This window comes from Hibiscus syriacus, unplaced genomic scaffold, assembly GCF_006381635.1.
Source record: "Hibiscus syriacus cultivar Baekdansim isolate YM2019G1 unplaced genomic scaffold, ASM638163v2 tig00113548_pilon, whole genome shotgun sequence".
Taxonomy (NCBI): Eukaryota; Viridiplantae; Streptophyta; class Magnoliopsida; order Malvales; family Malvaceae; genus Hibiscus; species Hibiscus syriacus.
Genome location: NW_024063465.1, coordinates 24,952 through 85,899, shown reverse-complemented (window position 1 = coordinate 85,899; position 60,948 = coordinate 24,952). Strand labels below are relative to the sequence as shown.

Below are 60,948 nucleotides of genomic sequence, written 5' to 3'. Positions count from 1 at the left end.
GGATATACCATGAGCATTTTGTGAAACACTCTCGACTCTACATCGAGGTGAATTGGGCTATTTCTAGTAACCCGTTTAATTGTAGACCAATCTACACCATTTTCATCTGAATCCCCTGTATTCGTTACACCTAAACCCTCCGCAATCGTTTCTGGAGATATATATATATCCTTCCCCATGACATGTGTATTAATTCCTATTATATTAGTCTTATTAGGCTCGTGCTGTAAGGAAGCATTGTTGTAGAAGACTCTAACTAGGTTGGGATAATATCTTGGTTCTACACCAAGGAATTCAAGCCAACCCCAAGATGTAAATGTGGATTTAAAACTAAATGCATATTTATCATCAAACAAGAAACCCAGGTCAATGACACGTTCGGGACGAATCTTCCTTACTTTAAAACTCGTATGCCATCTTTGTTTCTCCATGTCGGATCTAAAGTTCAGAGTTTCGAAGGACCTGATTTCCTCAGAAGAATCGTTTGTTACAGAAGGAGGTGGTTGAGAAGAACTGGGTTGAGAAGAGCTTTGAGAAAGACCTCGTTTCTGACGCTGACGTTTTGGAGCCATTTTGGTGGATGCTACCCCTATTACAATGGAACACAAACACATTCAGGATAAAAACTCCAATATAGAAATCAATCAAACCCATAGAATATCGATAAATTTACCTGAATATCTGATCGTCACTTATGATAACGGTAGAAGAAAGAGGAAGATCTGCCTGCTTGCATTTATGTTTAGGGTTTCTCGATTAAGAGTACTATATATCGTAAACGGTGGAAAACACTTGATATTAAATTAGTATCGACACAAACTATATTAGTGTCGACACATTATTTAGACATATTCTCTCATAAAACCGGTATAATTGTACCGGTTAGATTGAAAAATTACATATTACATTATACTTTTGGGTTGGATGATTTTGGGATCGACACTTTTTATATATGGATCGACACTTTATGGGTGCACCTTGTTTTCCATTCATTCTGGGAAAAAAGTATCGACACAAACTATATTAGTGTCGACACATTATTTAGACATATTCTCTCATAAAACCGGTATAATTGTACCGGTTAGATTGAAAAATTACATATTACATTATACTTTTGGGTTCGATGATTTTGGGATCGACACTTTTTATATATGGATCGACACTTTATGGGTGCACCTTGTTTCCATTCATTCTGGGAAAAAGTATCGACACAAACTATATTAATGTCGACACATTATTTAGACATATTCTCTCATAAAACCGGTATAATTGTACCGGTTAGATTGAAAAATTACATATTACATTATACTTTTGGGTTCGATGATTTTGGGATCGACACTTTTATATATGGATCGACACTTTATGGGTGCACCTTGTTTCCATTCATTCTGGGAAAAAAGTATCGACACAAACTATATTAGTGTCGACACATTATTTAGACATATTCTCTCATAAACCGGTGTAATTGTACCGGTTAGATTGAAAAATTACATATACATTATACTTTTGGGTTCGATGATTTTGGGATCGACACTTTTTATATATGGATCGACACTTTATGGGTGCACCTTGTTTCCATTCATTCTGGGAAAAAAGTATCGACACAAACTATATTAGTGTCGACACATTATTTAGACATATTCTCTCATAAAACCGGTATAATTGTACCGGTTAGATTGAAAAATTACATATTACATTATACTTTTGGGTTCGATGATTTTGGGATCGACACTTTTTATATATGGATCGACACTTTATGGGTGCACCTTGTTTCCATTCATTCTGGGAAAAAAGTATCGACACAAACTATATTAGTGTCGACACATTATTTAGACATATTCTCTCATAAAACCGGTGTAATTGTACCGGTTAGATTGAAAAATTACATATTACATTATACTTTTGGGTTCGATGATTTGGGATCGACACTTTTTATATATGGATCGACACTTTATGGGTGCACCTTGTTTCCATTCATTCTGGGAAAAAAGTATCGACACAAACTATATTAGTGTCGACACATTATTTAGACATATTCTCTCATAAAACCGGTATAATTGTACGGTTAGATTGAAAAATTACATATTACATTATACTTTTGGGTTCGATGATTTTGGGATCGACACTTTTTATATATGGATCGACACTTTATGGGTGCACCTTGTTTCCATTCATTCTGGGAAAAAAGTATCGACACAAACTATATTAGTGTCGACACATTATTTAGACATATTCTCTCATAAAACCGGTATAATTGTACGGTTAGATTGAAAAATTACATATTACATTATACTTTTGGGTTGGATGATTTTGGGATCGACACTTTTATATATGGATCGACACTTTATGGGTGCACCTTGTTTTCCATTCATTCTGGGAAAAAAGTATCGACACAAACTATATTAGTGTCGACACATTATTTAGACATATTCTCTCATAAAACCGGTATAATTGTACCGGTTAGATTGAAAAATTACATATTACATTATACTTTTGGGTTCGATGATTTTGGGATTGACACTTTTTTATATATGGATCGACACTTTATGGGTGCACCCTGTTGGCCATATTGTAAATTTGTCTTTTACTTCCAAGTATCGACATGACCCTTAATGTGTATAAGAAACATGTACAACAACATACTGCTAACTTTTCTCATCTCATTCATAATTATATTCACATACAAAATATAAATCGTATACAAAATTATAATCTTATACAAAATTAACTCGACATTTACATCATTGCATTTTTTGTTATTCTTATGTAATATTACAGCTTTTGTTATCTCCTGTCTTCGTTCATTTTGATTGTGGCTTACGAGATCGTTTAATACTCGCGATCGATCCCAGTCTCCAACACCTATATTCAAATTGTCAGAACGTTAAGTATTGTCAACTACAGCATTCAATCTACGACTTTTAACAATTTTACCACAAACAATTTTTTCTATCCACTTACAAAATCACCAGTTGCCCCTGTAGAACCGATCGATTCCATCCACATCATAACATACATGCCGCAATCATATCTGTTACAAAATTTGAAAACCACACATGTCAATTATGATGAATACTGCATAAATTAAGCTTTCTATTTGTGATAACATCTCATACCCATTCAATTGCTTATTCTTCTTATGCTCCACAAATTTGAAATTTTTCAAGGGATACTTTCCTAGAGATCCACATGACTCAACCCAAATGCGTTTCTTATTATAAGAATCTAATATTTTAATCTGCATTAAAATAGAAGAAGTTATGCACCAAAAAAATTATGCATTATAATTTACATAATGTCCTTTCATACAGACATACATACCAATCTCTTAGCATCCTTCACTCTCTGTTTAGCTGCTTCAGTTGTAAACATACTATCATATATGTTACAACATGATCTACCATATCCAACACCAACAGATACCAATGTGAATTATGGTAGTTTATTGTGATCATTATCTGCAACAAATTTCACACCCAATTTGACAAAATTCAACATTCTATATCCGAAAACATCATTTGCAATTGGTATGGTGTCTTACCTTCTCACAGTCGGTGAATTTCACATAGTTATCCAATATGACACCCCAGAAGGTAGAAATATTCTCAACACTTTCTTTGTTGTTGGCTTCCAACGCCTGTTGCTGTAATTACGCAACAAACATTATTAATTTACCGTCTATAACACTACTTTTCAATATTTATTAATTTAACTCACCACTAAGAGATATGGAAGGTAGCCAATCCTCCGGTGTGACTTTTGAGAATCGTAGCATATGGTCCAGGCGAGCAAATCGATAACCTAACAAAATTAATTACACAATCAGAACATATTCAATAAGTTTTATTTATTTTCTACTTTCTACTTACCACACCGCCAACCCATTCCGTAGGCTTCAACGTTGCAACGTCGTATACAGTAGCGAATTGATTTCCCATTGATATTACAGAATATCTGTATGAATCATTAGGATTAATATCTTGTCATGAAATATTTAAATATCACTCACAAAACAATATATTTCACTTACCCCGATTCTAACTCGCTATTCCATAAATAATCACAAATTGCAGCTTCGATGTCATCAATTCCGGTTGGAATATCCGCTTTTTCAACCTACAATTTTGCATACAAATTTTTGTCACAACAACATAATAAAAATCAAATTAAGTATTCTTTTATTAAACTTACCTTCTGCTTCTTCTTCTGGGGTGCAGGACATTCCGAATCCAAAACTGCTGCTATAACACTCTCCGGTGTATACATGACATCGACTTCCTTCCTCCTCATTTCTTCCATCTCTTCTTCTTCCTCCTCCCTCTTTTCTTCTTCATATCTTTTCAGTTCATCGTACTTTTTTTCTACATAGCTTCATATCTTTTATTTCACCCTTCAATTGAGCTCCTTCATCCGAGTATTTATCAACCACCCCCTTCACCCCCGTAAGTTCACTCCTCAAATCAACAACCTCCTTCACCACTCCCTCAAATTTTCTCCCGTCACCATCTTAATATCACCCCTTAACACCCCAACTTCTTTCACCACTTCACCCCTCAACACCTCTACTTCTTTCACCACTCCATCTATTTTTCCTTCCACTACCCCCTTATTCCTCTCGAGTGTATCTTCGACTCTCTCGAGTTTCTCTACGACTTGATCAAGTTTCTCTTCGACTCTTGATTGTCTTTGCATGATTTCAAATTGGATTTTTTGATATCAGCCAATTCAGACATCAAAATGTCGAAGTTACTCTGTTTTGCTTCACCGTCGTCCCACTCACCTTCATCCCCCAATACAACCATCCCTCCTTTCTTCTCCTCTGCCTCCACTGCCTCCTCTACATCCTTGCCAATAACCTTCAAAAAATTAAATTACAATATTAAGACATTGATTATATTCTTAATATTATTAATTACATTTATTACCATTTCTTGCTTCTTCTCTCTATCCAACTTCAACTTCACCATCACTCTAACCACCTCTTCCTTCCCCCATGCACGGATGCGTGCCACTCCGGTTCTTTCATAAGCCGGCACTGCCTCACAGCCCGACCAAAAATCGAACAGTGCAACCTGCATTTATAATAAAATTTATATTTTATATAAAAACACAAAAAAGTGATTCAACTCATTTACCTCTAAGATAGCTATGCACCCTTTGAGGTATCTCTGGCTGCCCTTTTTAAAGGTGATTATTGATTCAATCAATCTCGAATGGATATATTCAGCCCAATTGAATTCACCCTTCAAGCCTTCATCGCAAATGAGCTTCATATATTCCTTGTTCGTTGACGTATCACCCGTTGGACAAAGAAATATCCCGACAAGGTACAATAGAACTCGGGCCTTCAGCTCATCCCCCAAGTAAGATCCACTTTTGATATCCTCTTCAACTTCAGCATATGTCACCTTATGATTCAAACCATATTTGGAGGCAAGTGCTTTCCAGTTCTTACTCCTACAGACTTCTATAACACTTTGCCTTTGTTTTGTACCCCCAATACGGCTGCAGCAGTCGATACCCCCAGAGGGAATGAATAATCACCATACTTAGCCATACATTGACTGACGTCAAATTGTGCCATCAAGGATCGACACAATTCCCTCCGAATAGGTCGATCCCTTACTCCGATCAACGATCCAAAACCTATTTCTCCCAGCACATTCAACTGACCCTTCTCCTTAAGGTGTTTAATTAATAAATTCACCCTTTTAATGCTGCACCTTGTCGACACTTCCTACATTTTTAACAATATATAATGTTATAGTTCTTATATATTTTGTATCACGTATTTACAAGTTTAATGAATACCTTATTTTCATGTGCTTTCCTCCGTTCTTTGTATTCTTTACTATCATTCCTTGACTGTGTGATGTAAGGTTCCTTTTCAGCATCACTCATTGAATTCCATTGGACCTCACATCTTTTTTCACCTAATATTAAACATAAACGTTTCTTAATCAATACATTAACACTAAATACTAATACTACTCAATGTCAATTTCATTTTACATACCGAACCGCTCTGTGTGCCATCTCCCTTCATCCTTTTGCATTCGGCCATACTGTTAACATTTAAAATTTGTAATCAATTTAAAGTTTATCGATACTTTAATCCAATTACCATTTCAACAATAATAACAAAAAGACATTGATACTTACTAGAAGTACATATATCCACCCTTTGGTTGCTTTCGAGTCTCGGCCTCAATTTCAAAGTCATCTGCTCCACCACAATTTTCCAACCCATTGACTCCATTTTTCCTTCATATATCAGTTTACGCAAATCAAATTATTTTGTTACATACACTTTTCAATATACAAATATAGATAACTACTCTTGTGGTAAAACGGTTTTCTTCAAAAGAATTTGAATGGCCACACCAAAATGTGTCGGCACATTTATACAACCTATAATATCATTTTCTACCTATAATATTTAATAAAAGTATCGACATTTATTTTTCCTTGAATATCTATTTCTACCTGCAATCGGTCCCAAATGCTTCCTTACTCCAAAATCCCAAACAACACATAAAAAACCCTATCGCGATTACTGTAATAATAAAAAATTAGGGTTTCGACAACATACTTTTCGATTCGACTGCAGCAACAAACAAACAAACTTCGCTTTAGAAACGCCTTCTGAAATGCAGCAACAATTACTCTTCGATTTCAAAAACTCGTCTGTTCTATCTTTTTTCAGAGGATATTTAGCTATGGCCTTTATATTTTAATCGGATATGTTATTTATATTTAATCGATACAAATACAAAAGTGTCGATACTTTTATGTCAGGTGTCGATACTTTCGAAAGGATAATTACCTATTTCTTTGAAAGTGTCGATAATTTATTACACGTACTTACGAAAGTGTCGACACTTTCAATATATCCGGTATCATTTTACCGGTTTTATCATTTTGTTACCGGTTTTATCATAATTTTACCTGTTATATCGTTGTGGATCGATATATTTTTTTAAAGTATCGACACATTATAGGCGCTATAACTGCTTCTCTTTTAAATTCACAAAGTGTCGATCCTTATATAACGTATCGACACTTTTAAATTTACCGGTTTTATCATTTTGTTACCGGTTTTATCATATTTTTACCTGGTATATCGTTTTGGATCGATATATTTTTTAAAAGTATCGACACTTTTTAGGATTTAAAACTGCTTTTAAAGTTATGTAATTTATGTTTCAATTTATTAATAGTGTTTCATGTTTTCCACCTACAATATTAATTTAATAATTTAATTTACACAAAATTATATTTGATTGTTTTGATATTTTATAAAATATTATTTAGAATTTAAATTTAACAATATAACCAAATATAATAATAAATATGTTTTCAACAGTGAAATAAGTATGGACACTTTTATAAAAATGATATATACTTTTTTGAAAGTTATGTAATTTAGTTTCAATTTTTTTAATAGTGTTTCATGTTTTCCACCTACATATTAATTTAATAATTTCATTTACACAAAAAATTTTTGATTGTTTTGATATTTATTAAAATATTATTTAGATTTTAAATTTAACAATATTAACTAAAGATAATAATAAATATATTTTCACAGTGAAATAAGTATGGACACTTTTATAAAAAGGATAGATAATTTACAATATAACAGGTAAAAATATGACAAAACCAGATTCATTATGACAAAACCGGTAAAATTTACTTGATATGTTAAACGTATGGACACTTTTATAAAAAGGATAGATACTTACCGATAACCAAAGTTTACCGGTTACCAAATTTTTTAATAGTTTTTCATATTTTCTACCTAAAACATTATTAGTTGTCAACATAATAGGTACCGCTAAACCGAATTTATTAAATACATTTTAATGTATCCGGTAATGCTGTATATTAACCGTATATTAACCCGTATTTCCTGAGACAATCCCCAGAATATGTCTCTGAGTGAATCCTTATGAATTTTCCCATGTCCATGCCAAACACAATAACCAACCTTCATCATGCTTATCTGTCTCTTCCCTGAATTATAAGCACCGATTACGTCTTTTTCGTTATAGCGTACAATGAAATTTGGTCAACACGCCTCACTTATCCCCTAAAACCCCCCTCCCCCTCCCAACTTTTTTTTCTCTTAATTCCAATCTTTAAACCCATCAACCTACCCCCGAAAAACACTGAATCTAATTACAAATATATTACTTTATTATTTCAAAACTTTTCTTTTTCGTCTATATCTGTTTTCCCCCAAGAAGATTGCTCCGCCATGGCCAGAGGCAAAGCGCCGAGGAGAACTATCGAGTCTTATACACCCCGGCAAATCAATACAACAATTAAACGTAAGTCTAGCAATAAACTTAGAGTTAAGTTTTTTGTTTTTGTTTTGGTGTTTATAAAAGTTGTGGTGGTGATCGATAGCGGGGGATTGCGTGTTGATGCGACCAGCGGAGCGATCGAACCCGCAATACGTGGCGAGAATCGAGTGGATCGAGGCGGACGTACGTGGGGGAAACGTGAAGGTGCACGTGAGGTGGTATTATCGGCCGGAGGAATCGGTTGGAGGGAGGAGACAGTTCCACGGTTCTAAGGAGGTTTTCTTGTCTGATCATTACGACTTGCAAAGCGTCGATACCATCGAAGGGAAGTGTACGGTTCATAGCTTCAAAAGCTATACCAAGCTTGATGCTGTTGGAAACGAAGACTACTTCTGTCGTTTTGAGTACAATTCCTGCACAGGTGCTTTCAATCCCGATCGCGTTGCCGTGTAAGTTCTTCAGTAATTTCCACCTTTTATGTATGTTTTAATTTCTGTGTGGCTGTAATTTGTTCATTCTATATACACAATTACTTGCTTAAGTTCAAATCTGTAGGGTTTTATTTAGCATATTGTAGATTAGGGTTGTTAAAGTTGTACTCAATGTTGCAGTTATTGCAAATGTGAGATGCCTTACAATCCCGACGATCTAATGGTTCAGTGCGAAGGCTGCAGTGACTGGTGAGGCTGCTTGGGGTTATTTTAGCTGACTATATATCTTATATTGTGGGTAGGGGTGAGCGTTCGATCGAGTCAAGTAAAAAATTTTCGAGTTATTCGAGTTGATGAGTCTTATTTTATAACTCGGATTTGATTTGAAATTTTTTCGAGTCGAGTCGGTTTTATAAAATTCGAGTCGAATAGTTAAATTTTCGAGTTTCTATTTAAATTTAATTATAAATATTTATAATATTATAAAATTATTTAATACTAATTTAAATGATATTTTATAATCATATTGAACATATATACATTTTTTGTTTTTTTTCATATGTGATAAACTTCGACTTAAACTTGAAAATCAATCTACTAATTACTAAAAATTTCGATTCGAGTTGTATTTTACAACTCGATTTGAATTTGAAATTTTTTCGAGTCGAGTTTATGAAATTACAATTTGAACTCAATTCGAGTTTATTTTTTACGAATCGAGTAAAAAAATCAGTTTTTCGAGTCGAGTTTTGATCCTAATTTTGGGTTTGCAAGAAGCTGTTCAAAATATGAACCAAGTCTTCTCTCCATGATGTCTGAGATTATACTTTGATTTGGAAGACATTTTATTAGCTTGTGTGAATAAAATGCAGCGAATTTATATTAGTATGGCGTTCAGCATCTACTTTTGATTCAGGTTTCACCCTGCTTGTATAGAAATGACAGCAGAGGAGGCGAAAACACTTGATCACTTCTTTTGTGAAACTTGTTTACCTCAAGGTCAGAAGAAGCTGCAGAATTCCCATACCACTTCCCGACACTCAGGTACAAAGGTATTCCCAATTCCCTCTCCTTACCTTCCTTTTTGGTAGTGTTTTACACTATGCCTGCTTCAACTAATCATTTTCTTAAACTATCCATATCCAAAACCCGCGTCTAACACATACCAAACATAGGCGTTGGACTAAACATTTTGTAAAAGAAAAGAGTGTAAAGAGTATGCATCATGTTGTTGGACATTGTTGCATAAAATTTACGTACAAATCTAGAGTTCATACCTTAATGATATCCCCGTGATGGTCACTGGTCATTTCATCATTTGTAATATGAGAATAGCTCGAGGTTTTATGATTACATGAACAGATTAAGTTTTCAATCGCACTGTGTTTACTAGATTCTTCAGCTTGTGTGTAACTGACATTTAACCCTAACATCGACATCATGTTTCAGGTGGATACAAAACGGCGACGACAGAGGTGAAAAAGATGCATAAACCCAGCGTTATTTAGTCAAGAGACTGGAGTGATTTTCATTGTTAAATGATGATTGAGTTGATACTGACTTAATTGGTTTGAAACCCTTAGTTCATGTTTATAGGGTTTGGGGTCAGTCAGTTGAACTCAACTATGTGATTTGGTTGTAAGCCAGTTGTCTCTCTCTGGTTTGTAAATTAAGGTCGTGTTGTATATAACCAAAAGTTTTTAGCTTTAGGAAGAGAAAAAAAAAACTGCTAAGATTCCTGGGATTTATTATTTGTTCTACACTAAACACTTGGGAAAATATACGACAAGATCGATCACAGACAAAGGGAAGGAAAACAAATTCATCACAATGTAATTCTACAATTTTTGGTGCAATGGCTAAGTTACACAAAGAAGCAGTGTATAAACTAAATCCTATGCATTTCATCGCAAATTTTCCATAAATTTCCTCAACTTGTAATATAGAATACCATGACTGAAAAATTCAAGTCAACCAATGATCGGGTGGTTTACCCATCAATGGCAGACACTGACACATTGGAACGGTTCATGATTTGAACAAAATAAACAAAGAATAATCAAACCGAGCGAATAAACCTGATTATCCATCTTGATTCCAATGCATCTACTAGTACCTGATGTATGCGTTTTAGAGCTTTTGACTTGTATCGCTGTATAAGGTTATATGTTGGCCTTTACTTGTTGATCTCTTCCATACTAAAACACCACCATAGAGGTCCGCCGAAGCCAACAAGTTCTACCCGTGGTTCCACGCTAGTAGCTACTACTATATAACCGGACCCTGCAGACAACAATGATCTCAAGTGTTAAGTGAAAAAGCTACAAATGAGTGGTCCGCTAGTACCCAATGGAGTATAACCTTATTTACACATGCATGTTTCGGTCATAGAAGTAGACATTTGAGTTCTCACTCGATATATAACAATAATAGTCTGCGGGTATTGTGATTCGAGGATGAAGTTCAAGAGTGGCAAGTAAGTTGCAGATACATTCTCCCTTATCAAGAGAAAGCACGACGGTTGAATACTTGAAAGTGGTCAGATAATCTTCTACTTCCAAAGCGACATTGTAAGCCAAATATACCAGATATCAGTTGCGTGACATAAAGACCAGATGTAGAAGGAATAATTTTCTGAACAAACCTAAAGAAAGAGGAAATTTCTGATTATTGCTACTTGTGTAATAATGACAATGGGACAACATAACTATAATTGAATGAAGTGAATTCGAACCCACACAAAATGCCTTGAATGTATAACATGATATCAGATAAAGAAGTCGCTTTACTTCGTGTTTAAAAGAAAAACCAACTTACAGGCTTCCATTTCAATACAAACAAGTGGAGCATTGAAGCGCATTACGAGTACCATATTTCCCCTAAAAATCATGCCATTCAACAAACCAAAATCCAGATCCGCAGCTAAAGCCTACAAATAAACGCAGCGCAATGGAGAGAAAAACAAAACAGAGCTTACAAGTCGGCGATCAACACCGGACTTTGGCTTTGCCAGCGAGAAGTAATCATCAAACACCGATGGATTCGGGACCGGAATCCGAAGTCGCTTGTTGAAGCAAGCAACTGCAAATTTTCGGATCTTTCACATTCTCTTTCTTTACATCGATTTTAACGGTACCGTTGGTACTAAAACCGTTGTTAGTCTTAGTATCGGTGGCTCGGCGTGTTTGGAGCAGTTGTTCATGCTTGTAACTTCCGCCATTGAATTACACTGGTTGCGGTCGCTTCATCGAAGACCGTCACCGTCCATTACCTTTGGGTTTAAACTGGGGATAAAATGTAAATACATATATACCGAAAACCATATATACTGAACTAGGATGTGGAAAATTGAAAAATAAGGCTTTGGATTTGGATCTCAAATCAACATCAAAATGAAGCGGAGAAGAACGACGCACGTTTACTTTACTTATTTGCCCTTTATATACCCGCCCTTATTAAAGAGCTACCGACTTCGCTCCTTTTTTTTATAATTATTCTGTTAGTTGTATCTAAACTTTATTAAAATTAAATGTAATGAAATTAATAAAAGAAATCAAACTTAATTTGTTCCACAAATCTAATTAATATTCAAATTTTGTGAATGTTGTTTTTTGTGATATACACGTATAATCAACCTTTCTCATCAACTTTCCGTGTGTAGTATGATCTTTTATATACAGATTTGCCTCAGCAGCAACTAAACGAATGGCTCCTCTTATTTAAAAAATAGAAAAATAAATTAAATTCAAACTTTATTAAATAAAATGTGCTAGCAAAAAAAAAAGTCACCAATGGGAAGGCAAAAAAAGCAGGCAGCAGTGTTGAGGCTTTTGAAAGCTTTCCTGCTACATTTAAATCCGATTTCCTAATGATTGTTCTAATCAACGAAGCTTGTTACCTATCAAAACTCAACTCCATCGTCATCATTTCTTATTCGATTCTTTGAATGCTTCAATCGTCTTCATCGTCAATCACCGCGAAGGAAAACGGATAGAACTTTTAACCTTCTCCCTCGTAGAATTTGTTCTGGAATTCTACCCAATGAAGTCTCTGAGCATGTAGGAAAGCACTCAGGGTCTCCATGATTAGCAATACACCCACGGTTGCAAAAATAAAGATGATGATTCCAACAACCATGATGACCATATTGTCGTATCTGTAGCTATCATCACATGCATACCAAATACACGCAAAGTTTAGACTTTCCATCTATGATGAACTCATTGAACGGAATAGACTATTAAATGAAAGGATCATCAAGCTAGGTTATCCATGAAATATATGAAAAAGATTCTTTTTATTTATTTTTGGTACACATGTTTGGTTTATACTCTTATCTAATACTCATCCTAAGTTCAGATAAAATAAGTCATAGAAGCAATATCATAAGATATAAACTGCCAAGATTTGTTACTTCTACTCGTTGAGGACGTATAGGCATAACATAACGCGAAAGACGTACCCCAAGCAAGGAGAAGAACCTTCTCACAGAACACAATTGACAACTGTGAGTGAGCAAGACTGCAAAAAGAGAAGAACAAACATCATGAATTTGCAGGCTAGGCTTTCATAAAATCCGACAACATTCATATAAAAGAACAAAAATAGTAAAAAAAAAAAGGCGAAAACAATTATACCCTATTCTTGGGGAACTTACGTCGGAAAGCACAGAGCAATTTCTCTATGGAAATCAGCTGTTAACAATATGTGTCAAAGAACCATTCACCTGTTAACAATATGCAGAAAAGAAAGCTTATCTTCATGGTATTTTCAATTAGTTTATACAATCAGCTGGGATAAGCATGCACAAATGAGCTCACCATCTTTTAGAATTTAGATTTGAAATTGGCGTTATTTCAGCGAAGATTAGCATAAATATACCTGAGGGCCCATAGTCGGAGGTATGAGGCTGTGTTTGAAACTGCAACAAGTACAAATTCTATGGTTTGTATGAGTTGATGCACAAAGACTTCACTAAACTCAAATTCCCCATGACCATGACCATGGGAATCATGACTCGCTTCTGAATGGAGAGTGACAATCGTTGTTTCAACTGGCGCATATGAATGGCCTTGATGCCTCTAAAGAAAAGGCACAGCACAGATAATAAGTGATCGAAAGAGGATGTTTTGGTAAGAATTTGAGAAAGAGCATGACATACGTTTTCATGTTGTCTCTTTAGAAGAAATGGCTTTGGTAATAACATCCATGGTACGGAAACCAGGGCAAGTAATAATAGCACAAGCTCGAAAGAAACGCGTAAAAATATGAAGTGGGATGAACATTCCGCCAGTGAATGGTATTAAAATTAAAAATGAACATAAAAAGCAAGAGAAATAACCTGAGCTGTTTTTTGGCCCGGAAAAAGCTGATTATCCCCCAATTCATCAGTAGGGTTCAGGAACATGTATATCATGATGTTGTACAAATCAGCTTGTGAACCAGTGTACCATTTCAAAATAAGGAGTGATAGATAGCCGAATAGGCTGTTCAAAAATATCAGCTGGGGAATGAATTGAAACCTGAGGAATGAGTGAGCAAAGGCAACCTCAGTCAGCGGTCAGCTAAAGACCTGGAATATATAAGCAAAGCAAAGAACTTGATTGACATATCAAACTTACCATATATTCACACTATTACCAAAGAATGTTGCATTGCAATAACTCAAAATAATTCCGAGGTTTATCTGAGCCACCCCAAGAAGGCTTGACATTTTCATCTTTAGAGAGTTTAGAAATGGAAGCTCACTACGGGTACCATGCCATGCAGGATCCACCCCAAATGGGTAAGTGTCACGCACCTTAATTAAACCAATAGAATATGCATCACTGCAAAAATGCAGCAAAAAAACTATGGGAAGGGATTCTTCTAAAGTAGGAAGAGTATACAACATTGATAACTTCGCGATTGGAATACCGGCAAGAGAGGTCACAACAAGCATAAGCCGAGGGACCAAATAAATCAAGAGCTACAGAGAAACATTCATTATAGATAAACCCGGCATAAATTGAGAAGATGGACATCATCAAAATAACATAACGGCCACCGAATGTCATTTCTGTTATATCTCCAAGCTTCTGCAGTTTCCAAGAAATATAATTTACTTAGTTTCCATCCGTAGAGACAACAAACCAAGAAGGAATACATATAAAGATTACAAACGCGGGAAACTAAAAGGTATCTCAACTTTGTAAGGAAACCCATCGAACAAAACCACGAACATGGCAAGCTCATATTTCCACAAAATCCATTACATGAAGTCATTCACAGTATACATTAAGGTTAAGGTGATCCTTATTGAACTTTTCTGTTCACCAAAATAAGCCAAAAATCTCTTTGTAATATAATCCGTTGTCACACGCGTATTTACAGTGTTAGAAAAATAAAAAAACATAAGAGAATATTATTCTTTCGGCAGTTTAATTAATTGTCAATGAGACCGACAAAGAAGTGACAAATAAACAGAAAAAGGTTAAAAAAACAATGGAAGAATAGATATGTCCTCAAATAGTTTTCCACAACAGCTTACAAGCGGCAAAGTTCTAGAAACTTGAACGTTGATAATATCATCACAAGCTTACCTGACTAGAAAGTTCCTTTTCCCGGACAATCAAAATTAATGTTGCAAGTAATAAGCATATTCCATGCCCCCAATCACCAAACATGACAGCAAAAAGGAAAGGAAATGTAACAACTGTGAAAACACCTGGATTTACTTCCTGATACTTTGCCGCTCTGCAATTAAATGTGACAAAGAGCATTATATTTCTTCTTGTCACAGGAAAATTAACGCATGAACAGTGTTATAGAACATACAGAGAAAATATGGACTCCAAAAAAGGATACCAAACCAACAAGCTAATAAGTAAAATGGCAAATTTACCAAAAAAAATGCCAATGTAAAATGGCAAATTTACCAAATAATCTCTTTTTTGAATTCAATAGTAACCCAGAATAACTTTTCAGGATCTTTAAGTATGAATTAAGAATCTTGCCCCACAATTCTTCATTTTCTAACTCTATGCTCAATGGCAGACAATAATTTTTTAATCTAGCCAACCCTTCAATTTTTCATTAAATTATAGTGGAACGGAACATATAGAATGTGTACACCTAATACCTGGGTCCAAATGAGGTCAATGCTATTATTTAATTTGACATAATATATTTATAGAAGAAGATAAGTCCATCAATATGCAGAAAATGCTTGAAATGCATGTGTATGTTACAAATTAGATATATCAATTAGGTTATTTTACAATGTTTTTGTGAACTTACCCATATGCATCGACAATTTCCTGAAAAGCAGCAGCAAATTTATTTGTGCAAAAGTAGGTAGGTGGTAACTCTCTTGTATGCTTGACCTGCAAAATGGCTCCATGAGAGTCACTTTAGGTAGGTAGGTAGGTCCATAAGGAATTACCAGCTCGATCGATTTGAACCTATATAAAGAATTACCAGTTTGACCAAGCTAAACCTTATAGTCTAGTCTATCCATACAATACCCAGTAGAAATCATATTGAGCAATAACTTTAATATCAAAATAATGATCCAGTAGTGTATAGAAAAATTGATCATGTAGTTATTTAAATCACATAAATGCCCTCCACCCATACACCATATGCAAACCCATGATTTACCCAAGGGAGTGCCTTGGGGCCTGAGAGCCTACCCAAGAAAGTTTCTCGGGGCCTCGGAGCCTACCCTAGGGTCACCTTAGGTCCGTAAGGAATTACCAGCTCGATCGATCTGAACCTATATAAGGAATTACCAGTTTGACTGAGTTAAACCTCCATACTCCAATATCCTACTCAGATAATGTCCCAATAAAACAATAGATTCCATGATCCATAAATCATGAACTATTATATTTTCCAGTGAAAACATGAAACCATATAACAGATTTCAGGTAACCATAGTTCATAAACCAGTAAATAAGGTAATAAGTGATTTTATAAAATCACATTTAAAATAGGTAAAACATTTACATGTCATATAAGGAACACACAAGAGGATCCAAATATTATTCGGAGATACTTGGTATTTATCAGGTAGGGGACCATGAAACTTTTGTAATTTAATATGATTTCAGAATCAAGATCCCTATAAAAGGGGGTTTGATAGCTAACTGATTCATCATTCATTCGGGAAGTGGTTTATCAAGATCATATAGTATTCATATATTTTTCGTAGGCAATTGAGTATCAGGAAGTGTAACACCCCCGACCAGTACCTGATATGAATACGAATTTGAGGTGTCACATTGACTTCCAAAACTTTGACTCTTTGAAAATTCTTTAAAAATTTAAACTTTTATTTTAAACTTAATGGTGGAGTCATTATACTAAAGTAAATATAAAAAATTCATAATTCACAATGAAAATAAATACTTCATATATTTACATAAAACCAAAATAATATGGTTACAAAACTGATCAGAGCATTTAAATTTAAACTTTTATGATACATGTCAACAAAATTACAAAATAATGAGAAACCTACAGTTCACATAGATATTGTTGGGATTTTCGGAAGCTCGAATAGAAAACCGGAACAGTTTGCCAAGAGTGGTTGGGACGGTTTTTGTGTTTAGGGGGTAAGGAGATTGAAAGATAAAGAATTGCACAACGATTTATAGTGGTTTGACTTTCTCAACCAAAGTCTACGTCCACTACCTTAGCTCCTTACCAAGGATTTTTCAACAAATTCACTAATTTGTTCTTTCTTTTGAGGAAAAAGAGATAACCTTACAACTCCCTAGTTTTTTCGGGCTAAACTAGAACCTTTCCCTAGCTTTTACACGGGATAAGCTAGAACCTTTCCCCTTTACAAAAGGATAAAAGATGTAAACAAGAAAACCTCTCTAAGGTAGGTGTTTACAAGAATTAAGCTCACAAGAACAAAATATTTACAAGAGAAAGATGAAATAAGAGGTAGTTGTTCTCTTGTTTCTTCAAGTGTCCTTAGCTTGTATTTATAACTTGGAATGTGTTTGAAGTCGTATATAGCCGTTGGGGATGTTTTGGAGCCGTTTGGGGTTAAATTTCCTATAAAATAAGGTTGTCCCGTACAGGGGGTATCGGTACCCCTTCATAGGGTATCGATACCTCTTCATAAAATTCAAATTTTATGACCTTTGGGCTGTGTGAACAGTGATGATATCGGTACCTGTAGCAGGGTATCAATACCCTTTTTACATTCTGGAATTTTTGAGTCTCGCATACTGTTCATCACTGTTCAAACAATATCGGTACTGTTCAAACGTATCGGTACTATTTATACAGTAAATTACTATTCATAAAAACATTTTTGTGCTCAATTCCAAATTAAATGAACTTTGAATTATTTTTGTAAACTTTGAAAAAATTTAATTCGAGTTCAAAAACATTTTGCCTTTAAATTTGTTATATCGAAACATAATTCAACAATCTCCTCCTTTTTGATATAACAAAATATTTGAAAATTTATTTTTGGCAAAACTCCCCCTTAATAAAATGTTTAATGAAAAATATATCAATTGTTAACAAAAGGATATCAATTGTTCAATTGTTAACAAAAGGATATCAATTGTTCAATTGTTACCAATTGTTGGAAAATATATGACAATGTTAAGCTCCCCCTTTTCATTAAGAAATTGGATTTTTTAAACCAAACTTATCCCCTTTTTTGTTATATAAAAAATAATTTAATCTTTAAAGTTCTAAAATAACATTGGAGAGTAAGTGATAAATTTGACATTTAAAAAAATCATTTGAAAAATCAAAGCTCCCCCTCAATAAATGCATTCCAAACAAAATTAAGCTTTGTAGATCTTGACACTTAAATAAAATTGAATTTCAATAAAGAATAACAAATACGTTAGTAGCACATGAAATTAAATGTATCCAAGTATAAAATACTTTATGCAATATCAATTGTTGAATTTAAGATCATATGCATAAAGTTTTCCAAAAATGTTATGCATTTGAAAAAGATTTCATATCAATTGTTAGGGAGATATCATTTTCATTTAAACCACATGCATAAACATTCAAAATTTGGTCAAAAATTAAAATTTGTAAAATCAAAGTATTTGAAAAATTGATATCAATTGTTAGAGAGATATCATTTGCATTAAAACCAATTATGACCAAAATTTTATTATGATGAACTAAAAATTATGAAAAAAATCATTAAAAATTTAAAATGTTCATCATAACCATTTTTAACATACATGAGATTAAAAACAATGCATAATCATTTAAAATCAAAACTCATGCATGCTTAAAATCTAATGAACAACAAAATAACCAAAATTAAAAGCATTAAGCTTAGAGGTTACCCATTCTTTTTTCATGTGTGGCTAGAGCATCTTGAATATCATCACTTTCATCACCATTGCTCCTACACACCTACAAGAGACATTTAAGTAAATTTTGGTATCCAAATTGCTTTGGACCTTGAACGTTAGTTTCAATGCCCCTTGTTCCTTCCGGAACCCATACTTGCCTAATTTTAAAATGTTTTCCTTTCTTCAAAGGACAAGTATGTTCCATATGACCATGAAAATGGCAATGTGAGCATTTTACCATTTTTAAACATAATAGGTTGTCTTTAGAAATTAATTCTTTTTCTTTTATTAAGCTTCCAAGCTTAACTCCTAACTCAAAATTTTCTTTTTCTAAATCATTTATTTTGATTTTGGAAAGTTCTAAATTATTTTTCAAAATTTAATTTTGATTTTCAAAATCAACTTTTGCTTTCAAAATCAAATTATTTTTAATTTTGAGTTTTAATTTCGTATATTTGGAATTCATGGTCTCAAATCCCAAATACAACCTATTATAAGCATCTTGTAACTCATCACAAGTAAACGAATTAAATTCATTTGAGTTAGAATGTAACACCCTCAACCCGTATCCGACCAGGATCCGAGTCTGAGGTGTCACATTGAATTTTTAAAACATTTACTTATAGAAAATAGTGAGTAATTTAAATTTTTTTACATAACTATTCAGAGCTTATACACTATATTCTTTTGAGTACATGCCAACTAGAACTTTATATATATTATAATACATATTATTCACCTCTCTTCTGATCTGACCTTCAGTAAGGAGAACTGACCTGTCTTGCTCCACATTGCTCTTTACTCTTCTTCTCGTTTCTGTAACCTACGTGTGAAACAATCACACGCTAAGTCTACGACTTAGTGAGGCATTAAATTATAAAAGAACTCTAACTATTTACACATGCATGAACATATCATCTTATAATGCCACATCAAAACAATATAACATACTATACACATATACATATCACACATTATTTTAAATCTCTAAACTTATTCCACTATCAATATTCTTATAATTTATATCTTATAAATATATCCTCTTATATCTATTCTGTTACTCAACATATTATTCAATTAACCAATCAATACATACATCATCATATAAATCCTATCAGATTATCTAATAAGAAATACATACCTACATATAAATCATCATTAGTCACTTATCATTTAATCACATAGCACATATACTTAACCTTCTTAATCATATACTATACATATATCTCATCATGTCCTTACTATAAAATTTATCATATCACAACATATATTTGTTATTATCTCTTGATTAGCCCATGTACATATATGAGAACTATTGATATGTGAGTCTCTAGAGGTTGTGCACTAATGCTGTCACCACAGCTCGAATAAATGCACTGAAGTGCCACGTAGAAATGCACCGAAGTGCTATATAAGGTTGTCCCTAAGGACCACGTAGGAAATTCCTTAAGAATCATATACATATGCCAATGACCAAGTATGTGTCTAAAAAGACCTCACACATGTTCCAAAGAATACATATATGTCCCGAAGAACCGCGTAGACCCTCGACTCTTGGCATGCCCAACTATACCTCTAGCTCTCATGACACATAACATGGGCATTAATATTTATGTTATCACACATTCACATATACACGTAGTCTCATTATTACATTTTTATAGGATCACACGTAGTCAAGTAGTTCATTTCCATATAATTCACACATACACGTAGATCACTTATACGTAGAACATCTTCATAAAACTCACATATCACATAGATTATACTTGTTCTTATATCTTCTCATAACATATTCTCTTATATCTTTCTGTCATATCATTCTCGCCACCTAATTTCACCTAATTCATAGTCAGGTGGCTTATCTTATATACCTATATTCACATACCTTATAATTACCTAGTTTACTCCATTTCACATATAGTCACATAATCACGTAATTTACTTACACATAGATCATTTTCATACCTAAATCATATAACACCCAAATCTTCCTCATAAAGTTATACTATATATATTCATATAATCTCGTATTATCCTATAAGTAAATACTTATCTTGTCTCATTTTCCATTTATTCTCATAATTATTTATACCATAACATATAATTTATATCACATATCTAATATTATTTGTATAATAAGTTAATCTATTTATTTAGTTAAATTTTACATAACTCCTATACCATAGTTTTCTTTAAGTATACTTCTTCTCTATAGCACTTATCTTATAGTTTGGTATTATCATTTATACTCAATTCCTTTCACTAATATATTATTCTCATATTACTCTATAGTATAATCTTATTTAACTCATCACCCTTCTCATGTAGTCATATAAATCTATTAGATTGATTCTTATAATTGATCATATATACTATGTAACATGTATGGTCGCCTATTAAATAACCTATTTCACATTCCCATGTAATCATATAGATAATTCATATTAATTCCTATAACTTTTCACAATACATGTATTCACACAAATCATTTAATACATACTATAATATATATCACATATACCCAAATCAAACATATGCATATGATCATAAATTCACGCATTCTAATATAGGAAGTAGACTCGTCGTAAGTCTTATTTCCATTAAACATCATAAACTAACTTGTATGCACTCACCTTGGCTTCACTAAGTTCTAATCCCCTTTTATGATTTCCTTTCTTCCGATCGAATCTTAACTTGATGGTCATCCCGGAACTCGTTCGTGCTCGATATCTACATATTTATACATTGATACATATCAATATCTAATTGATGTATTCTAATATGTCATTTCTTAGACCAAAAGAAAGACCTAATTCTATTTTCTCTTGAAGTACATCGGTACTGTAACACCCCCAACCCATACCCGACCCGGATATGAGTCAGAGATACTACATTGACTTTAAAACACAATTCTTAATAAATAATAGTAAAATGTTTGTACTTGTATTAAGAAAATACAATAATATACATACTGTAATATAAGTTTACCAAAATATTCAGAGCATACACAACTTAACCCTTTAATTACATGCCAACTGTCATTTACATAACAAAATGACCTACTGATTAAGTTGCTTCTGATCTGATGGTTGCAGGAGTAATACTGTCAAGCTGCTTCACCTGTCTCTTCTATTTTCCTCGGATCCTACGTGTGAAACACTCACACGCTAAGTCATCGACTTAGTGAGGCAACAATAATAAGGCAATGTAATGTAATGAAAATGTCAGGATCATATGAGATGAGATGCAAACATGTAACTAATCAATGTAGTATACTTCATCAATATCCATACCTGTAAGCGGATGACTGTAACATTCATTATTCTGTATTATAAGTTTATTGGCCCATGATAGCATATTGAGAACCTAAGGTATTGAGTAATGTGAGGTTGTGCACTATGCTGTCACCACAGCTCGTATAAATGCACCGAAGTGCCCGTAGAATTGCACCGAAGTGCCCGTAGAATTGCACCGAAGTGCCCGTAGAATTATGTCCATAAGGACCACGTAGAATTCCTTAAGAATCATATACATATACTATGGATCAAGTATGTGTCTTTCTAGACTTCACACAGGTTCCAAAGGATATACATATGTCCTAAAGAACCGAGTATACCCTCTACCCTTGGCATGCCAACTATACCTATAGTTCTCATCTACATAACATGGGCTTATACATTTCCCGTAGTTCATATCACGTAAACATAGGATTTCCATACCTTTAACACATAGGCATATCATTTACATACCTTTATCACATAGTGCATAGAACTTTTCTGCATATTCATGTCATGTAATACATATAATATGAATTCATGTCATGTAATACATTTAATACAAATTCATGTCATGTATCATAATATGAAATGTAATCATATGTCAAAATATGGAATCTAGACTTATCACAAGTCTAGAACTAAACATACTACTATATTCATACTATGCATATGCACTCACCTATACTTCTTTGCCTTTTCCTCGATCGATTCTACTTGTAGATTGTTCCCGAACTCGAGTAGGCTCGGTATCTACATAAACATAATTTTTAAGATGATCATCAGATGTCTATGTCTTGCAATTAAGCTTTAATAGCTTACTAATTTAAAGAATTTATAGCTTAGTCTTGCTTTCTTTTCTTTCTTCTTCTTTTTCTCATGGGGGAATCGGTTCCCCCCCCTGGGGTATCGGTTCCCCTATAGCATTCTGGAATTTCTTATACGATGAGGGGGTATCGGTCCCCCCCCCCTGGGGGTATCGATTCCCCTCTTGCATTCTGGAAATTCATTTCGTTGAAGGGGTATCGGTTCCCCTTGAATGGGTACCGATTCCCCTAGCCCGAAAATCCTAATTTGAGCTTGGAAATCATCTAATTTCAGCTCAAACATACTTATTTCAATCCCTTTAACACTCTTAGCTCTCATACACTTACTTAAACTAATTATTAACCATTCAATACCTCTAAAACTAAGAAAACTCCTCATCCATATAGAATTGAAGAATCTTACTCCAATTTCAACTTGTTCTAATTTCAATTCTATTACTTCATACTTCTTAATTAGCTTATTGACAAGTCAAAAATCTGATTCAAACATCAAAAACTCATTCCTATCAAGATTTCATCTAAAAACTCATTTTCCAAATCCTTCTCTAAATCACTTATCTTGTTGTTTTAATGTCCTATAAGCTTTCCTTTAGCTTATATAACATCTAAGCTTCCATTTGAAATCTTAAAACATCAAAGAACTACCAAGTTCAGATTCTTACCTTAATTGCAAGCCACACGCTGAGAGAAGGGAAAAGAAGAAAATAAGGAAGAAGGAAGAAGAAATGGGAGGGTTCTGGAACCTATGCCACACGTGGGTCTCATATATCCCATAACATTTTATTTAATTAAAAAATTTCCTTGCAAATGACCATTTGGTCCTCACCTTAATCTCATATTTACCAACCTTTATTTTTAAACTATATAATTGTTCTACTTTAATCATCAAATGTTGTAACTTTGCAATTTAATCACTAACCCGGCATGGAGGATGTTACAAATCTCTCCCCCTTAAGAAAATTCGTCCTCGAATTTTCATTGCACGAACAAATGAGGGTATTGATGTCGCATATCCTCTTCACGCTCCCACGTTGCTTCTTCTACTCTGTGATTTCTCCACAATACTTTGACCAAAGGAATTATCTTATTCCTCAATTGCTTAACTTCATGTGCTAAGATTTGAATCGGTTCTTCCTCATAAGTCAAGTCAGGACGAACCTCAATCTCTTCTGGTGTCACGATATGAGAAGGGTCAGATCTATATCTTCGAAGCATTGAAACGTGAAAAACATCATGTATCTTTTCCATCCCAGGTGGTAAAGTTAGCTGATATGCTACAGGTCCTACTCTCTTTACAATCTCATATGGTCCAATAAACCGAGGACTCAATTTTCCTTTCCGACCAAATCTCAACACCTTCTTCCATGGAGACACTTTTAAAAACACCTTATCTCCAACTTGAAATTCAATTTCTTTCCTTTTAAGATCAGAATAGGACTTTTGCCGATCAGAGGCCACTTTGAGGTTATGCTGAATTTCTCGAACTTTCTGTTCTACATCTTGAATTAAATCCGGACCAAGAACACTTCGGTCTTTGAGTTCATACCAATTTAATGGAGTACGACATTTTCTTCCATATAATGCTTCATATGGGGCCATCTTTATACTAGACTGATAACTATTGTTGTAAGCGAACTCTGCCAGCGGTAAATACTTTTCCCATGATCCTTTAAATTCCATTACGCATGCTCTCAACATATCTTCCAATATCTGAATAGTTCTCTCTGATTGCCCATCAGTCTGAGGATGAAAAGCCGTACTAAAGTTTAAACGAGTCCCCAACGCTCCATGCAAAGATTTCCAGAATCTAGAAGTGAATCGAGGGTCTCGATCAGAGACTATGGAAACAGGTACTCCATGCAATCTAATAACTTCTCTAATATACAGCTCTGCATACTTTTCCATAGAGAAATCCGTTCTAACAGGGAGAAAATGCGCTGACTTAGTTAATCGATCAACAATTACCCAGATTGATTCTCTTTTGTTCGGAGTCAAGGGTAACCCCGAAACAAAATCCATCATAACATTTTCCCACTTCCATTGAGGAATGAACAGCGGTTGCAATAATCCTGATGGAACTTGATGCTCGGCTTTGACTTGTTGACATATCAAACATTTAGACACAAATTCTGTGATGCTTCGCTTCATCCCTGACCACCAAAATCGATCCTTCAAATCCATATACATCTTGGTTCCACCCGGGTGCATCGTTAACGGACTGCAATGAGCCTCTGTTAATATCTCCTTCTTCAAGTCGTCATTGTCGGGTATTACTATTCTTCCTTTACAATAAAGATTTCCATTTGACTTAATCTCAAAGTCTTTAATCTCTTTGTTCTTTACTTGCTCAATTCTTTTCAAACACATTTCATCTTTACCTTGCAATTCTCCTATTCGTTCCAACCATGTTGGTCTAAGGGTTAATTCTGCACACAGACCACCGTCTCCCGTTAAAGATAATCTTGCATCCATAGCTCGTAAAGCTGCAAACGTCTTTCTACTCAGAGCATCTGCTACCACATTAGCCTTTCCGGGATGATAGTCAATTATCACATCGTAATCCTTTAAGAACTCTACCCATCTACGTTGCCTCAAATTCAATTCTTTTTGAGTCATCAGGTACTTCAGGCTCTTATGATCCGTATATAAGTAGCAACGTTCCCCATAAAGATAATGACGCCAAATCCTGAGAGCGAATACTACAGCAGCCATTTCTAGATCATGTGTGGGGTAATTCCTTTCATGTGGTTTCAACTGTCTCGATGCGTACGCTACCACTTTTCCTTCTTGCATTAGTACACACCCCAACCCGTTATGGGATGCGTCACTGTATACAACAAAATTCTTGCCAGATTCCGGTTGAACCAATATCGGAGTTTCCGTCAGAATTCTCTTTAAAGCTTCGAAGCTTTCTTTACATTCAGAAGTCCAAACAAAGGATACGTTCTTTCTCATTAGCTTTGTTAGAGGCAGCACAATCATCGAAAAATTCTTAACGAATCTTCGATAGTACCCGGCAAGTCCCAGAAAACTCCGAACTTCAGACACATTCTTAGGAACTTCCCAATCCATTATAGCTTTAACCTTTTGAGGGTCTACTCTAATCCCAACTGCCGAGATCACATGCCCCAGGAAAATAACTTCCTTTAACCAGAACTCACATTTGGACAATTTGGCATACAACTTTTTATCTCTTAAAATTTGCAAGACGATCCTCAGATGTGTGCTATGCTCTTCATGGGATTTCGAATACACCAGTATGTCATCAATAAAGACAACAACAAAACTGGTCCAGATAGGGCTGAAAAATCCTGTTCATGAGATCCATGAAAGCAGCAGGTGCATTCGTTACTCCGAATGGCATTACGATGAATTCATAATGACCATATCTCGTTCTGAAAGCTGTCTTCGGAATATCTTTCTCCTGGATCTTCAATTGATGATAACCCGAACGTAGATCAATCTTTGAAAATACCGAAGCTCCTTTTAGTTGATCAAACAAGTCATCAATGCGCGGAAGGGGATACTTGTTCTTGATGGTCACCTTATTGAGCTGTCGATAGTCAATGCAAAGACGCATTGATCCATCCTTCTTTTTAACAAATAACACCGGAGCTCCCCAAGGCGATACACTTGGTTGGATAAATCCCCTTCTCTAGCAATTCTTGTAATTGATTCTTTAACTCTTGCAATTCCTTCGGAGCCATTCGATAAGGTGCCATTGCAATCGGAGCTGTTCCCGGCATTATTTCAATTTGAAATTCTACCTCTCTATCCGGAGGTAATCCTGGCAATTCAGCAGGAAAAACATCAGGGAACTCTCGAACTATTGAAATTTCCTCTAACCTTTTCTCTTGAGCTCTTGAATCAATCACATTTGCCAGAAAACCCTGACATCCTTGTAGCAATAATTTCTTGGCAGACATCACTGATATTACATTCGCTAACGGATTAAACCTTTCACTGCTCACACTTATCTCTATTCCGTCTGGACTTTTCAGAGTTACCTTTTTCAATCTGCAACTAACATCTCCATAATACCGGAACAACCAATCCATTCCCAGAATCACTTCAAACTCGTCAAAGGGTAATTCCATCAGATTAGCAGGGAATTCAATTCCCTGAATCTTTATGGGACACCCCTTACAAACTTTATTCACCCGGGCACTCTGGCCTAACGGAGTCGTTACTATAATCTCATTACTCGTAGCTTCTAAGGGAATCCCCAACTCCTTTACTAACTTACTTGTAATATAAGAATAATTAGAACCCGGATCAATCAGTACCAATACTAATTTATCATACAACTGAAAAGTACCTGCTATAATATCAGGGTCATCACGGTCTTCACTTGTCTTTAGGTTGTATACTCGAGCAGTGGATCGAACTTCAGGTTGAGCAGAGAATTCAGACGGGTTCCTTCCTCTGCCTCTTCCTCGTCCTCTTTGTGAGAAAGAACCAGCTCTTCCAGATGGTGCCGGCTCACCCATAATCAATGGACAATCACGGACAAAATGTCCGGCCTCTCCACATCGAAAACAAGTCCCAGCTGCCATACGACAAGTTCCGTAATGGTTTTTCCCACACTGCTGACACTGTCTCCCTTGACTCGGAGTAGATCTCCCAACACCAGATTCCACTGACTGCGTCTGTCTAGGTCTTGTCTGACTTGCTCCCTAGCAGACGATGCAACTGATTCTGATCTAGCTTGTGATCGAAATCCCGAGTCTCTTCCCCTTTTTGTTGGTGTTGAACCAGAATAAGTAGTCGTCCTCTTTGATGTCTGAACTCTCGAGTCCCCAAATATTTCATTCTGAGCCCTTTCAAGAGCTTTTGCACGATTGATCACCTCCTGGAACGAGGACAGGTTTAATACTATCAACATTTCTTTAAGTCTAGGGCGCAAGCCCTCCACGAACCACTCGCAAGCATCTTTTTCAGTAGGCACAAGCTCAGCTGCAAACCTGCTCAGCTTATTAAACTCACATTCGTACTCATACACAGAGCGGCTCATCTGCTTCAAACTCATAAATTCCTGCTTCATTTGGCGGATAAACTGATCTCCAATATACTTGCTTTTAAATTCATCTAAAAACAAAGACCAAGTCAACTGGTCGGTTGACATCCTCATGGTGACATTCGTCCACCATATCCTTGCCTGACCCCTTAATAAAGACACAGCTCCATCTAATTTCTCCACTTCGGAACAGTGGAGACCATCTAACATGATTTTCAAATCATTCAACCAAAGATCCGCTGACACTGGACCTTCCTCAGCTTCTCCCTTAAATTCGGGAGCTCCTAAACTTCTCAATTCTTTTGCTACATTAATTCTTGGAGTTAGTGGAGCAGGAGGTTGAAGACGCGTCAGAATAGCGTCTAACGTTCTGAAGAACGTATCTTGATCTTGCACAGGCACTCCTTGAGATGCCTGTTCTTCACCGTGCCTGGCCAGGGCAGGTGAATTACTGCTTTCAGCATGCCTATCTTCTCCCGCTTCACTTCGGGAGCTATTATGTCCGGACATCTAATAAGAATAAACACATTGTTCTATTAGCAAAACAGCATACTCATACTATACCAGATCAGAAGTTCTCGCTATTAGTTGGCATGTATTCCATTTACAGACTCCATAGACTCTGGTTTATGCCTAGAATCGGCTAAACCATAGCTCTGATACCATTAAATGTAACACCCCCAACCCATACCCGACCCGGATATGAGTCAGAGATACTACATTGACTTTAAAACACAATTCTTAATAAATAATAGTAAAATGTTTGTACTTGTATTAAGAAAATACAATAATATACATACTGTAATATAAGTTTACCAAAATATTCAGAGCATACACAACTTAACCCTTTAATTACATGCCAACTGTCATTTACATAACAAAATGACCTACTGATTAAGTTGCTTCTGATCTGATGGTTGCAGGAGTAATACTGTCAAGCTGCTTCACCTGTCTCTTCTATTTTCCTCGGATCCTACGTGTGAAACACTCACACGCTAAGTCATCGACTTAGTGAGGCAACAATAATAAGGCAATGTAATGTAATGAAAATGTCAGGATCATATGAGATGAGATGCAAACATGTAACTAATCAATGTAGTATACTTCATCAATATCCATACCTGTAAGCGGATGACTGTAACATTCATTATTCTGTATTAATAAGTTTATTGGCCCATGATAGCATATTGAGAACCTAAGGTATTTGAGTAATGTGAGGTTGTGCACTATGCTGTCACCACAGCTCGTATAAATGCACCGAAGTGCCCGTAGAATTGCACCGAAGTGCCCGTAGAATTGCACCGAAGTGCCCGTAGAATTATGTCCATAAGGACCACGTAGAATTCCTTAAGAATCATATACATATACTATGGATCAAGTATGTGTCTTTCTAGACTTCACACAGGTTCCAAAGGATATACATATGTCCTAAAGAACCGAGTATACCCTCTACCCTTGGCATGCCAACTATACCTATAGTTCTCATCTACATAACATGGGCTTATACATTTCCCGTAGTTCATATCACGTAAACATAGGATTTCCATACCTTTAACACATAGGCATATCATTTACATACCTTTATCACATAGTGCATAGAACTTTTCTGCATATTCATGTCATGTAATACATATAATATGAATTCATGTCATGTAATACATTTAATACAAATTCATGTCATGTATCATAATATGAAATGTAATCATATGTCAAAATATGGAATCTAGACTTATCACAAGTCTAGAACTAAACATACTACTATATTCATACTATGCATATGCACTCACCTATACTTCTTTGCCTTTTCCTCGATCGATTCTACTTGTAGATTGTTCCCGAACTCGAGTAGGCTCGGTATCTACATAAACATAATTTTTAAGATGATCATCAGATGTCTATGTCTTGCAATTAAGCTTTAATAGCTTACTAATTTAAAGAATTTATAGCTTAGTCTTGCTTTCTTTTCTTTCTTCTTTTTCTCATGGGGGAATCGGTTCCCCCCCTGGGTATCGGTTCCCCTATAGCATTCTGGAATTTCTTATACGATGAGGGGGTATCGGTCCCCCCCCTTGGGGGTATCGATTCCCCTCTTGCATTCTGGAAATTCATTTCGTTGAAGGGGTATCGGTTCCCCTTGAATGGGTACCGATTCCCCTAGCCCGAAAATCCTAATTTGAGCTTGGAAATCATCTAATTTCAGCTCAAACATACTTATTTCAATCCCTTTAACACTCTTAGCTCTCATACACTTACTTAAACTAATTATTAACCATTCAATACCTCTAAAACTAAGAAACTCCTCATCCATATAGAATTGAAGAATCTTACTCCAATTTCAACTGTTCTAATTTCAATTCTATTACTTCATACTTCTTAATTAGCTTATTGACAAGTCAAAATCTGATTCAAACATCAAAACTCATTCCTATCAAGATTTCATCTAAAAACTCATTTTCCAAATCCTTCTCTAAATCACTTATCTTGTTGTTTTAATGTCCTATAAGCTTTCCTTTAGCTTATATAACATCTAAGCTTCCATTTGAAATCTTAAAACATCAAAGAACTACCAAGTTCAGATTCTTACCTTAATTGCAAGCCACACGCTGAGAGAAGGAAAAGAAGAAAATAAGGAAGAAGGAAGAAGAAATGGGAGGGTTCTGGAACCTATGCCACACGTGGGTCTCATATATCCCATAACATTTTATTTAATTAAAAATTTCCTTGCAAATGACCATTTGGTCCTCACCTTAATCTCATATTTACCAACCTTTATTTTTAAACTATATAATTGTTCTACTTTAATCATCAAATGTTGTAACTTTGCAATTTAATCACTAACCCGACATGGAGGATGTTACAGGTACATTCTACAGTGTATCGATGCAACCCTTAACATGTGCATCGATGCACTACCCATGCATCGGTACACAAATCACCTTCGATGTTTCAATCTTAAGGGGTGTATCGATGCACTCCTTATGCATCGATGCACTAATTGCATTCGATGTTTCCATTTTTAATGGGTGCATCGATGCACTAATTGCATTTGATGTTTCCATTTTTAATGGGTGCATCGATGTTCTTCATGTGCATCGATACACACTGAACAATTTCTGGAAATTTACCCTTGATGCATCGGTACATGTTGAATGTGTACCGATGCACACTGGTCTAGTATTCTAATTTATGCACGAAAATCACTCAACTTAGCTCAATAGTGCCATAATTCAACCCATTTCATATCCTTAACTTACATACTCTTACTTAAACCACTTAGTACCCATTTATCACATCTTAAACCTCAAAATCCTATCCACCTCTGGGATTCAAAAATTAAACTCATTTTTTCAACATGTTCTAAGTCCATTTATAACACCTCATATCTCTTGATTAAGTTGAGGACAAGTCAAATCTCACTTCCAATGCTTATTATGAACTCTATTCCAAGATTTCATTTTTCTACCTCATTTCTTAAATTCTTCATATACTCCTCATTTTGTGGATTTAAGATAACCTAAGTTTTCCTTAAGCTTAGTTATCATAAAATGATCATAACCCATTCTTAAATTCAATTAAATATCTACCAACAAGAAATCTTACCTTTGCTCTTGGCTTTCACACGTGAAAAAGAAAGGAGAAGAAGAGAACTCTGGAAACTAGAACCTTGTCTCTCTTCATTTCCACGTGTTATATCCTATGTAAAGGAGGAAAAAATCTTTCTTGTGGAATTACTATTATACCCTTAAACATTTCCATAATTATCATCTAATCCAATAAAGAATTATTCCTATTTAAGTCATTGAACTTTTAACTTGTTTCGAAATCGAGCACATAATTTTCAAAATTTACAATTTAGTCACTTACCCTGATTTCAGAATGTTACATAGAAGATACCTCTAAATCTTCATGAGTGGTCGTTAGGTATAGGTTGACTACTTCATCATCATTGGAGTAATCTTCATCACTCCAAGCTGTCACATATGCCTTCTTCTTGGAAGATCCCTTCTTTCTTAGAAGGGGACAATCATACTTGACATGTCCTATTCTTTGATAATTAAAACATATCGGGGGACTCTTCTTCTTGGTTGATTCATGCTTTACTTCCTTGGAAGTCATGAATCTCTTTAACTCTTTTAAGAGCTTGATCATCTCATCTTCTTGTTCATCATCGTCTTCATCCACCTCATCACTTGAATCTTGATAGCTTTCATTGGTGGATTTGAAGGCAATGCCTACCTCATTATTCTTCTTCTTGTTTTTCTTTTCTTCCCTTTTTTCATCTTCCTTCACCATCATCTCATGAGTGAGAAGGGAACCAATTAGCTCATCGAGAGTGAGAGACTTTAGGTTTCTTGCTTCGATAATGGTCGTCTTCTTCGATTGCCACTCTTTTGGAAGATAGTAGATCATCTTCTTCACAAGCTTCTCATTAGGGATTACTTCTTCATATCCCTTGAGACCGTTGACAATCACGGAAAATCTATCCGTCATAGATTTGATGTCTTCATCGGGTTTCATCTTGAAGTTCTCGTAGCTATGGTTTAGAAGACTTTTCTTTGATTCTCTCACTTCGTCGGTTCTTTCATGAGTGATTTGGAGCTTGTCCCAAATCTATTTGGCACTGAAACAAAATGAGATTCTTCCATATTCATTTGGGCCTAAAGCATAAAAGAGAATATGTATAGCCTTAGAATTAAACTAGAACTTTTTCTGCTTTTCTTTGCTCTAATCGTTGTACTTACCGGGTGGAAAGGAGTAACCGTTCATGATTGAGTTCCAAGCTCCTATATCATAGGCTTGAATAAAGTACATCATCTTATTCTTCCAATGAGCATAATTTGCTCCATATAAGAAGGATAGCTTGTTGAGCGGTTGTGATTCCATAATAGGTATATCTTCAAGGTAATAAGCACCGGAGGTTGAAGCTATTTCTTTGTCGGTTGCGTCAGGAATTGGTAGAGCTTCTTCGAGGATCGTCTAAAGGATGTTAAGACTTCTAACGAGTTAGGCTTTGATATCAATTATTGGGATTTTTGAAAGCTCGAATCGACAACCGGAATCGTTTGCCAAGAGGGGTCGGGACGATTTTTGTGTTTAGGGAGTAAGGAGATTGAAAGATAAAGAATTGCACAGCGATTTATAGTGATTCGACTTTCTCAACCAAAGTCTACGTCCACTACCTTAGCTTCTCACCAAGGATTTTCTAACAAATTCACTAATTTGTTCTTTCTTTTGAGGACAAAGAGGTAACCTTACAACTTCCTAGTTTTTCTATGCTAAACTAGAACCTTTCTCTAGCTTTTACACGGGATAAGCTATAACATTTCCCCTTTACAAAAGGATAAAAGATGTAAACAAGAAAACCTCTCTAAGGTAGGTGTTTACAAGAATTAAGCTCACAAGAACAAAATATTTACAAGAGAAAGATGAAATAAGATTGAAGAACTTTTCTCTTGTGTTTGATTGCTTGGGTAGTTGTTCTCTTGTTTCTTCAAGTGTCCTTAGCTTGTATTTATAACTTGGAATGTGTTTGAAGTCGTATATAGCCGTTGGGATGTTTTAGAGCCGTTTGGGGTTAAATTTCCTGCAAAATAAGGCTATCCCGTACAGGGGGTATCGGTACTCCTTAATAAGGTATCAATACCTCTTCATAAAATTCAAATTTTATGACCGTTGGGCTGTGTGAACAGTGATGGTATCGGTACCTGTAGCAGGGTATCGATACCCTTTTTACATTCTGGAATTTTTGAGCCTCAGATACTGTTCATTACTGTTCAAACAGTATTGGTACTGTTCAAACAGTATCGACACTATTTATACAATAAATTACTATTCATAAAAACGTTTTTGTGCTCAATTCCAAATTAAATGAGCTTTGAATTATTTTTGTAAACTTTAAAAAAATTAATTCAAGTCCAAAATATTTTGCCTTTAAATTTGTTATATCGAAACATAATTCAACATATATGATATGATCTTCTTCAAGTGTATGTTATAATTTCCTAGCTTTATTCCTCGAATCTCTTTGAACCTACGTGTAAAATAATCACACGCTAAGTCGTTGACTTAGTGAGGCATAATGAGTATAAAAATAATAAAATATTTGCTTAACATTTGCAAGAAACATTATATATGGAAACCAATATACCTTTCATACATATACTTATAATCTTATACACTGTTCAGTTTATATCAATGTGTTTAAAGAGCCCAACGCATATTAGTGAGAACTCAAGGTATGTGAGTACATTGAGGTTGTGCACTATAATTTGCAGTCGAAAATGTCGCATAGAATTTGCACCGAAGTTCCACATAGATTTGTCCCGAAGGACCGAATATAATTTGTCTTGAATGACCACATAGAATTGTCCCGAAGGACCACGTAGAACCCTCAACTCTTGGCATACCAACTATACTTCTAATTCTCATACATATACTTTGGACTTTAACTATGTAATTATTTTTCATTACATGATTCAAAGTATCTCTTATCCATGTAGAACACATTCTCATATAACATTTTTCACGTATAACACATTCACACACAAATAAAAATCAAAACAATACTTTGGAAAATACAATTCATATAAAACATCATAAAATATTACATAAAATAAATAAAATTATTTTCGATAAAAAACCTTCGAGGTTGGCTTATCACAAGTCGTCCTCAAATCTAATATGAAATACATAAGTTGCACTCACCTTTGCCTCACGTAAGTCCTAAACAAAATCCTTTTAACTTTCGTCCAATCTCTTTACTACGTTGCTTCGATCGATACACTTTCGATCCAAATCTACACATCAACATGTCCAAGATAAATACCGAATCTCAATGAACTTCTAACCAATTAACATTTACATAAACGAAATAAAACATCTAATTTAGCATTTTCGACTGAATAGTATCGATACTCTATCCACATACCGATATTTCTCTTATATGGTACCGATACCTACTTCAGTATCGATACCATTTTGGCATTATGAAATTTCATCTTTAATTACAGTATCGATACCTTACCCTTGGTATTGATACCTCCACATTAGTATCGATACTACTTCAATTAGTATCGTTATTGTTCATCTGATTCATACATTTTCCCTTCAATTTAACCTTGTAGTATCGGTACTGTTCTTCCAGTAGCGATACCCTTGCCCAGAATTCACTTATTTTAATTCAAACTTTACCCAAAATTCACTTAAATCTCTTACCCTTAACTATATTCATGTCCTCAAACTCATTATCACTTATCCCAACTAACTTACATCTATAAATCCCCTTTTAACATCCAAATTTCTCCATAGAACACTTAAAACTAAAAATCATACTCAACCTTCAAACATGTTTCCAATCATTTCTAATACTTCTAATTACTTATTCAAACCTTTGACAAGTCAAATATGCCTTTAAAATCCAATTACTAACCAAATTTCATCAATTCATTTAAAAACCCATTTTATTAATTCACCAATAATCCCTCAATCACTTAGTTTCTATTCATCCTTAAGGTTTCCTTAAGCTTCTATACCAACAAATATTCAAAACCAACCCAAAAATGAAAGAAATAACCAACTTTAAAAGCATTCATCTTAGTAATAGAGGTTTACGGTGGAAGAGAAGAAGAGAAGATAACCAAAGTGTTCCAGACTTTTCCTTCCCTTATCTCTATTTCCCACATGCTAAATATCTTTAACAAAAGAATATTAAATTTATTTCCTGTTGAAAGACCATAATACCCTTCCATTCTTCAATATTTGATAATAAGTCCTAGACACAAATTTCTAAAATTAGTCATTAAACTTTTCAACTTATCAAATTTAACTGCTAAATTTTAAATCCTTACATTTTAGTCACTGACTTGATGTTTGGGGTATTACATGAAGGCATTCACAATCTTGTGCATCAGAGTTATTTAAGATTTCAAGTATAAAAAGAGTGATTCCATTACTCAAACAAACAGAGGTATTCCAGACGTTTTGGTTCTTAGAGAATTCTCATTAATTTAACTCAATAAGGATAGAGTGGTGAATTTGGGTATTCAAGATTATGTATTGTAATATCAGGATTTCAAGTCTGATTGAACTACAAATCCCAATACTGCGATACTTGTTAATCATTAGGACCATGATATTTCACTATTATTCACTTCTTATTACTGACTGCATCAGCTGATCTGATCAATATCAGAATCATCCTTGATCAGTTCTTGAGGAGACGAATAGGTATTCCGTTGGTATTTATTTCATTTCCACATTGTAATAGTATCTCAAAAAGTCCGACGCCTTGGGTCGCGCTCCATAACCTTTAGAGGAAGTACATTATTTAGGTTAATCGATGTTCCCATAGTCTATCCAATGATATTCACTTAATCTCAGTCTTAAAGGTAATTAGGTCATCTTATTATTTGGGGTTATTTTAGTCATTTTTTGGGTCCATACATATTAGTTGTTTCAAAAATTGAGAATAATCCATCATTTCAATACTTTAGTGACGTGACACACTTCAAGTAATCTAATCTTCAAATGATTATTCAAAAATAAAGGGATCACTGTATTAAGAATTTCCAAATGTAAAAGTTTATTTTTGAGGTTTTTCAAATATTACCATGAATTTAATCGGTGATTCTAAGGTTCAAGCGAATCAAAATTGGAGTTCTCAGGTCATCTCCATTATCATAGCTATCCATATTTCTTTTTACATTTTAAGCGTATTATCGTCATTCTATTCAATTCTGTTAGTGGCATTACTTTCGATAAATTAGGCTTCAAAGTATTCTAGTTCCTTTAGAGTTCAGGGTATTTTGGTCATTTGAACATTTGAGGTTATTTTAGTTATTTCGTAACTAGAGGACATTTCGGTAATTCCTTTCAATCTAAATAATATGCACTTTTTCTGATAATTGGCAAGTATGTCATTTTTGGGTTATTTTTCACTATTAGGGGAAGTCTTGGTCTTTTACAGTACAAGGGTATTTTTGTAATTTTACCCCATAGGGCTATTTTTGGTAATTTATTATCCAAATATTTCCGGTATTTAACCTTTAAATAAATTAATCAAAATTTTACGGATCTTGAAGTCAATTCATTTATTAATGAATCACTGAACATATAATTATTTCTGATCAATCTTATAGTTTCTTATGCGAGCCATCTGAGTTTTATACAGTTTATTATCTTTTTACCGAAATTCTATTCAAGTCCAAAAATAATTAATTTTGCCCAAAGGACCAATCATTTCATAGATGCAGTTTCCAATTATCTACAAGTTCTGGAAAGAATACAAAAGGTAGTAAAGTAGTACCTCAGTTTTCGTGCTCCATCGATCGGACATTTAAACTCCATTCAATCACTCTCGAACTTGAATTTAACGTCCAATAATTCCTCGGATACATAGCAACTGAATTTACGTCAGAAAATGAACTTACTTGAAAAACCAAATTGAATCCGAAGATAAAACATTGAAAAACGACTTACCAAGTGTAAATTTGGCAAATCGGACTTCGAAATCGAACTCAAGACGTCGAAAATCATAAAATATGACTTTTCAAAAAATTTAACCTTTTGGGTCAAAGTCAACGATCAACAGTCAAATTCAATGGGTCAAAGTCAACGGGTTGACTCGAACGAGTTGACTCAGCTCAAGTTGACTTAGTTGGGTCAAATAAACCCGGTTCAGACCGATTCAAGGCAGTCCGATCCACCTGGACTGTTTCTAGAAGACACCATGGTTGGGCAAGAGCCCTACGCGCGTACAGCGGCGTGTGGTGTTGCGTGACGGCGGCGACGGGCTCAGGGTGGTCGGTTGATTACTCCACTAGCTACTACACACCATTTTAACCAGAATTAAGCTAAAAATATCAACCAAACGAAGCCAAAATAACCAAAAACATACAGGACTTACCCACACTAGCGATGGAGGGAAATCGGCTGCGACACAATGACTCTTTGGTTGGGCCTTGACCGGGAAGGTGCGGGGAGTCTAACTGAGGTGGCAGTGAGGTGAGATAAAGTCCGAGGTGACCGAAATTCGTGAAAAATCGAGGCGACGGTGGGAATTTTTGGCAATGCTTTGGTAGGTTTTCCACGGCAAATGGCAGTCGCTTCCGACAATCTGATGGGTGGATTCTGATCGGGATTCGATGGTGTTTCGCATAGGGGGTCGGTGTCATTCACCGACAAGCGGAGACAGAGGAGTGGCGAGGGGTTTTGAATGACTACTAACTTGGCCAAACAGGTGCCGATTCCAATGAGAAAACTAACGGGGTTGGGTTATGGGAGGCTGTCGGTTCGTTTGTTGGTGTCAGAACACCACAACAGCGGCCGAAACGAACGAGTCGGCGGTTACTGATTTGAGGATGGGGTTGGGTTTAAGACAAATTTGGATTTTCTGAAAACTTTTGAGGTTTGATTCCTATTTTTGGGGATTAAAAATTCCTACCATAAACCTAAAAAATATATTTTTACCCAATCACATCAGCTATAGTAACTTATCTTATATGGTAAGGTTAAGTGGAAGGTTCAAGAAAGCATGGGTTCAAAACCTTTGAATCACTTCAATTAATTTTATTTTCTTTTACCAGCCAAGGAAAAAGGGTAGAATCAGGGTTTAAGTCCTTGAACTTTCTTAGAAACTTAAATAATATCCTATTATTTTAAAATTTCATAATTTAGTCCTCAAATTAACTTAATTTAATCCATTAATTAACCTCACTATTTTTGGGGTGTAACAGTTAATTTATTAAATTAAATTCAAATTATGACCACATTAAGAGCATAAATAAATTTTAAAGACTAAATGTAAAAATATACCAATGTTTTTACTATCACATCAATAATTTTGTCAGCTGTTAACGGCTAGTGACTTAATTGACAACAATTAAATAATTTGATGGTCTGATTGACAAAACCAAAAGATCAATGACAAAAATAAAATAATTAAATAATTAAGTGATCAATAATATAATTTAGTCTTATAAAAATAAAATAAAACTCTAGACCCAGCTCATTCAGTCTTCCTTGGCGACCGAGTTTGTGAGTGATAGTGTTGGAGGAAAAAAATACAAGATCTCTTTCTACCAGTCTTTGTAATGCTCATGGAAAATCAATTAAAGATTTCTTGTTAATAATTAGTAGAGGCAAGTTTTTAACTTTCGGGAAAAGATGCGTCGGGAGATCTTGATTTTGTTACAGCCTCGGTGCCTCCTTCTCTTGACTGCCCTCTCGATTTTCCTCATTTTCGCTTTCTCGGGAGCTAAACGGGTGCGTTTCTTTAACTCTTTTCTCTTCATTCTAAATGTCATCTCTAGGATATGTCGAAATATGTAGCCTTTGGATCTGAATTTGGATTTTATTACTTGTTTCTTGTGTTTTGCTCTGTAGAACACATTTGATTTTCTATTTTGCTTTCATGAATTTGGCTGGTATCGTTCCGTTTTGATTCTTTTGATCTGTATGCAATTTCTTGTTTTGAGTATGTTTTATTTCAAATTTAATGACCCCCCCCTTTTTGATTCTTTTGATCTGTATGCAATTTCTTGTTTTGAGTATGTTTTATTTCAAATTCAATGATTCCCCCCCCCTTTTGAATGTGGTTTATCTCAGATTGAATACTCTAGTTATATGTTGCTTCATTTTTTGACAATTTTTAGTCTAGGATTAACTGAACATATTTGTGTTAGACACGTATCTATTATCTGATACTATTACTAACATCTAATTGACCAAGTCGGAGTAACATAGGCCTAGTTTAAAGCTCATTTCTTTTGAGGTATACTATTAAAATGTGAGCATTTGCTTGTTTCCAAATTTGAGCTTTGCAAGTGAAAGGCTTTTGTTCCTTCTCTGATGTGCTGTTTTAACAGGCTTGAGGCTGCAATTTCCTTTGATTTTTATCTAATATTTGCTTCGGTCTTCCTATCTCTGTAGATTACTCATACAATAGTTTGTATTAATTGATTCATACTAAATTGTCGATTAGGAAGAAGAGAAGGTTGTAGAAGAGGAGCATGAAATCACCCACAGAGTATACTTGGATGTCGATATTGACGGCCAGCGTGTAGGTACTACTCCTTAACTTTCCTACTTAAGAAACGATGAGAAGAAATCTTACTTGTCTCTTTTCAGTTTATATTTATATAATTGTGTTCTACAGGTCGGATCGTTATTGGATTGTATGGTGAAGTTGTACCCAAAACTGTTGGTATGTTTCAACCTTCTGGCCACTAGTTTTAGTTGCCAAAAAACTTAATTTTTTGAAACCATTGGCATGTGTACACGCTATTCTCAGCGTGGCCATATGTTGTCGTTGTTTTGTGTGGTTCGCTTACCTTTCAGCTAATTCGGGTGTATTAATTTTTCCTCTCCAATTGTTTCCATTTTCTTAAATGTACCGTAAAATGTTTCATCCATTGTTGAATTTGGATTTTATATTTATGCATATATGTTTAAGATTGCTGATGTTTTCTGCTTGCAGAAAATTTCAGGGCTTTGTGTACAGGTACATAACTTTTATCTACGTTAGTTATGTTCCATTGGAAAAGAAAATCAATTCCGAGTATTATTGGTAGGCAGTTTAAATTTTACATGGTAAATATGCTTAAATTCTTGCTTGAAAACTGCAGGAGAGAAAGGCAAGGGTGCTAAGGGGAAAGCACTTCATTATAAGGGAACACCATTCCATCGAATAATATCTGGATTCGTGGTTCAAGGTGGTGATATAATTCATGGTGATGGAAGGGGAAGTGAGTCTATATATGGTGGCACCTTTCGTGATGAGAGCTTTAAGATAAAGCATTCACATGCAGGTACTCTTACGTGTATTAATTTAACTGTTGATGGCACCTAAAAGCTTCAATGTTGTCTTGATTTTCTAGGTTCTTTCTTCAAATGGTAAAATTTTCTTCAAATATTCAGTTGCTTATCTCTTGATCTTTTTGCAGGTGTAGTTTCCATGGCTAATACAGGACCTGATTCCAATGGCTCTCAATTTTTTATCAGCACTGTCAAAGCCAGTTGGTAAGCTATATCCAAAAACTTTTTTTTGTGTGTAGAATCCTAATGCCAAGGCTTATAATCATTGAACAAAGCTTCGTATCGGTATGATCTTTTCAGGTTGGATGGGGAGCATGTTGTTTTCGGTAAGGTTATTCAGGGCATGGACATTGTGTATATGATTGAAGGGGGAGCCGGGACTTACAGTGGGAAACCTAGAAAGAAAGTTGTAATCGCCGACTCTAGAGAGATACCTAATAACAAATGGGATGAGGAAACATGAAGCTCTTGGTTATATAAAAACAAGATATATTTTCTTTTTTGTGTTTTGACTTTGCTGATTTCTTTCTAATATAATGGATTCATATTTTGCTCCATTATATCATTTGAACAAATTAGATCCAATACCAATTGCTCACCCTTTTTTTTAGTCACCATATGGGCAACTAGTATTATTAACACCAACGATTTCAAGCAATTCCAGGAAATGGGTGTGCTTTTGATAAATATTTGTTTGATGCATTGAAGCATTAATATATTTAGGTCGTAAATACCCGTAGGCCGTATTTGACACTATCTTCGGAAGACGCGATCAAAGAGAAAATAAACAATCATCTTTGTTATTCATCCATTCTGTAGATTTTTGTTTAGTTGATGTAGACGATTGCTCATTCATCTGCGTTCTGTCCACAGACATGAAAAACAGAAAATACAACCCCTTGAATATCCCCAAATTGTTCTCTAACATTGGCATTGAGAAGAAAAATCACGAGGTATTGTATATCAAAGACAATTTTTTTTTTGTTTTTGTTTTTTGGCTTTTAAATTTTGTTGTACCCACACTAGACAACTACCTCATCATTTATAAAACATTTCATAGTTTTCAATATTAAATAATCTAATAGAACCAAGTATTTCCTTAAAAATATTCAATTGGGGAATTTTGGGAACAACTATAATACCAACTTACACTTACAAACTTCCTCAAGCAACAATTTGATTTCTTTGTTCCTACGATCCGGCTGGCCATCTCTTGTGTCCATTAAGGGCACTCTGTACCAACTAGATATCTCAACAAAAACATCTCTCTGAGAAGCCTCCGAATTGAAAACCTTATCAAATATGAAAGAACGCTTTTTCCCTACTGACATTTGACAGTGAGATAAAAACAAACTAATGGTGATGCTTTTGATGCTAAACAGAAACTGAGTTGAAAGAAAGAACACATATGCACATACTATTCTATATCAAGTCAATGCCACGGCCAACAGATTCTGTTGATGTAGGATAAGAGACCACTACAACTTCTGTTGCACCATCAACCGGTAATAAAGGGCATACCCGGCAAAATACTTGGATGTTACCTTTCAATTCCTGCAGTTTAACTCTTAAAATTGCTTGTGTGTATTGTTGAGTGAGTTAGCATGCATAATCCAATAAAAGTCAACCCGCAAGTAAAAACTAATTCAATAATAGCAACAAGAGTATGAACCACTTACATTGAACTTTTTCATAATTCATAAAAAATTAGGAAAACCGAAGGCAAAAGAACTAGTTGTTTTTTATTCATTGATTGCCAATATTGTTCTCGAACTAGCAACTGTAGCTTCTATTTTAGGAGCCAAATCAAGTTAGAATGCAGGTTTACCAATAAGAATAATTTTAGGTCTACATCAAGTTCAAAACAATTAGAAACTTTACCAACAACAACTATTCTAATTTGCCAGTCCAGGTCTTCCTTTCCAGCCCGAAGAATCTACACATTGAATTCAAATCTACGCACAAATTCAAAAACAAAAATGTCTATGACCTTAAAATCATTATCACGGACAAAACTCAACCATCCACCACAAAAAGTATGGCTTGTATGTGCTCTGTTTGTACCTTTTCTTGCTTGCTCGATCTTTCCAACTTCAACTTCGCCATCACTCTAACTATTTCTTCATTCCCCTATGCAAGGATGTGTGCCACTCCGGTTCTTTGGAATGTCGGCACACTAGCACAGTAAGACCAAAAATCGAATAATACAACCTGCATTTATAATGAAATTTATCATTTTTTATAATACTATACTTACAAGTTTTCTAACCCAACACATCCTTCAACTCATTTACCTCTAAGATTGCTATGCACCCTTTGAGGTATCTGGCTTCGGCCCTTCTGAAAGTTGACTATTGATTCAATCAATATGACATGGACATATTCAGGCCAATTCAATTCACCTTTTAAGCCTTCATCGCAAATCAACTTCATATTGTCCTTGCTCGGGGATGTATCATCCGTTGGACAAAGAAAGATTCCGACAAGGTATAATAGTACTCGGGCCTTCAGGTCATCTCCGTCGTAAGCTCCGCTTTTAATTTCCTCTTCAAGTCCAGCATATGTCAGCTTGGACTTCAAATCATATTTCATCGCAAATGCTTTCCAATTTTTTGCCTTAATACATGGGACCCCCCAGAGGAAATGAATAATCACCATATTTAACTCTACATTTTTGTACATCGAATTCCTCCATCAACGATCGACACAATTCCCTCTGAATTGGTCGATCCCTTTCTCTGATCAAATATCCAAAACTCATTTCTTCCAGCACATGAACTTTATTATTCTCTTTTAGGTGTTCAATTATGGAGTTCAGTATTTTGATGCTGCAACTTGTCGACACTTTCTACATTTTTTAAAATATATAATGTTAGTGTTCATATATATCGTTTATCACAGTATTTACAAGTTTAATGAATACATTTTTTCATGTACTTTTCTCCAAGTTTTGTATTGTTGTATATCCTTTTTGGACTGTGTCATGTACTGTTCCTTCTCAGCATCACTCATCGACTTCTGTTGAAAACATTTTGATGTTTCGATATAACAAATTAATTTTAAATGGATTTTAAGATTTTACAAATGATTTTCTAAGTGTATTCGATTTAATTAATCGAATATCAAAATATTACTCCAAGTCTTTCAAGATCAATTTCAAACCTTACTAAATGTGTAAAATTGTGTTTTATACTTAAACTATTTTTAAGACAATTTTCACAAAGTATTTTGAACCAAAATCAAGCCTAAAATCAATTTTTCAAAGTGATGCATCGATGCACCAATCCATGCATCGATGCACCATGGATTAAATTGAACATCAAATGCATTTTATGCATCGATGCACATACCATGCATCGATGCACAAACCATGCATCGATGCACTCTGACTATTTTGAAACATCGAATGCATTTTATTCATCAATGCACTCTTAGTGCACCAATGCACTAAGGGTCTAACGGTCAAAATATTTGAATTTTACACTAATGCACTGATGCACCATGGGTATGAATCGATGCACTGACGCTCCCAACTGATTTTATTAATTGTTTTCACACTTAAACAACTCTATTTACTCCACTAAGCATCCCCAACGTTCAGAATCATTTGAAGAAGTATTTAAACAAGTTCTGAAGCCATTGATCAACAACAAGAAAGAAGAATCAATAGATAAACAATAGAGAAAGCATCAAACATCAAGTTTGTGCAATTCAAGCCAATTTTCCTTTCAATATTCATTTTGCTTTCAAGAACACCATTTGTGCTCATTTGTAATCATCTTTGAGTGTTCTTATCTTGTTCTAGAATTGTGCAAACATATTTCCTTGTGAGGTTTTTTCTTGTAAGTTTGTAAATTTGTAATCTTCTCTTTGAGAAAGAGTGTTCTCAAGAATTGGAGTATATTCTTGAGGGAGTTATAAGGTTATCTCTTTGGCCTCAAAAGAAAGAACAAACTAGTGAATTTGTTGGAAAATCCTTAGTGTGGATAGCTAAGGTAGTGGACGTAGACTTTGGTTGAGAAAGTCGAACCACTCTAAATCGCTGTGCAAATGTTTTCAATTTTCTGCAAAAGCTTCCACCAAAATTTTAATTGCCAATTCACCCCCCTCTTGGCCGATTCCATCAATCGATTAACTCAACAATTGGTATCAGAGCCTTACTCATTTGAAGGTTTAATCGCCTCTTGAGTCGATTCGGGAAGAGTTACATTGATTTTCAAAGTCATCAATGGAAGACACTTCAAACTCCGACTTCGGTCTCGATTCATTGCCCGTTAACAAGTCTCCTTTCTTCAATGGAGCTAATTATGCTTATTGGAAGAATAGGATGATGTATTTCATTCAAGCAAGTGACATGGGAGCATGGAATATCATAGAAGATGGATACATCAAACCCTCCACTCACCCGAGGTTGTGGAGTGAAGGAGAGACAAGAATGTTCCAGCTCAACTCCAAAGCTATCCATATTATCTTTTGTGCTCTTGGACCAGATGAATACGGGAGAGTTTCATCTTGCACAACCACCAAGGAGATATGGGACAAACTACAAGTCACTCATGAAGGCACAAACGAGGTAAAAGAATCTAAAATTAGTCTTCTAACTCATAGCTATGAAAATTTTAGGATGAAACCAGATGAAGATGTCAAAGCTATGACGGATAGATTCTCCACGATTTTCAATAGCCTCAAATCATATGGAGAAATCATTCCAAATGACAAGCTTGTAAGGAAGTTAGTTTACTCTCTTCCAAAAGCTTGGCAATTAAAGAAGACGACGATCATCGAGGCTAAGAACTTGAAATCCTTGACCCTCGATGAACTTATTGACTCTCTCCTCACGCATGAAATGATGCTTAAAGAAGAGGAAGACCTTGAGAAAAGAGACGAGCCAAAGAAGGAGACGGAAAAGAAGAAGAACGTGGGAGTTGCTCTCAAATCAACAAAAGATGAGAGTGATTCAGATGAAGATGACAATGACAAGGAAATGACATTGTTTGCCAAACGGTTTAGAAAAATGATGAGGCCTAACCGAGGAAGAAAATTCAAACGAAATGAAGGATTCAAAAATTAACCAAAAGAGAAGGACCCAATCATTTGCTATGAATACAAAAAATCGGGGCATGTCAAATATGATTGCCCACAATTGAAGAAGAAGGGTCAGTCAAAGAGTAAACATAAGGCTCACGTGGCTACATGGAGCGATGAAGAAGGTTCCGATGAAGAGGAACAAGAAGTAGCAAACTTGTGCTTGATGACATTCGGGGAAGATTCTAAGGTAACCTCTAACTCATCTGTTTTAGATGATTTATCTTATGATGAGTTATTAGAGGAATATAATGGATTGGCTTAGGATTATGAGAAATTATTTTTAAAATATAAAAATGATATTTCAAAATTGAAAAATGAAAATAAACTCATATCCAAAACCAACAACGATCTTGAAAGTAAAATCAAAGATTTACAAATCAAACTAGAAGAGTTTGAAAAGAAAAATTCAGATTTGCAAAATTTACTTTCAAAGGTCAATGATGATCATCAAAAGAAAATTGATGATCTTAAAGCTTCTTTTGATAAAGTTGGAACAAAACGTTTTGAAAATGGAGAAAATTCAAAATCCAACTTTGTTAGAAAAAGTTTTAAAAACTACAATCATAAAGGTCCCCGAAGAACCTCTAATGGAAAAATCGTTAGAAGTATATGGGTTCCTAAAGGACTCGTTACTACTAAAGATAAGGATGTCTTACACAAATGGATACCTAAGGGGACTAGGATTTTGGAAACTAATGAATATGGACCCAAAAGAATTAAGGTACTAAAAATTAGAAATTAATCTATGTTTGTAGAAAAAGGAGCATTGCTACAAGGCACGTGAAACAAATTCAAACTCATGGTACCTTGATAGTGGATGCTCAAGACACATGACCGGAGACAAAAGCCGATTCATAGAGCTTAACGTCAAAAATGGAGAAGTGACTTTTGGTGATAATTCAAAATGACACATCGAAGGTATAGGTACAATAGGTAATACCTCTTCCATACAAACTAAAAATGTTTTATATGTGAATGGATTAAAGTATAATCTTTTGAGTATTAGTCAATTTTGTGATAAAGGATTCAATGTCATGTTTGAAACTAATGGTTGTAAAGTTATTGACATTGCATCTAATCGAATTATGTTTATTGTTCATAGAATAAGAAACATATACATGGTGCATTTAGACTCTATTGATATGACTAATTTATGCCTAGTTGTTAAGGATGAGCATGATAGTTTGTTATGGCATAGGAGATTAGAACATGCTAGTATGAGTGTTTTGCAACGGCTAATTCAAGGAAATTTAGTTCGAGGGTTGCCTAAGCTTAAATTTGATAATGATAAAATATGTGATGCTTGTGCTAAAGAAAAACAAAAGTAAATTTCTTTTAAATCCATTAATGATGTATCAACTAGTAGAGTATTACAATTGATCCATATAGATCTTTTTGGGCCAGCTAGGACTACTAGCATTGGTGGAAAACAATATGCATTTGTCTTGGTAGATGACTATTCTAGATATACTTGGGTTCTATTCTTAAGTACTAAAGTTGAAGCATTAGAAAAATTCATCACGTTTTCAAAAGTAATCCAAAATGAAAAAGGTTACTCTATAACTAGTGTTAGGAGTGATCATGGAACTGAATTTGAAAATCTTGGATTTACTGAATTTTGTAATTCTAATGGTATTAGCCATAATTTTTCAGCACCTATAACCCCTCAACAAAATGGAGTTGTTGAGAGGAAAAATCGAACTTTAGAAGAAATGGCTAGAACCATGCTTTGTGAAAATAATTTGCCAAAATATTTTTGGACGGAAGCCACAAATACCGCTTGTTATGTTATTAATCGAGTAATGATTAGGCCTATTTTGAAGAAAACTCCATATGAACTTTTTAAAAATAAAAAGCCTAACATTAGCTATTTTCATCCTTTTGGATTAAAATGTTTTGTTTTAAACAACGGTAAAGACAATATTGGCAAATTTGATGCTAAAAGTGATGAAGGAATTTTTCTGGGTTATTCCTTAAATTCTAAAGCTTATCGAGTATTTAATAAAAGAACTTTAGTTGTAGAAGAGTCTATACATGTTGTTTTTATATGATAATCTCCTTCCGAGGAATGATTCTTGTGTGAATGATGATGCAAGCATTATAAATACAAATGACGTTAGACATGACGTTGGAGAACCATCATCAAAGGAAGAAACGAAAGATGAGGAAACTCATGATCCTCTCGAGAATCCAACCATTGAAGAAAGGGAAGTATCTTACCCAAGAGAGTACAACTATGTCAAGGATGGTGAGATTATAGGTGATCCATCCAAAGGGGTAATAACTCGATCTTCTCTTAGAAATATTTGTAATTATGTTGCATTTATCTCATGCATAGAGCCTAAGAATATCAAAGAAGCATTAAATGATGAACATTGGATTATGTCTATGCAAGAAGAGTTAAATCAATTTGAGAGAAGTAAAGTATGAACATTAGTTTGAAAGGCCTAGTAATAAATCTACTGTAGGTACTAGATGGGTATTTAGGAATAAGCTTGATGAAAGTGGTAATATAATGAGAAACAAGGCTAGACTTGTTGCTCAAGGCTATACTCAAGAAGAGGGCATGGATTATGATGAAACATACACTCCCATAACTAGGATGGAAGCAATTAGAATGGTATTAGCATTTGCATGTTTTCATGAATTTAAATTATACCAAATGGATGTTAAAAGTGCATTTTTAAATGGTTTTATAAAGGAAGAAGTGTATGTGGAACAACCTCCTGGTTTTGAAGATTTAAAATTTCCAAATCATGTTCTTAAATTGACAAAAGCACTTTATGGTTTAAAACAAGCTCCTAGAGCTTGGTATGAAAGATTGTCAAACTTTTTAATTGAAAAAGGTTTTTCAAAAGAGAAGGTTGACACTACATTGTTTTTAAAGTATAAAGGTAAAGATTTGTTAGTAGTTCAAATTTATGTTGATGATATAATATTTGGTTCTACTAATGATGTTCTTTGCCAAGAATTTTCTAAGCTAATGCAAAGTGAATTCGAGATGAGCATGATAGGGGAGCTCTCATTTTTCTTGGGACTCTAAATCAAGGAAAGAAAAGATGTCATCTTCATTAATCAAGCTAAGTACGTCAAAGATATGCTCAAGAAGTTTGGACTGGAAAATGGGAAACCTCATGACACTCCAATGAGCTCATCAACAAAGCTTGACTTAGATGAAGGAGGTAAATGTGTGGATGTTAAAATATATAGGTCAATGATTGGCTCTTTACTCTATTTAACTGCAAGTAGACCGGATATTATGTTTAGTGTTTGCTTATGTGCTAGATTTCAATCATGCCCTAAGGAATCACATTTACTAGCTATTAAGAGGATCTTTAGATACCTTAAGGACACTCCTAGTTTAGGACTTTAGTATCCTAGAGACTCTAGCTTTAGCTTGCATGCCTTCTCTGATGCCGATTATGGAGGATGCAAATTAGATAGGAAAAGCACCTCCGGTACTTGCCAATTCCTTGGAAATATGCTGATTTCTTGGTTTTCAAAGAAACAAAATTGTGTAGCATTATCTACCACTGAAGTGGAATACATTTCAACTGGTAGTTGTTGTGCACAAGTTTTATGGGTGAAACAACAACTTTTTTACTATGGAATTGAAGTAGGTACCATTCCTATCAAGTGTGAAAATACTAGTGCTATTTGTCTCACTAAAAATCCCATCCAACACTCTAGAACTAAGCATATTGAAATTAGACATCACTTCATTAGAGACCATGTCGCTAAGGAAGATATAGTTCTAGAATTCGTTGATACTTTGCACCAATTAGCGGATATATTTACAAAGCCTTTAGACAAGGAAAGATTTTGGACACTTAGGAGAGAATTCGGTTTAACTGACCTATCTTTACTTAGTGTTTAAAATAATTTTAGCATTTTTAAAGAATAAATGAAAAATTCTTATAATAATATTTTTTTATTGCATTCTTTGCTATTAGTTAGGGGGAGTTTATATTGCTTGATGAAAATTAATTTTATGTTCAAATGTAGTTTAAGGATTAATTTTATTGATTGAACATGATTAATTTTCAATATATGAGTTGCTAATACCACTAAAGCCAATTAATTTAGCACTTTGAGTGTTTAAAACGGATTTTTGACATTTTTGTGCTTAATGCATCGATACACCTAACAGTGCATCGATGCATCCTTGAATGTGCATCGATACACCATGAAGGTGCATCGATGCACAAGGTCATGCATCGATGCATCCGTTGGGTTTTAGGGTTTATAAGGCTTATTTTCTCATTTATTTCAAACCCTAAAAACTACACTCTCTCAGCAGTACGCCTCATCTCCCTCTCTTACTCTCAAAATTGCTCGAAATCCTTCGGTTTTGACCAGAAATCTTTCATACTTCAACTCCTAATCCTGCTTTTATCATCAAATCGTGCAAAACAACATCACATTCCTCTCAAATCCGAAAATTTCAAGGTAATATTTCAAAAACTCTATTTTATTGATTTTTGATCTTAGGACTAGTTTTAATTAGTTCTAGGATGAACATTATATCAGACATCGATTGTTTGATGATTAGGAATTAGATTTTACAACTAATTTTATAAAAAAAACTCACAAATTTTCAAAGAATTTTTGAATTTTCGAAATAAAAAAAACGAAAATTTGAATTTAATTTTTAAATTTGATGTTTTTGATTTAATTATGTTGTTTTCATGAAAACTATACATATTATGATTTTACAACAATTATTTTCAAAAACCTTGCCCATTAGGATTCGGTTTAGAGAACCTTGAATTATTGAGAACTCAATTGAGTTTTAGGATTGATTATATTGCATACATGTGTTTCAATTTCCAGGTTATATTCTTTTTTCTGATTCCTACACCATGTCTAATCCCAAACGCCCTAGAACTTCATCGAGTCGTTCTCATTCAAACCAACCTCCTAATCCCGTTCCTCCTCCACCTAATAGCCTATTAGGATCTTGTTTTAATATGCCTGAGTGTCGTAGAGATGAATTGTACTCTAGGTACAGAAATTCTTTTCAATCCTATAGAATCCGGGAAGAGCGTATTCCTTCTCTTCAAGCCATACTAGATATTGACTTCGAATACCGTTCGATTCTTAAAACTTGGAAGTTTGATAAATTGTTTCATCTCAAACCTATCGTCTTTCACCAGTTAGTCCGCATTTTCTATTCCAATGCGGTATGTATTCAAAATCAAACTCAATGTGGAACTATAGCCATTAGATCCTATCTTTTAGGCCAATATATTAATATTGACCCCGAGACTATAGCTTTTCATTTTGGGTTAGATGATGATGGGTTATATAATGAGAATGAAAATGTGGAATATCCCTATGTCCCAAACTCTAGTGTTAGTACTCTACGATCTCATCACGATCGTTTTTTTCATTTGATGATCTCTTGGTGGTTTAGACCATCCGGAGGTAGGTATTCCACTCTTCGTGCTAGGGATTTATGGTGGATGCACTGCATCAAGAATAAGATCAAAATAAATCTGCCCCATATTATATTTAGTCAACTAGTGGACATCATAAACATTGTTCCTTCAAAACATGTCGAAACATTGATTTATGGATGTCTTCTTAGTAACCTGTTTATCAAACTCGGTCTAAACGTCTCTCTTGACAATCCTATCCCACTCCAAAATCAAATCAATCTCACCTCCTTGAACAAAGCTGATTAGAAACAAGACGAGGAAACTGATCTTTGGGTATTTCAATCATGTAAGCAAACTCCGGGAGCTAGTTCTTCACGAGCTGCTCCTAGCTCTTCTCGTGCTCCTCCTCCTCCGGTACCGGCTGCTGACGATGATCCCGAGCTTCAACAGCTTATGCAAGATATCGATGATCATGTACCAGATGATGAGCCTGCACCGGAACCAGCACGGCAAGAAGATCAAACGCCACCATATTTTCGATCTTTCTTGGAGTCGTTTGATCTGAGGTTTGCCTCCATGGAGTCTCAGATTACTGAGTTTCAGCGGGAGATGCATGAACGTATGGACGCACTCACTCTTGAAGTTCGAGCTCATTATCCTCCTCCTCCTGACCCTCCGATGGATTAGACATTTTCTCAATGCTTTCTTAGTATTTCAAACTTGGATTGATTTTGATGTTTCTGGATTGTTTGTTTTAGATCGTTAAATGTTTGAATTTGTTTTGGTTAGGATGATTGGACATTTGAACTTATTATCATATATATTTGGTTTGGTTTGAATTTTCATTATGAGCTTAATGTTTATTAATTTTATTTTTGCATCATTTACATATTAGTTACATTATGACCAATTATGCCATTTCACATTTAATTATGAATATTGATTATGGAACTAATGGCTAATCTCTCTTTTGATTGTGATCTTAGCAGCTTAAGCTATATATATTTAAAATCAATTGGCTATGCTTTTCAAAACCTTGTTTAAAATGTATTAAAGTCTTTTTGATTTAACAAAAAAGGGGATAAATATTAAGTGTTAAAGGGGAGAAGTGTTATAGTAAGGGGGAGTATTTTTTCAAAATTGATTTCAAAATTTTAGAAAATCTTAAAATTACACAAATGTTTTGTTATATCAAAAAGGGGGAGATTGTTGAAAACATTTTGATGTTTCGATATAACAAATTAAGTTTAAATGAATTTTAAGATTTTACAAATGATTTTTTAAGTGTATTCGATTTAATTAATCGAATATCAAAATATTACTCCAAGTCTTTCAAGATCAATTTCAAACCTTACTAAATGTGTAAAATTGCGTTTTATACTTAAACTATTTTTAAGACAATTTTCACAAAGTATTTTGAACCAAAATCAAGCCTAAAATCATTTTTTCAAAGTGATGCACCGTTGCACCAATCCATGCATCGATGCACCATGGATTAAATTGAACATCAAATGCATTTTATGAATCGATGCATATACCATGCATCGATGCACTCAGTGCATTTGATGCATCGATGCACAAACCATGCATCGATGCACTCTGGCTATTTTGAAACATCGAATGCATTTTATGCATCGATGCACTCTGGCTATTTTGAAACATCGAATGCATTTTATGCATCGATGCACTCTTAGTGCACCGATGGACTAAGGGTCCAACGGTCAAAATATTTGAATTTTACACTAATGCACCGATGCACCATGGGTATGCATCGATGCACTGACGCTCCCAACTGATTTTATTAATTGTTTTCACACTTAAACGACTCTATTTACTCCACTAAACATCCCTAACGTTCAAAATCATTTGAAGGAGTATTTAAACAAGTTCTGAAGCCATTGATCAACAAAAAAAAAAAGAATTAATAGAGAAACAAGAGAGAAAGCATCAAACATCAAGTTTGTGCAATTCAAGCCAATTTTCCTTTCAATATTCATTTTGCTTTCAAGAACACCATTTGTGCTCATTTGTAATCATCTTTGAGTGTTCTTATATTGTTCTAGAATTGTGCAAACATATTGCCTTGTGAGGTTTTTCCTTGTAAGTTTGCAAATTTGTAATCTTCTCTTTGAGAAAGAGTGTTCTTAAGAATTGGGGTATATTTTTGAGGGAGTTGTAAGGTTATCTCTTTGGCCTCAAAAGAAATAACAAATGAGTGAATTTGTTGGAAAATCCTTAGTGTGGATAGCTAAGGTAGTGGACGTAGACTTTGGTTGAGAAAGTCGAACCACTCTAAATCGCTGTGCAAATCTTTTCAATTTTCTGCAAAAGCTTCCACCAAAATTTTAATTGCCAATTCACCCCCTCTTGGCCGATTCCATTAATCGATTAACTCAACAACTTCCATTTCTCCAACACCTCATGTTTCACCAGAAATTTATCATAAACATTTCTTAATCAATACATTAACGCTAAATAATACTCAATATCAATTTTATTTTACATACCGAACCGATGTTGTGATTACCAGTTTCCTTCATCCTTTGGCATTCAGTTATATTGTCAACATTTAAAGTTTGTAATCAATTTAAAGTACTTAAATACTTTAATCCAATTACCATTTCAACGATAATTACAAAAATACATTGATACTTACTAGAAGTACATATATCCACCTAGTGGTTGCTTTTGATTTACTTCATTGTTGATATTCTCGTACTCCATTTCAATGTCATCTTCGCGAACAACAATTGCAAGATCAGTTGACTTCATTTTTCCTTCATATCAGTTTATGAACATTCAAGCATTAAATTAACACAAATCAAATCAAATACAAGTTACATACATTTTATTCAATATACAAGTATTGATAATTAATCTTATAGTAAAACGGTTTCCTTCAAAGGAATGAGAATACTCTCTACTACAAGTATCGGTACATTTATACAACCTACAATATCATTTTCTACCTATAATATTATATACAAGTATCAATATTTATTTTCTACCTAGAATATCACTTTCTAACTCTAGTCGGTCTCAAATCCTTCTTTGCTTTGAAAACCCCAAACCCATAAACCTAATCCATATTTTCGAATATTGTAATACTAAAAAACTAGAGTTTTCTTCAAACAAATGGGTTTCCTTCGAATATCTCGTAGTAAGTTTTGGCGAAACCCGTTGAATGTTTTAATTCCTTTAACTATATTGTATGATTCAATAAGCTTTATGTTCTTTACCCTTTTTCCCCTTATAACTAAAAAAAGGAATAGATAACACAAAAACTGTAACTAAATATGTGCATACGACCGAAAAGAATGATCATACCAAGATTATAAAGAGTTCTCAAAGCTAAAAACTCAAATTGTAGCTAAAGAAAGAAACAATGTCAAAAAAAGGAGTAAACGTACAACCAAGAAAAAAAACATGTTTTAGTCCAACCATCTCAAAGAAAACAACAAATATTCTAATTAGCGGATACTATAATAAAACCCAAATCCTAAAATTCAATAAACATGGAAAATTCTACAACATAACTAAATACCCAAAACACAAAAACAAAATCACAATCAAAATTCGAGGGGAAAATTGGAAGCAAACCTTGTAGCTCCACAGGCTATCACTGGAAGCAACACAATGTCAAACACGTGAAACAAGGAGAGATAGTGCCATGCTGTGTGCATCAAGATTTCTTAATATCATCACCATCATGTCTCGACCGAAAATCTCCAGTGGATGCCATGATTAAGCAACTGAAATCGAAAGAATATAAGTCTGGGAAATATAAAAAAGAAATATCACTGGATAGAAGCAAATGATCTCACATTGGGGTGAAAATCATCAAAATAATGGTTTTTAAATAGCAAGGCGAAGAAACGTAAAATTAGGGCCGCAGGCCTGTGTGCATTTGTGGATATGGCTGTTAGGTCATGGGCTCTTGGCTCACCTTCTGGGCGCTGGAAGATAATAGGGGTGGTGGGCGGAATTTTTTTGTTATGGGCTTGTTTTTTGGAGTTTAGGTTTAATGGGGAGCACGTTGTTTTCGATAAGGATATTCAGGGCGTGGACATTGTGTAAATGATCGAAGTGGGAGCCAGGACATTACAGTGGAAAACCTAGAAAGAAAGTTGTGATCTTCGACTCAGGAGAGATACCTAAGAACAAATGGGATGAGGAAACATGAAGCTCTCGGGTATATAAAAACAGGATAGAGTTTCTTTTTTGTGTTTTGACTTTCCTGATTTCTATCTAATATAATCAATTTATATTTTGATCCATTGTACCATTCCCTTCATGAAATATTCAATCAAAACAAATTATATACAATACCAATTGCTCACCTTTTTTTCAGTTATTGTTTCGACAACTAGTATTATTAACACCAACAATTTCAAGCAATTTCAGGAAATGGATATTTTTTTATAAATATTTGTTTGATGCATTGAATCAGTAATATATTTAGGTCGGATATATACCTGTAGGTGGTATTTGACACTATCTTCAGAATTAGAATGACATGATGAAAGTAAAAATAAACAATCATCTTTGTTATCCATCTATTCTGTATAGTTTTGTTTAGTTGATGCAATCATATACAGAAACAAGCAGATAAGAATAAAATACCAGAATTATTGTTTTTGCTCTTTGATTCCCCAATACAACTCAATCTGAATCCGTCCATTTTTGGAGTCTATGAGATGATATCTCTCGTTTATTCTTTTGTTGGTAATAACTTCTGAAAGATTGACATCCAAAAAACACTCCTTAACCTTCTTCTTCAAGCACTCAAAAGTGATTGTCATTTGATCGAGCACATAAAGTATGGCGTGTATGTGCTCTGTTTGTACCTTTTCTTGCTTGCTCAATCTTTCCAACTTCAACTTCGCCATCACTCTAACTATTTCTTGCTTCCCCTATGCACGGATGTGTGCCACTCCGGTTCTTTGGAATGCCGGTACACTTACACAGTAAGACCAAAAATCGAATAATACAACCAGCATTTATAATGAAATTTATCATTTTTTATAATAACTATACTTACAAGTTTTCTAACCCAACACATCCTTCAACTCATTTACCTCTAAGATTTCTATGCACCCTTTGAGGTATGTTTGGCTTCGGCCCTTCTGAAAGTTGATTATTAATTCAAGCAATATGACATGAACATATTTAAGCCAATTCAATTCACCTTTCAAGCCTTCATCCCAAATCAACTTCATATTGTCCTTGCTCGGGGATGTATCACCCGTTGGACAAAGAAAGATTCCGACAATGTATAATAATACTCGGGCCTTCAGGTTATCTCCGTCGTAAGCTCTGCTTTTAATTTCCTCTTCAAGTCCAACATATATCAGCTTGGACTTCAAATCATATTTCATCGTAAGTGCTTTCCAATTTTTTTGTCTTAATTACTTGTTCAACACTATTGTCTTTATCTTCTAGCCCAAGACGACTACAATACATGAGACTCCCAGAGGAAATGAATAATCACCATATTTAACTCTACATTTTTGTACATCGAATTCCTCCATCAACGATCGACACAATTCCCTCTGAATTGGTCGATCCCTTTCTCTGATCAAATATCCAAAACTCATTTCTTCCAGCACATGAACTTTATTATTCTCTTTTAGGTGTTCAATTATGGAGTTCAGTCTTTTGATGCTACACCTTGTCGACACTTTCTACATTTTTTTTAAATATATAATGTTAGTGTTCTTATATATCGTTTATCACAGTATTTACAAGTTTAATGAATACCTTCTTTTCATGTGCTTTTCTCCAAGTTTTGTATTGTTGTATATCCTTTTTGGACTGTGTCATGTACTGTTCCTTCTCAGCATCACTCATCAACTTCCATTTCTCCAACACCTCATGTTTCACCTGAAATTTATCATAAACATTTCTTAATCAATACATTAACACTAAATAATACTCAACGTCAATTTCATTTTACATACCGAACCGATGTTGTGATTACCAACTTCCTTCATCCTTTGGCATTCAGTTATACTGTCAACATTTAAAATTTTTAATCAATTTAAAGTATTTAAATACTTTAATCCAATTACCATTTCAACAACAATTACAAAAATACATTGATACTTATTAGAAGTACATATATCCACCTAGTGGTTGCTTTTGATTTACTTCATTGTTGATATTCTCAGACTCCATTTCAATGTCATCTTCGCGAACAACAATTGCAAGATCCGTTCACTTCATTTTTCCTTAATATATCAGTTTACGAACATTCAAGAATTAAATTACGCAAATCAAATCAAATACAAGTTACATATATTTTATTCAATATACAAGTATTTATAATTAATCTTATAGTAAAACGGTTTCCTTCAAAGGAATGAGAATACTCTCTACTACAAGTATCGATACATTTATACAACCTACAATATCATTTTCTATCTATAATATTATATACAAGTATTAATATTTATTTTCTACCTAGAATATCACTTTGTAACTCTAGTCGGTCTCAAATCATTCTTTGCTTCAAAAACCCTAAACCCATAAACCTAATCCCTATTTTCGAATATTGTAACACTAAAAAACTAGGGTTTCTTTCAAACAAATGGGTTTCCTTCGAATATCTGGTAGTAAGTTTTGGCGAAACCCGTTGAATGTTTTAGTTCCTTTAACTATATTATATGATTCAAAAAGCACAAAAATCTGAACTCGAACCAAACGTTTGAGTTCAACAAATGAGATCAAAAAAGCTTTATGTTCTTTACCCTTTTTCCCTTATAACTAAAAAAAGGAATAGATAACAAAAAAATTGTAACTAAATATGTGCACAAAACAGTGAATGATAGTACATTTGAAATTAATAAGAGAAGCGATGAAGGTCGATTGCCTTAAGATATGGAATAACCAAATAAGCACGACCGAAAAGAATGATCATACCAAGATTATAAAGAGTTCTCAAAGCTAAATACTCAAATTATAGCTAAAGAAAGAAACAATGTAAAAAAAAGAGTAAACGTACAACCAAGAAACAAACATGTTTTAGTCCAACCATCTCAAAGAAAACAACAAATATTCTAATTAGCAGATATTATAATAAAACCCAAATCCTAAAATTCAATAAATATGGCGAATTCTACAACATAACTAAATACCCAAAACACAAAAACAAAAACACAATCAAAATTCGAGGGGAAAATTGGAAGCAAACCTTGTAGTTCCACAGGCTATCACTGGAAGCAACACAATGCCAAACACGTGAAACAAGGAGAGATAGTGCCATACTGCATGTGTCAAGATTTCTTAATATCATCACCATTATGTCCCGACCAAAAATATCTAGTGGATGCCATGATTAAGCATCTGAAATCGATAGAATATAAGTCTGGGAAATGTAAAAAAGAAATATCGCTGGATAGAAGCAAATGATCTCACATTGGGGTGAAAATCAGTAAAATAATGGTTTTTAAAATAGCAAGGCGAAGAAACGTAAAAGTGGGGCCGCAGGCCTGTGCATTTGTGGATCTGGCTGTTAGGTCATGGGCTCTTGGCTCACCTTCTGGGCGCTGGAAGAGTATAGGGGTGGTGGGCAGAATTTTTTGTTTTGGGCTTGCTTTTTGGGGTTTAGGTTTGATGGGGTGCATGCTATTTTTGATAAGGTTATTCAGGGCATGGACATTGTGTAAATGATCGAAGAGGTAGCCGGGATATTACAGTGGAAAACCTAGAAAGAAAGTTGTGATCTCCGACTCAGGAGAGATACCTAAGAACAATTGGGATGAGAAAACATGAAGCTCTCGGTTATATAAAAACATGATAGAGTTTATTTTTTGTGTTTTGACTTTGCTGATTTCTTTCTAATATTTATATTTTGATCCATTGTACCATTCCCTTCATGAACTATTTAATCAAAACAAATTAGATACAATACCAATTGCTCACCTTTTTTTTCAGTTTTTGTTTCGGCAACTAGTATTATTAACACTAATAATTTCAAGCAATTTCAGGAAATGGGTATTTTTTATAAATATTTGTTTGATGCATTGAAGCATTAATATATTTAGGTCAAATATATACCCGTAGGTGGTATTTGACACTATCTTCGAAATTAGAATGACACGATCAAAGTAAAAATAAACAATCATCTTTGTTATCCATCTATTATGTATAGTTTTGTTTAGTTGATGCAATCATATACAGAAACAAGCAGATAAGAATTTCCTAATCAATCCAATAAAAGCCCAGAATTATTGTTTTTGCTCTTTGGTTCCCCAATGCAACTCAATCTGAATCCATCCATTTTAGGAGTCTATGAGATGATATCTCTCGTTTATTCTTTTGTTGGTAATAACATCTGAAAGATTGGCATCCAAAAAACACTCCTTAACCTTCTTCTTCAAGCACTCGAAAGTGATTACCATTCGATCGAGCAATTTGCTTTCATGAGACTCACAGATTGGTTCTCCTCGTGATAACCTTTTCCTTTTATTTATCCAGTACATTTCTTGTTGGCTTGCAAGGAAGCTCCAATCACTTTAAGTGCCAATGGAAGTCTTTTGCATTCATTAACAATCTATCAAATCCAGAATTTGAAAAACATCAGCAAAATAAAAAGCTAGCTTAACTATATCAACTACTAATCCTTCAAAATAATTCTTAGTTAATTACCTGTTTGATAAAAGTTGCATTGTCGGTCGGGGGAATCGACTTTTGTCTCAAAGTAGAGCTCAACAATTCAACTTCATAAACTTCATTAACAACACTTTTTGGGAACTTACATATTGAAACTTACATCATAGTCCCTCTTCTTCATGGAATCAGAAAGGACCTACAAATAGACAACAACGATAGCTTTGTAAATGAGCCATAATTTCTTGAATCGTTGAGATTGTTCAACTATCGTTTGAGATAATCGGAATTTTGAAACTCAAAATGAAAAACCAAGAAAAGACTATAACAATAACAATAAGGTGGAAAAGAACAAATTAGTATGCAAACAGTTCTATGGTCAAGGATAATATCCAGGGATCTCATAATCGAAAAGAATTATCATACAAAAGCATTTCGACATCAGTTACAAGAACTTTAGGGTATGATTTGCAATCAACAGTTCAACATTGCACAACCATAACATTCTAGAAATGAAACTTTTAAGTTAAATCCAAGCATATTTACTAAGAATCTAACCACTTAACACATTAATTCAACTTCATAAGATCAAGAATCGAAACTACCCGAAATCTAAGCAGCAATGTAACATCAACAATCAACTTAAAAAGTGTCCAAAAATAAAAATGCAAAGAGCACAGAACACAAAAGATTTAAAGAGAATGGAGGCGATACATTACCATACTCAAAAGCACATAAAACAAGCAAGACATAGAAGTCAAGCTGAGGAAACAACTCCACATCATGACAAGCAAAGAAGCACATCTCTAAAAGCGAAGAAATACCACAACCCAACCTTATCAACAAAGGAAGGATCATGCTCA

The 60,948-nt window shown here is 34.5% G+C and overlaps 2 protein-coding genes and 1 pseudogene across 4 annotated transcripts; 2 read left to right on the top strand and 1 right to left on the bottom strand.

Moving 5' to 3' along the window:
- The first annotated feature begins 7,939 nt into the window (after positions 1 to 7,939).
- On the top strand, positions 7,940 to 10,488 carry LOC120186490 (chromatin remodeling protein SHL-like). 2 transcript variants are annotated; one of them, XM_039190393.1, is made up of 5 exons: positions 7,940 to 8,333; positions 8,413 to 8,758; positions 8,921 to 8,989; positions 9,657 to 9,784; positions 10,190 to 10,488. In XM_039190393.1, exons 1-5 carry the CDS (start codon positions 8,261 to 8,263, stop codon positions 10,246 to 10,248), a joined length of 675 nt encoding a protein of 224 aa, XP_039046324.1. In that variant the 5' UTR covers positions 7,940 to 8,260; the 3' UTR covers positions 10,249 to 10,488. The 2 variants fall into 2 exon arrangements, with proteins under 2 accessions (XP_039046324.1, XP_039046325.1); XM_039190394.1 differs by having other exon boundaries at positions 7,941 to 8,333; positions 9,657 to 9,792; positions 10,190 to 10,487.
- A 2,104-nt stretch (positions 10,489 to 12,592) lies between these two features.
- On the bottom strand, positions 12,593 to 16,259 carry LOC120186527 (annotated as a pseudogene).
- A 22,968-nt stretch (positions 16,260 to 39,227) lies between these two features.
- On the top strand, positions 39,228 to 41,563 carry LOC120186500 (peptidyl-prolyl cis-trans isomerase CYP21-1-like). Of its 2 annotated transcripts, XM_039190406.1 has the most exons (7): positions 39,230 to 39,455; positions 40,174 to 40,255; positions 40,348 to 40,395; positions 40,669 to 40,692; positions 40,817 to 40,999; positions 41,135 to 41,210; positions 41,307 to 41,563. In XM_039190406.1, the coding sequence occupies exons 1-7, from the start codon at positions 39,357 to 39,359 to the stop codon at positions 41,467 to 41,469; spliced, it is 675 nt and encodes a 224-aa protein (XP_039046337.1). In that variant the 5' UTR covers positions 39,230 to 39,356; the 3' UTR covers positions 41,470 to 41,563. The 2 variants fall into 2 exon arrangements, with proteins under 2 accessions (XP_039046338.1, XP_039046337.1); XM_039190407.1 differs by lacking the exon at positions 40,348 to 40,395 and having other exon boundaries at positions 39,228 to 39,455.
- Positions 41,564 to 60,948: the final 19,385 nt, after the last annotated feature.

Bases quoted from the DNA above. Each gene is read 5' to 3' on its own strand.
- LOC120186490 (XM_039190393.1), top strand. From the start codon at position 8,261: ATGGCCAGAGGCAAAGCGCCGAGGAGAACTATCGAGTCTTATACACCC. The intron at 8,759-8,920 runs GTAAGTTCTTCA...TCAATGTTGCAG, and splicing joins AATCCCGATCGCGTTGCCGT to TTATTGCAAATGTGAGATGC. The intron at 8,990-9,656 runs GTGAGGCTGCTT...CTTTTGATTCAG, and splicing joins TGCGAAGGCTGCAGTGACTG to GTTTCACCCTGCTTGTATAG.
- LOC120186500 (XM_039190406.1), top strand. From the start codon at position 39,357: ATGCGTCGGGAGATCTTGATTTTGTTACAGCCTCGGTGCCTCCTTCTC. The intron at 40,396-40,668 runs GTATGTTTCAAC...TTCTGCTTGCAG, and splicing joins AGTTGTACCCAAAACTGTTG to AAAATTTCAGGGCTTTGTGT. The intron at 41,211-41,306 runs GTAAGCTATATC...TGATCTTTTCAG, and splicing joins AGCACTGTCAAAGCCAGTTG to GTTGGATGGGGAGCATGTTG.